Below are 54,378 nucleotides of genomic sequence, written 5' to 3'. Positions count from 1 at the left end.
TGACTCTTGCTTCCTGCTGGTTCCTGCCATCCATGTGAGGGCCCCAGATGGCGTTCCCAGCTCCTGGGTTTACTTGTAGCCTTTTCTCAGCCATTGCCAACATTTAGGGGAGTGAACAAGTGGATGGGAGCTCTCTCTCTCCACTTCTCAAATTTTTTACAGTTTATCTTTGTTAAATGAGGAAAGGTAGTAAATAAAACTACAATCGTGAGCTATTGTTTCACTGTAAGGGGAGGAGAAGAACTGTAACTGAAAATACACCATCTCCTTGCAGTCCAGACAGGATAGTGTAGATTTCTCTCTCCCTGCTCCCACACGCCATGTGCAGTGATAAACCTGAAAACAATATGAAACAACCAAGGAGGTTGGGACCTGGTTGGAAGAGGCCGAACCGGGTTGAGAACCTGAGACAGGAAGACCAGCATGGCAGTAGGTTGTGGTATGTTCCCTCGCCCAACAGAAGGAGGTGGCTGGAACTGGAACCTGGGGGTTTACTGCCCCTGTGGTGGCAACAGGAAGCAGCCTGGGTGTGCTGCTGCCTCCCCTGCCTCTGAAGAGGTCCATCTGACAGCACAGGGTGAGCCTCCTACAAAAGCGAGGTGATTGATGGGGATGCGGCCAGCAGTCAACACCCAGGAAGTGATGCTCTGCTTCCCTGCTGGACTTGAGACCCCCTCTGCACCAGAGAGATGGGAAGAGGGGGCCCCGGGGAGCCCCTCTGCCTCCCTGGGCAGCAGTAGAATCAGGTGTCCGAGTGGATAAAAACAGCACCACAAAGTTTTTGAAAATTATATCATCATATGGGAACCCAAAGAAGACATGTCAGAATCTGCATGCTAATTAAACAGGGCAACGTCCCATTAACTGAAAAGATTTAAGATGACCTAAGTTATCCTATCTCACAGACAAAATGCTAGGGACACAGTTGAAAAAAATATTGCCTATCAAAGAGAGAACAAAGAGACTACAAACCTGAACCTCAAACAACTGGCACAATGATTTTTAAGCTGAAATGAACTGACAAAGATCTTAAAGTAATCTTCTAAAAGATCTTCAGTGATAAACGAAAAATTCTCTTGAAATAAATGAAAAAACAAGAAGCCTAAGCCAAGAAATAAAACATATTAAAAAGAACCAAATGGTCATGAGCGAACTGAAAAAATACAAGTTTTTGAAACTTTCCAGGTAGGCTCAGCAGGATAGAGGATGAAGGACAGACAGTGGGTTTGGGGACAGATCAACAGAGTTCTCCAATATGAACAACAGGCAGAAAAGAGACTCTGAGGGAAGAAATGGAAAGAGTCTTGCAGAATGTAATAAATAATGAAATAGCCAACATTTGTATCTTTGGAATTCCCTAAAGAGAAGACAGAGAGAGGTTGGAAGAACGTTTGAAGAAATATTCAGCAGGAAGTTGCACTTTTTCAAGTACAAAAAATAAAGAACTGTTAACTATGATAAGATTGTCCTGAAGGATTAAAGGGGAAATAATATCATTCTCAAACGAAGGAAAACTAATGGAATTTGTCTCTAGTGTCCCTACGACTGAGGACTGGCTGAAGAATGTTCCTCAAACAGAAGAGAGAGGCCAGCAGAGTTGGGAAGGAGCTGCAACAAGACAAAGGGCAGAAATCCAGGTGTGCAGCAGGCTGCCCGTGTCCTCACGGGTTCTTAGAAACCTGAGGTTTTTTGTTCAAAATCATATTCGTGATTGAAATAAAATCATAAAACCATCTGGAACTCAAGACAATTGTGTTTAAAAGGGAGGGAAAGAGATTTCTGTATTTTTCTTGCTGGGATAACATGCTGCTATTTGTAAACAGTGAAATGTGTATCACCATGTAAGAGTTAGACAGATAGAAATACTCAAAAACACTGTAAATAAATCAAGATGGAATTTCAAAAACACGGTCAATTAGTCCATAAGAAAACAAGAGAAGAGTAAGAAATAAGAAACAAAGAGAAAATCACAAAACGGCAGGCAGAGGCACAAACACTTGGATTACTTTAAATGTAAATGGTCTAAATAAGCCACGAAGCTATCTAAATAAATTTTAAAATGGGCCAACTATCTGCTATTTAAAAGACCCTCACTTTGAATTCAATAACGTTAGGTAGATGGAAAACAAGAAGATGGAGAAATTGAATCATGCAAATATTCATTTTGAAATAAAAAATATAATGTTTAAAATCATTAAAATGTTTTTAGTGCTATACCTTATTTTTTACCCAATGTCAAATTATTAAAATGAATTTTTAAGATTTAAACAGGGTTTAGAAATTAGACTATACCAGGGCCAGCGCTGTGGCACAGTGGGTTAATGCCCTGGCCTGAAGTGCCGGCATCCCATATGGGCACCGGTTCGAGACCTGGCTTCTCCTCTTCCAGTCCAGCTCTCTGCTATGGCCTGGGAAAGCAGTAGAAGTTGGCGCAAATCCTTGGACCCCTGCATCCATGTGGGAGACCCGGAAGGGGCTCCTGGCTCCTGGCTTTGGATTGGCGCAGCTCTGGCCGTTGCAGCAAATTGGAGAGTGAACCACAGGATGGAAGACCTCTCTCTCTCTGCCACTCCTCTCTCTGTGTAACTCTGACTTTCAAATAAATAAAAGAAAGAAATTAGACTATAGCAATATCTGACAAATTAGGTTTATAGCAAAGAAAACTACTAGATACAAAGAAACATATTACGTAATGATAAAAGGATCAATTTACCAGAAAACAATGGGACTTTTCAATACAAGCAATGGAAGCAAGAAGTCAATGGAATAACATTTTCAAAGTGTTCCAAGGGGGAAAAAAACAACCTGTCAACCAAGAACCCAATATCCAGCAAAGCTATCTCTCAAAAGTGCAGGCAAAATAAAGATATTCACAAATAAAAAAAGAAAGAGTGTGTGTTATTGGCAGAGCTGCCTTACAGAAAACAATAAAGGAATTTATTTGATTGAATAAAAGCATTCCCAGGCAGTAACTCAATACCACATGACAAACCAGAGATCACCAGGAAAAGTGATCATGTAATTATAAAATACAGCATTTATGCATATTTCTTCTCTGTTTAAAAGTTAATTTCATAGAACTGCAAGTATGTGATGTATTATTGGATCTAAAATGTAAGGAAACATAAGATATTTTTCAATAACAGCACAAAGGGTATGGGTGAGAATAAGAGTGAATGACTTGGATTAGCACCTTAAATCCAACAAAACAAATGGAGAACTAGAAATGAATAACAAGAAAGCCAATATAACAAAGTTATAAATACAGGCTTGCTCTTCTTTATCTCCATAGCATTTGTGTTCGCTTCCTAGGGCTGCCAAGACAGGTGACTTTGAAACAACACAAATTTATTTCGTCAAAGTTATGGAGGACAGAAGTCTGAAATCAAGGTGCTAGCAAGGTTGGTACCCTTCGGATGTCTGAGGGTACGTCTGTCCTGTGCTTTTCTCTCAGCTTCTAGGGGTTGGCAATCCCTGGAATTCCTTACCTTGTAGATAAATCACTCAAATCTATGCTTCTGTTACGGCTTTCTTCTCCCTGCACATACCAATGTCTTTCTCCACTTCTTGTAAGGATCCCACACTGAGTTTAGGGCTTTCTTTACTTCAAAACAATCTCATCTTAACTAATTACACCTGCAACAAGCCTGTTTCCAATCAGGTAATGTTCTGAGGCACCAAGGCGTAGAACATATCTTTCGCGGAAACACAATTCAACCCATAACAGCTTCTTTAGAAGACATAAAGTTATAAAACAATAATTACAGGGCCAGCGCCATGGCTCACTAGGCTAATCCTCCGCCTGTGGCGCTGGCACACCAGGTTCTAGTCTTGGTTGGGGCACCGGATTCTGTCCTGGTTGCCCCTCTTCCAGTCCAGCTCTCTGCTGTGGCCTGAGAGTGCAGTGGAGGATGGCCCAGGTCCTTGGGCCCTGTACCGCATGAGAGACCAGGAGGAAGCACCTGGCTCCTGGCTTTGGATCAGCGCAGCACTCCGGCCGTAGCGGCCACTTAGGGGGGTGAACCAATGGAAAAAGGAAGACCTTTCTCTCTATCTTCCTCACTGTCTAACTCTGCCTGTCAAAAAAAAAAAAAATTACAAAAATGTAGCATTGGGTTTTTAACATTAGTAGATATGGTTTGTATAAACCTACACAGGAATCAGGTGTTTAGTAGTTAGGGCATCCCCTTCCCACATATGAGTGCTGGGGTTTGAGTCCCATCTCAATTTCTGATTTCAGCTTCCCATCCATGTAGACAAGTAATGCAAGAACCTGATTTCAGCTTCGCAACAGGCGATGGCTGTGGGGAGTCAGCCAGTGGAGAGTTGTTCCCTCTTTATCTCTCTCCATCTTTCTCTGTCTCACAAGTAAATAATTAAAACACACACACACACACACAACAGGGGCTGGCGCTGTGGCATAGTGGGTGGGGCCGCTGCCTGCAATGCCGGCATCCCATATGGGCACTGGTTCAAGTCCTGGCTGCTCCACTTCCGATCCAGCTCTCTGCTGTGCCCTGAGAAAGCAGTAGAAGATTGGGCCCCTGCACTCACATGGGAGACCTGGAAGAGACTCCTGACTCCTGCTTTCAGATCGTCACAGCTCTGGCCATTGCGGCCAGTTGGGGAGTGAACCAGTGGATGGAAGACTTCTCTCTCTTTCTCTCTCTCTGCCTCTCCCTCTCTCTGTGTGTGTAACTCTGACTTTCAAATAAATAAATAAATCTTGAAAAAAACACACAACAAAAAGTGAGAGAACAAACAGAGCTAGACAGGAGTAAATCTGTATCTCACTGGAATTTAGTATGAACAAAATTCACAAAGCTTTAGCTAGAATGACTTAGATAACATAAGTGAAATAAATTCCCATAAACACACAAACCTCCCAATAGACAATGTGAATAGAGCTTCAACAACAAGAGATTGAATTAGTAATGAGAAACTATCCACAAAGATAGTACTCGCAAATTCAGCTAAGCAAAGGTTATTAATAAACTTTCAAAATTCAGAAATGGATAAAATACTTTCCCAGCTCATTCTATGGGGCAGTTGTTACCTAGATACCAAAGGCCTGATACAGACATCACAGGAGAACTATAGGTCACTATTTCTCATGAATATGCATATAAAAATCCTTGCTAAAATACCAGGAAACTGAATCCAGCAACATACAAAAAGAATTTTGTTCCACGACTAAGTGGAGTTTTCCCCAGGAATACAAAGTTAGTTTGTATTTGAAAGTCAACTAATATAATATGCCATATCAATAGGATAAGGGGCAAAATTTACATGATCAACTCAATTGATGCAAAGAAATTATTTCCTTAAATCTAACAACCCTCCTTATAATGACAAATATTCAACAAACTAGGAATAGAACTTCCTTAACTGGATAAAACGCATCTATGAAAAGCCCATAATTAATATCAGACTTGATCCTAAAATAGCAATCCTAAAATCGTGAACAGGAAAAGGATGCTGACTCTCATGACTTCTATTTCACCTTTTCTGATCCATGGACAAATCTTAAAAAAATGACGCTTAGTCACAAAAGCCACTCAGAAAATACCATGCACTATATGATTTCAATCTTCTATCCACTCCCCCAAATGGCTGCAACAGCTGGGGCTGGAGCTGGCTCAAGCCAAGAGCCAGGAGTTCCCTCTGGGTCTCCCACAGGTGTGGCAGGGGCTCCAGCACTTGGGCCATCCGCTGCTGCTTTCCCATGTGCCCTAGCAGGGAGCTGCATGGGAAGTGGGGCAGCTGGGACTTGAACCAGTGCTCATATGGAATGCTGGTGTCACAGGCCTTGGCTCAACCCTCTGTGCCACAACACTGGTCCCCAGAAAAGATTTCTTAAATTCCTTAGTTTTAGTATTTGCTAAAGCTTCTGGGGTCTCCTTCTCTTAAATACATTTTTAGCCTGTATCACCTCCTAAGCCCCAAAATTTGAAGAAATATCATTTGTTTCTGTAGTGTCGCATTCTAGCATGAGAGCTGACATTATTATTTCCAATGAAAAAACAACTAAGGAGTACGCAGGGCAAAGTAATTATTTGCCAGAATAGTGAAAGAACCACCATGAGGTATTTTGGATGTGGCAACTTCTGTACTGATGCCAGCTCCTAGGTGGGCACAGAGCGTGCTTGTTTACCATTTTCACAATGGCACTTTATGACAGCTGTGACAGAAATACATCAGAGCCCCAAATGAGGAGGACTCTCTAAGCACCACCGCTGAGTGGCAGCGGAGGCATCGCCAGGGGGTGACGGTGTGAAGGGGTCACCTAATTCACATCGCTGGTCGCTTCCTTTACATACTGGCTCTTGGAAGGCAGCTTTTTAATTTTAAAAGAAATTATGATCACTTATTTAATTATTTACTTGAGAGACATTTATTTATTTGAGAGATGAGAGAGAGGGAGAATATCTTCCATCTGCTGGTTCAGTCCCCAAATTCCTGCAACAGCCAGAGCTGGGCCAGACCAAAGCCAGGAGTCCACAAGCCACTCCAGGTCTCCCACTTGGGTGGCAGTGGCCCACCTACTTGAAGCCATCACCATTGGCTACCAAGGTGTGCCCTGGCCGGAAGCTGGAGTCAGGAGCCAGAGCTGGGTGTCTGGTATGGGACACGAGCCTCCTAGCTGGGGTTGTCACGAGACACCTCTACACCAGGCACAGGCTTTGCGGGACTCTGAGGGTGTAATAAACCATGGGAAGCATTCCATGCACCTGCGGCACAGCTACACGATGCACAGGAGGAGGTGTGGATTTCTGTGTGAAGTCACCACCAGTCATTCCACCAGCTCAGAACTTGTTGCCTTGCCAGGAGCAGCAACATGCTGTCCTGAGACCTAACGGAGTCTCTGGCTGAGTGGCAATGAGGCTCTGTGGCCTTTTCCCGCCTTGGAAACTGTCTGAGCCTCAACACATAGTGTTACCATGGAAACGTCTCTCATATCAACAGAGCCTTTCCACAGTGTCCTGGCAAGTTTTCTTCACTTTTTTAACTCCAATGGCTGCCGCGGCCAGCACGCTGTGGCCCGGCGCACCGTGCTGATCCGAAGGCAGGAGCCAGGTACTTATCCTGGTCTCCCATGGGGTGCAGGGCCCAAGCACTTGGGCCATCCTCCACTGCACTCCCTGGCCACAGCAGAGAGCTGGCCTGGAAGAGGGGCAACCGGGACAGAATCCGGCGCCCCGACCGGGACTAGAACCGGGTGTGCCAGTGCCGCAAGGCGGAGGATTAGCCTGTTGAGCCACGACGCCAGCACAAAGAAGTTCTTAATATATAGCCCTTAAGTATAGCTCCCAGATACTGGATTCCATTCTCCGGAATCATCTAACCAAAAAAGCAGGAATCAAGCTACCAGGAAGCCACAGATATAAAGCAATCCTACCCATGTCTACTTGACATTCACAGCTGTCTGCATCTAGCACCCATTTCTCAGACTTGTCTTTCACTATGCACCTTTCTGCATGGTATCAAAGAGCTGCACCCCAGGCACTGCCCAGTGCTGTATTCACAGGGACACCCCCAGATGCATTTTAAAGGCCATCGACCATTGACAGCACAAAGGCAGGATCCGCAAGAGGCTGTAGCTCCTCGGCCCAGGAGCAAGTATCTCAGGTGACACCTGCTGAAGCTGGCAGGGAAGTGTCCGCGTGACCACACAGTCGATGCATAGAGCACAAAGTTGGTTTTTTTTTTTTTTTTTAAGATTTAGTTATTATTTGAGAGAGAGAGAGAGAGAGAGAGAGAGAGAGAAGCATTGATTTCATCCACTGGTTCACTCCCCAGATGGCTGAATTGGCCAGCACTGGGCCAGGTTGAAGCCAGGAGCCAGGAGCTTCATCTGGGTCTCCCATTTGGGTGGCAGGAGCCCAAGCACTTGGGCCATCCTCCATTGCTTTCCCCAGGCCATTAGCAGGGAGCTGGATTGGAAGAGGAGCAGCCAGGAAACAATTATATATATAATTTATAAATTATTAATTAATATAAATAACAAATAATATTATAATATAATGTATAATAATATTGTAACATATATTATATATAATATTATAAATAATAATTAATATAAATATATAATATATATTTTTTAGAAAGCCCATATATATAGCTATATATATATGGGCTTTCTAAAATCAACCTAAATTATATACATGAGGGCACTTCAAAAGGTTTATGGAAAGAATTTAAAGACAAAATTTATTTTGTGAAAAAATTGAAATCCATGCATACGAGGGGTCTTCAAAAAGTTCATGGAAATTGTGTGTACCCTCGGATGGGTAGACACACCTGAGGCTTTTGCTACCTGCCTTGATTTTCCTGTGTGGCCCAGATTCTTGTTAAGCAAGAAAAACTCCCTACAGAGTAAATTGATCTGCAACTTGGAGCAACTGCTGAATGGAAAAACAGCTCACAAACGCTACAGGACCAAGCCTGGTGCAGTGTGCGTGGGGTGGGCTTCCCCGTGCTGGCCATCGTGGGATTCTGGACAGACCTGCAGGGGTCGCTCTTTCTGGGAGCGCCACCACAGCCCTCAGAACCCCTAGAGGCCAGCTCCAACATGGGTTTACCCGTCACAGTGAAATCAGACAATGACCAAAGCAAGGGCTTCCAATCTAACACGTGCCACCGTCACCACCACCACCACCCTGCGGGCTGCAGCAGCCTTTGCCCGGTAATTACCTTCTGAGAAGGGAAATTTTGCACTGTTTGCTTTTAGAGCTCGTGATTAGATACATTTTAAAAATATACAAACTTCATGCATTTTGTAAGTACAACTTTAGGAGGATAGTGATTCTTCCCACTGTACCTTGCATTTCCACAGCTCAGAAGAGAGTTTTGGCAATCTCTCTGTAGCCTTGATCTGTCCTGTTCTTTACCTGCTCGTTCGCAGAGAAAAATCGATCCTGGAGGTCCTGGGCCCTGATCTCAGCACGCGGGTCCACAGCGCCTAGAAAAACCTTAGCAGGCTTCCCCCAAAGGGAGGTGACCAAACAGAACCTGGCAGTAGCAAGCGCTAGCGTGGGCAACAGCACCCCCTAGAGGAAGATGGCAGAACAGCTAGTGCAGAACAGGTGGCCCGCGGACTCCCTTAGTTTGTGCGGGCTGCAGGTTTACCCAGCTGTAAGATGGGTATGCGTTTCCCTATTCAGCAGTAATGGGATTGCTGAACGTGTGTGGCTTCTGGCAATTAACTGCAGTGGTCACAAGTTTTCGTGCACCTGTGCTACGGAGGAGGTTTGCCACTCTGCTGCTTTCCAGGTTGGATCTTCTGGTGTGCCCCGCCCTCCCGGCCTGAGTGAGGGTGACCGTGGGGTTCCACCGGGTGGCCCCTAGCCTACAAGCCATCATTATCTGCTAGTTGAAGACTAGAAAAGAAAAATGCTGCTGCTATTTTTATAATGGTCCTTCTAGGTTCTAGATACTTCCTCAGTGTAAATGGCCTAATTCTTTATTTCCGCTCAATATGTAACATGGACGCTGGGTCCAGTTCTGCCTTTTAGGAACCTCCTCAAAGGACGGGCATGTGGCACAGTGGCTAAGACTTGCTTGGGACACCTGCATCCCATACTGAAGTGCCTGGGTTCGAGTCCTGGCTCTGCTCCTGATTCTGGCTTCCAGCTACTGTGCACCGTGGGAAGTAGCAAGGGATGGGTCAAGTACTTGGGTCCCTACCACCCACATGGGAGACCTAGACTGAGTCCCCAGCTTCTACCTTTAACCTGGCCCATCCTGGCTACTGCAGGTGTCTGGCAAGTGAACTAGCAGATAGAAGATCTCTCTCTTGTCTCCGTGTCTCCCTGCCATTCAAATAACATGAAAATAAATAAATAAAAATAAGGAACTTGCCTCAAGGTGAGGAACACTGCCTTTTCTTTCCACTAAAGCATACAAAAAAAAATACCAACCCTGGAACCCCAGTGGAAAGAAGTGGTCATTAAAGAAGGAGGTACTTTTCTCTGAAGGGAGGAGAGAATTTTGACTTTGCTTATGGCCTTATCTGGATACTGACGGAGACTGTGGATTCCAAAGGCTTCCACAGCCTAGGCAGCTCATGTCAAGAGCCTTGGGGGATCACTGACGTCATACATAAATGTTAATTGTTAAATTAACAACAGGAGTCACTGTGCACTAACTTCCCATGCAGGACCTGTGTCCTCAAAGAGCTGCATTATAATTATGTCTAAGTGCTTGCAAAAGATGTATCATTCTTGGGTGCTTCTTTAAAGTCAATTAAGTTTCTAAAAAAAAAAAAAGGGAAATTAACTTCAAGATGCAATGACTTTGAACAGCCCTTCTCTCCACTGTTGAGGACAGGTTTTTTTTTTTTAATTGTTTTTTTTTATGCAAATTGTTGAACTCTTAGTATAGAGTTGTTCTTCTGTGTATAAAGTTAATTGAAAATGGATCTTAGTGGAGAACGGCACTGGGAATGGGAGAGGGAGGAGAAGGAGGGGTGAGAGTGGGAGTGGGAGGGCAGGTACAGTGGGAAGAATCACTATACTCCTGAAGTTGTACTTATGAAATACGCGAAGTTTGTATCCCTTTTTAAAAGATTTCTTTGGGGGAAAAATTAATGTGACTTGGAAAAAAAATACCCACCTATTATCCAGTAATTCTGTACCAAAACTACACGAGAGGAAAATATGTCCCCACAGACATGTATGTGAGTGTTTATAGGCGCATTGTGCATAAGCACCAAACAATGGAAAACCGACTATCCACCGGAGGGTGAACGCATAAATAAAGTGCAGTACTTCCACAGAATGGAATCCCAGTCGGCAGTAAAAAGGACGTAGGTATCGATGCAAGCAACAACTCAGGTGAACCTGAAGATCTACAGCTGGGCACTTCAAAATGTCTGGAAAATGGGATTAGAAGATAATTTTGGTGCAAAGAAATTTGAAATTAAAGCATCTGAGAAGTCTTCAAAAATGTTCAAGGAAAGTATGTACTGAGAAAACTGCATTAAAAAAAAACTATGTATGGACTTCAATTTTATGTATGGGCTTTAAATTTTTGCACCAAAATAAACTGATTTTTAAAATTTTATTTTCCATGAACTTTGTACAGTTCTTGAAGTACCCTCATTCTATGGAAAAGCAGCCACGCCCAAGAGCATAACTACTGTGTGACTCTGTTTATGTAATCTTTCAGCAAAGACAAAATTGTGGCGACAGAAAGATTAGTGTTGCCCGGTGCTGATGGTGAACCTCAGATAGGGAATTGAGACCTTTTTGGGGTGACAGATGCGCTCTCATAGTAGACTGTAGTAATTGTCACACAAGAATATCCAATCACTAAAAATCATCCAATGATACAAAGTATAACATGTACACTTTATAAGTTATATATGCAAATAAAACCCTAAAAGACAGAAACACATTTTTAAAAATACATCACTCCCCCTAGCTTCGTTAAGATTCTACCCCTAAAAAGTCACACAGCATTTTGAGAACCGAACTTCACAGCTGCTGAGCTGACTTACTGACTTCAGGAATTTATTTTTGGCACTCGAGTTTAAAGCAGTCCTGACAAACGGTAGCCTTGTTTGAAGTCTATCCAACAAGAGTCTGCCAGGAGAGGCAGGAGTAGCAGGGTGTGGCTGGTGCCACAAAGCCCCAGGGAGAGCAGCTAAGCCTAAGGTGGCAGGAAGCCAGGAGACGTGGCCAACACAGGCTGCCCATTATCATCAGTAACCTCTCCGCCTGGTGACCTAAGAAAGGCAGGGTCAGTCACAGAACCACAGGAGGGAAATCCTAGGCTCACGGTGATCGCATACCCAAATACCAACAAATCCTCACCTGTTACTGAGATGTGTGTATCCTTACGGAAGATTAGTGCTAACACTGAATTTAGAAAGTGTAGTTCCTGCACGAGACAGCATCAAAGGGTCTGGGAGTTGAGTGCTCCAAATCTGTCAACCTGCTTGTTTTATGTAGGATCCAGGATGAAGACTATTATGGCGCTGGCGCTGTGTGCAGTGGGTTAAGTCGCTGCTGCCATGCCAGCACCCTATATGAAAGCACTAGTTCCAGTCCTGCTGCTCCACTTCCAATCCAGCTTCCTGCTATGCACCTGGAAAAGCAGCAGAGGATGGCCTGAAGTGCTTGGGTCCCTGCCACCCATGTGGGAGACCTGGGTGGAGTTCCAGGCTCCTGGCTTCAGCGTGACCCAGCCCTGGCCATTGTGGTCATTTGTGGATGGAAGTTCTCTCTGTCTGTCTCTGTCACTCTGCCTTTCAAATAAAGAAATCTTTAAAAAACATGAATATTCTTCCTTAGCACCTGAACTTTCATGGAGTTTTCTGTGAAGGCCTTAAATGATTATTAAAAGGAATAGTCATTTATTTGAAAGGTGGAGTTACACAGATGGAGAGGAGAAGAGAGGGGAGGGGAGGGGAGGGGAGGGGAGGGGAGGGGAGGGGAGGAGAGGAGAGGAGAGGAGAGGAGAGGAGAGGAGAGGAGAGGAGAGGAGAGGAGAGGAGAGGAGAGGAGAGGAGAGGAGAGGAGAGGAGAAATCTTCCATCTGCTGGTTCACTCCCCAAATGGCCATACCAACCAGGGCCAGTCCAGGCCAAAACAAGGAGCCAGGAGCTTCATCTGGTCTCCCACACGGATGTAGGGGTCCAAGTACTTAGGCCATCTTCTGTTGCTTCCCAAGATGCATTAGCAGGGAGCTGGATCAAAAGTTGAACAGCTGGTACTCAAAACTTGCTCTCAGGGCCGGCGCTGTGGCATAGCAGGTGGGGCTGCTGCCTGCAGTGCCAGCATCCCTTATGGGCGCTGGTTCGACTCCCGGCTACTCCACTTCCAATCCAGCTCTCTGCTATGGCCTGGGAAAGCAGTGGAAGATGGCCCAAGTCCTTGGGCCCCTGCACCTGCATGGGAGACCCAGAAGAAGCTCCTGGCTCCTGGCTTCGGATTGGCACAGCTCCAGCCATTGTGGCCGGTTGGGGAGTGGAAAGGCGGATGGAAGACTTCTCTCTCTGCCTCTCCTTCTCTTTCTGTGTAACTCTTTCAAATAAATAAATAAATAAATAATCTTAAAAAAAAAAAAAAAAAAAAACAACAACGGTGCTCTCATATGGGACGCTGGCATCGCAGGCAGTGGCTTAGCCCACTGTGCTACAATGCTGGCCCTTAAGGGATATTAAGTCACAGACTTCTACCTGCAGCCAAATCTCACTACCAGGGACAGTGATAGGACAGGTCAGCTCACTCTGCATCAGCGTAGAGGTGTATCTGCCCTCCTTCTCAGGGAGGGTAGGTATTTGGGACGCCCACACCTCATGTCAGAGCGCCAACATCTGAGTTCCAGCTGGGCTCCTAACTCCAGTTTCCTGCTTATGTACACCCTGGGAGGCAGCAGGTAACGGCTCAAGTAGTTGCGTCCCTGCCATCCATGGGGGAGACCTGGATTGAGTTGCGGGCTCCTGGCTTTGGCCTGGCCAGCCCCAGCTGTTGCAGGCATTTGGAGAATGAATCCGCAGATGGGTGCAAAAGCCCGGCTCTGTAGGAGCTACTCTGGGCCCGCAGGTGGAGCAGAGCCCACTGGCGGGTCAAGATTCCCGGGTCCTTATGCGGGGTTAGTTGGGGTGCTCAGTGTTCATTGGTCGGTCTTTGTCATCACATCCCAAAGGTATCTTACACTCAAGATGTGAAAGGGAGGGCCCAACGCTCTTCTTTCACAGCCAGTACTTCTCTAAGAAAAAGGCCACAGATAGGCAAAAAGAGACTTTGCATTTGCAAACTGGCCACCTTTAACACTTTTATTTAGCACTTCCACCCTCCAGCAGGGACGGGCGGGCGGGTGGGGAACAGGCCAGCTGCTGGGGAGCGTTCGTGATGGGGTGCCACAGAGGAGCTTCAATGCTTCACCTACCCCCCTCCCCACTCCCAGGCTGAAGCTGGAAGCCAGCAGCATCCTCTGGGTCTCCTACGTGGGTGCAGGGGCCCAGGGACTTGGGCCATCCTCTGCTGTTCTCTCAGACCTTTCGCAGGGAGCTGGATGGGGACTCGGGCAGCCAGGACATGAACCGGCACCCATATGGGGTGCCAGTGGTGCAGGCGGCAGCTTTACCTGCTGTGCCACAGCGCCGGCCCCCAGATGGGGAGATTTCTAAGCAGAGTTTTGGTTCCTCCTAACCACATGTGCACCCATCTCGGCCTATCTGCATTTAAAAAAAAAAAAGTGAGCATGTTCAGAACACCAATGTGGCTGAGCAGCCACTGGACAGCGAAACTTGTGTGGGTGTGAACCACAGGCCTGATCGATCGATCAATCAATCAGAAGCCTGGAACAGCAGACACGCTGCCAGCTAAGATCAAGACAGAGAAAATGAGACGGGATGCAGGAAGGCGGCGGACATCTGTTACCCTTTGAGAGGACGTAAGAAGACCCCCCAAAGGCAATGTGATGACCAGAGCTGCTGGTCTCACCGCAGGCCCAGAGGGCACCACTCAGGGTGCATCGGGGGACAGCCTCCAAGGGCAGCACCAACGCCCAGCAGGGCCACGTGGCCAGCACTGGAGCTGAAGGGGCTGTTACCAAGGCAGCATCGGCCCTCTGAGCTGCCGCTCCAGTGGTGTGGAAGGTGGGCCCACCACTCACGTGGGCTTGGAGGGCAGAATGCTGAGCGAGGGGTACTCTGAAGCCCTGAGGTCTGGTGTCGGTTCAGCGGGAAGGAGCTGGTAGGAAGGCCAGGCTGGCACCTGGGCAGCTGTGCGGGGCGAGGAGCTGAGCTGAAGCAGGCCCGAGAGGCCCAGGAGGGCGGAGGGCTGCCTATGCTCGGCCAAGAAGCGAGGCAACAGATTTGGCCAACTCAGAAGGGAATCTGAGCCCTCAGTGGAGGAGAGGAGGGCTGGTACCACCAGGGGGTGCTGCTGTCCAGGGCCAGGAGCCACGGTGGGTGGCCGTGGCCTTGCTCTGGACGTACTGTGAGATGTGCAGGAGGTTATTTTGCTGGAAGTCCCTAGTTTTTTGGCAAAACGTTAGGAAAATGACCTGAAACAACCGCCACCCGATAGGCCAACCTTGAAGGTTTCTGAGAGAGAAAACACGATTTTAATGAGGACTGACTTTAAGGCCGGAAAGTCACACTTGTCATTCACACTGCTACTTTTCCAACAGGAAGGAGGTCACCAGCCAGCCCGTCAGGTCTGACTTGATCTCCCCGAGATGCTGCTACAACTCTACAGAGGAACGGCCGTGACGCCCTTGGCGGTCAGCCCAGGGCGGGGGCTTGGCAGCCTGCCTGTTCCTGTCCATCACCTGGAATGGGGGCGGGCACCTGGGCCACCGGGCACCTTCTCCTGGGACCACAGCACGGGTAGGGTTTGGCACATAGTCTTAATTCTCTTTGACTTTCACATTGACAGAGTCAGCCAGCCGGCAGGAGCAAGGAAATGAGGTCGAGGCTGCTGCCTTTCAGAAAAGCCGGGCTCACTCCTGCCAGCCCTGGGCCCACGGGCAGAGTGCGGGTGCGAGCGCCACGGCTCAGCTCAGGGCAGCCGCCCCGTCACCCTTTCTACAGCGCTCGCCGGTGGCTGGGGCCCGCTCCTCGCTGGGGCCCGCTCCTCGCTGGGGCCTGGGATTGTATTGCTGGTGAACTTGGTTACCCGACTTCTGGCCATTTAGTCCAGGACGGTGGCATTTTCTGGAATGGGCCTGGCGGGGCGCGTCCTGCTGAGATGTGTCAAGATGGCACGGATCACCCCTGCTCGTCTCTGGCCCCACGGGAGGCCCCTGGAGGTGGGTGGAGAACCCCCTGCTGCCCACCAGAATGGGCAGAGACAAGCAGGACAGTCAGGATGGGCAAAACGCTGCCCAAAACCACAGCAGCTCAGCTCTGGAGCCCAGCAGCTCCACTCTCAGCCACGTCGCTTTTCAAGGCTCAGAGATGCCTCCCTTCTCAGGTGGGAAAAAACCTTCACTCGCCCTATGCCTTGTGCTGAGCGAGGGGAGTGCTTGGCAGGCAGAGGGCTCCGAGATGGGCGACCGGAGAAGGGCATCCTCTGCCCACCACTGGACATCACAGGGACAGACAGCCGCAGAGGGAGCGTCTGCCCAGGGCGCATACTGGAGCCTGCATTAGTCTCTGTCGTTTGTGCAGTCCCTTAGCTCCTCTGTCCCTCCTGAAAAGGCTGGGGGCCTTCCCCACAATCCACTGCTGGCAGACGAGGGACCTCCCCACCCCACCCCAGCCAGGAGAGCCGGGGTGCACCTGACACCAAGCCGTGTTTTCTCCTGGTGGGTCTCTGACCGCCAAGGCTTGGTCTTCTGTCCCCTCTGGGGGACAGAGAAGTCTAGTGGCATCCTGACGACACTCGTGGGGAGGGGGCGTGGGGCTGTGTCCTCAGCGACCTCACGTCCAGACTCCGTGGCAGCAGCCAGGGTGAGCGTCCTCCACCAAAGTGCTCAGGGCCCAGGGGGACCGAGGGAGTCCTCGAGGGGGCCGCAAGGAGGAAGTGTCGATTCTGTGCTCGGACGTCCTGCAGGTCGGCCCCTGGTCCAACAGGGGTATCTGGATCCCCACGTCCTACACATTAGTTGAGCAAAAACTCTGGCTTCTGATACCCAAAGAGTCTGAAGTCCCCCTCGAAGCGCGCGTACAGGCGCCGGATGTCTCGCTTGCTGATGCCCAGGAAGTAGTGTTCCACCTTGGTCCTGTTGTAGGCGGTGATGCCCGGCGGGATGGTCGGGTAGGACACCAGGTGGTCGATGCCAGCTTCTCTCAGGATGTACGGCGCGTCGTCCTCCAGGGTCTCGTGGTGGCCAACCACGCTGTACTTTATCTCGCAGGGCGCGCACAGCTCCACGTAGGTCACCCAGTGGATGATGCGGTCCCCGAACTGCAGGTCCAGCCACCTGTGGTTCGGGTCGCCCAGGTAGCGCACGAAGTCCTCGAATTGGATGCCCCGGGTCTCCGTCCGGTTCCGCCTGTATTTCCTGATGATGCCGGGGGCGATCTCATGCCTGTACCAAGGTTCGAACCGGGGATTGTGAACAAACTTATCCTTAAACGCAGAAATAAGTCTTTCGAAGGGATCCCTTACGATAAAAAACTTGAAGTATGTTTTCAACCTAAGGGGAAGAAAAAGGAAAACAAACAAGAGGTTGGTTTGAGAGGGTGTGGAGAACGAACGGAACCCATCACAGCCGCAGCTGCTGCTGTTTGCTGAGCCCTCCCCCAGGCCCAGCATCCCATGCGTGTCTTGCTGATCCTCTCCAGGATTTGTGAGGTCAGCTTCTACCGACCCATTTTACAGGTAAGGACACAGAGGCCTGGACACTTTAACTGTCCAAGACACGGTACTTGCCCTAGGGTGTCACTGTGAAGACATCTGTTTCATCTCTATTTTACCTGAGTAATTCAAAACTTCAAAGAATGATGGAAAGGTCTGGCTCGAGGCAGAAAAATCCCAGGAGCAGGAACTCTGAGTTGGGAATAAACGGAGCTCAGGAAAGGACGTGCCTTTGGGGCCGGCGCTGTGGTGCAGCAGGTTAAGCCACAGCCTGTGACACCGGCACCCAGATCTGAGTGTCAGCTCAAGTCCCAGCCACTCCGCTTCCGACCCAGCTCCTTGCTAATATTCCTGGGGAGGCAGCAGAAGATGGCCCAAGTGCATGGGGCCCCAGCCCAGCTCCTGGCTTTGGGCCTGGCCTAGTCCTGCTGTTGTGGGATCTAGGGAGTGAATCAGCGGGTGGAAGTTCTCTTTCTGTTTCTCCCTGTCACTCTGCATTTCAAAGAAATAAATCTTTTTTTTTTTTTTAAAGATGTATCTGTAAGGATACACTTCACGATTGCTAGGGGAAAGAAAAACAGCAGTGAAGACAGAATTGAGAGGCAACAGAGGGTGCGGCTTCGGGCTCCGGCTGGGCAGGGGCGGCACGAAGGGCTGCAGCGGTGACACTGATGACAGGTGAAAAGAATGACGAGGACACGCTGTTCTCACGGCGCGCTTACTAAGTGTCAGAGACTGTTTTCCATGTTTTGCATATCTGAACTGAGACTCCCCAAGGCCCCCTGGGGTAAGTGCTTGGAGAGGAAATGGGGCTGTCAGGAGGGTTTCTGCCAGGGGTGTGCACTAGCTGGGAGGCCTGAACTCACCGCAGCTGAACGCCAGGGAAGGCAAGCGGTTGCGGGGCAGACGGCCAAGTTCAGCTGCGGCCCCTGCATTCCTTTACCTGGTGCTCCGTGGGGCCACTTCACAGCTCATCTATTGGTCAAGGGCTCCATCCATGCTGCAGTCAGAGAGGTCGGTGGCCCTGCCTTGCCTGTGCTGGCTGCAGTGTGCATCCACCACTCCTGGGGCAGCTCCCCACGCAGCAGGCACAAGGCCTGGGTAAAAAGTGAAATACTCAGAAGGGTCTCCCTGCGGCCCAGATGCCTTCTTTATCAAGAAAACAGCACAGGTGCTGAGGAATGCATGCCCCTGGACGAAACCCACCGCTCGTTTCTGCTCACAGGACTACCTAACCCTCGCGTGGGCTGTGTGAAGGAAAACCAGGAACGGGATCTGAACTTCCCAGGAGGACTTGAGACTGCACACGTGCTGCAGGCTGGGGCCGGTGCTGTGGTGCCGCGGGTTAAGGCACTGCTTGAGGCCTGTGCCCCATATCTCAGTGCCAGTGCAAATCCCAGCTGCTGTGCTTTCAAGAAGTAGCAGATGATGGCCCAGGGACTTGGTCCTTGCCATCCACATGGGATGTGCAGATGGAGTTCCAGGCTCCTGGCTTTGGACTGGTCAAGCACAGGCTATTGCCTGTAGGGGAGTGAACCAGTAGATGAAGCACGCGCGCTCTCTCTCTCTCTGCTTTAGGTGGACTAAGAGGAAACAGAGCCGGGAGCCGGGGCCCACGGCCAGTGTCTTCTAGGGTTTCCAACAGCCCCCTTGTATGCGGCTCTTACCTCCTCTGAATCCCCGCGTCGCTGAAGGACGAGAGACGCGGGAGGCCGTTCTTCTCATGGTCGTGAACCACGTTCTCGGGGATCTCATCAATGGAAGGAAAGGCTCCTGGCAGGGGAGGGGCGAACAAGAGAGAAAGGCGGTTGTCCTGCCGGTGTGCCCATCTGTCTCCCACCTGAGCCCCCTGCTCCCCAGGGGGCACACAGCAGGCCCACGCCCGCTACCCAGGCTCAGCCTTCTGAATCCCAGCTGCGTCTGCGGGCAGGATGAGCGAGTGAGGAGGAGTTCTTGCTAAGCCCAGGGCCAGCTGGAGGAAAGATGGGCGGCCACAGGGAGGAGGGGGCAGGAGCAGGGCGGCACCACTGGCCATGCTACCTTTGGCAAGGCACCTAGACTGGGCTCCATGTGGGACTGCTGCATGCAAACAGAATCCCTGAACACTGCACATCCCGCTCTGCTCCGCGAATGGGGAAATGCCAGAGGGGCGGGACTGGGGACTGCAGCGCTGACTTTTACCACCACCATGGTCAAGGTCCTCAGGGCAACCCCAGGCTGAGATCCCCAGCACCACCTCCCAGGACTGTGGCTCTTCAGGTAACCTCACAGTACCCAGCGTGGCGGCTGGCGAAGGTGTTCCATGCTGTGAAAATCTGACTTGGGTTATGGGAACCGTGATGCCTTTGAAATGGGAGTGGGATGGGGTGTGTGCAGGCGTGTGGGGTGGGCGTGGTCAGCACCATGTTCCTTAGGACCTGGCCAGGGCCCAAACAGCTGCATGGAACCTGGGGCTGGGCGCCCAACCTAGGGTTGGCGCTTGGGCATGATTTCTATCGTGTTCTCAAATGGAAATAAATCCACATTTTGCTGAGGAGGTTTTAGCTAAGCTTCTGCAAACCTTAGCATCGCCTTTGTGCTAATCCTGTCATTATGCAAAGCAGGAAGGATTCTCTCTTGGGTCATGCAAGCAGTGGCCACAGACTCGTCTGTATTGTTCCCTCTTCCCCCAGATATCTAAGCCCTGGTCCAGAATTCTGTGCTATGGGCCGCGGGTGGCTGCACAGTGAGATGAGCACTGGATGACAGAACTGGCTGTAGACCAGCACCCATCCCCACCCAGCTGTATCTAAGGACAACTGAGGGCAGCCACAGGACCTGGCGAGCCTGTTCCTGTTTGCATCATGCCCTATGTGTGTCTCCTACTTCTTTAAAGCATAATGCAGCCGGCGCCACGGCTCACTAGGCTAATCCTCCGCCTGCGGCGCCAGCATACCGGGTTCTAGTCCTGGTCGGAGCGCCGGATTCTGTCCGGGTTGCCCCTCTTCCAGGCCAGCTCTCTGCTGTGGCCAGGGAGTGCAGTGGAGGATGGCCCAAGTCCTTGGGCCCTGCACTCGCATAGGAGACCAGGATAAGTACCTGGCTCCTGCCATCGGATCAGAGCGATGCGCCGGCCACAGCGCGCTGGCCGCAGCGGCCATTGGAGGGTGAACCAATGGCAAAGGAAGACCTTTCTCTCTGTCTCTCTCTCTCTCTCTGTCCACTCTGCCTGTCAAAAAATAAAAAAATAATAAAAAAAAAAAATAAATAAAGCCTAATGCTTCCTACCTTGGGTCCTCTGTGTATACTCCTGGTTTTCAATTTGGTCTGTGACACTGTTGTGATTCCAAACGAATCCAACCAGAGTACTCCAGACGCACATGACAGGTGCACACGTGAGGGGGACAGGGAGAGGGGGCCCCTTTCTTTCCCACACAACCCGTGAAGAGGCAATGGCGACCAGAGACTCTGAGAACAGCCCTAGGGGCGCCCACGGCATCTCAAAGCCTGATTTGTTGACCCAGGAATCCTGCCACTACTGATGGAAATTGAATTTAACAGACGGAGTTCATTGTTCCCTTGGCTCTAGCCAGACTGACTGGAATTTAAACAGAGAAACACAGGTGTGTTTGACAGAACGGTGAGTAACTGAAACTGCAGCGTATGCCATCACTCTGCTCTGCTCTGGGTTTCTCCTGTGCAAACATCAGACTGCCCGAAGCAGGCCAAAACCTCTGAAGACGGAGGCCCAGCTTCAAACAGGGCGCATCCGCTTTCCAGCCCACTGGCAAAGGATACGCGGGGGAAGGCAGAGCCCCACGCGGCAGGGCTCCCCCACTACCAGGCGAGGGCCTTGCTCACTGCACAGAAGGGACCTGGGCTCTGGGCAGAACCCACGACCTTAGGGATCAACACTGTGGACCTGCAGACAGGGAGAAGAGGCTTGGCGGCCAGGGCAGGTGCCCGCTGCCTGAGGCAGGGATTCTGCCAGGAAATCCAAGGTATCCTTGACCTTGACCTTGGCCACGATCAGCGTGTGGATTAAATGGCACTGACCGGGCACAGAGAACTGTCTGGAAGGCATCACAGTCCCTTGTGGGAGAACCCCTTCCTTTGACCCCACCCCTGTCATCCCCTGCCCCTCCCCCAAGCAGACACTGAGACCCTCCCCCAGGCACTGATGGGCCCCCACCCACCGTTGAGAACAATTAACACTTTCTTCCACTGCGTGTTGCCCACTTTGGGGGTCTGGCAGAAGAGAATCTTGTGCTTGTCACAGACGAATATGCGGTCCAGGACGAACTTGGAGACGGCGGTGTGCGAGAGGTTCCGCAGGGCCTCGTCCCTGCAGGTGTTTCTGATGAGCTCCAGGCGCTGCAGGTAGACCAGGGGCTGAACGTGCATCTCCCCAGTTGGCTGCAAATGACAAGGGACCATCAGCAGGAGCCAGGACTGAGCCGGAGCGGGAGCTGCTCACCACCCACAGGTCCCTTGTCTCTCCTTTCTGCAGAGCGATGGCCACTCCGGTAGCATTTCTCAGAGCCTTCCCACTGCCCTGTCAAGTTTCAGAGATGTATTGGCACACTTGGCCAGAAAAACAGACATAACCTGGCTCATCCAACTTGCAAAAACCAAAAAATGGTGGGGGCCCGCGTTGTGGCACAGTGGGTTAAGCAGCCTGCTTGCAATATCTGCATACCATAGCGGAGCACCAGTGTGAATCCCAGCTGCTCTACTTCAGATCCAGCTCCCTGCTAACGTGCATGGGAAAGCTGCACAAATACTTGGGCCTCTGCCACCCATGTGGGAGATCTGGAAGAAGCTCCTGGCTTCTGGCTTCAGACTGGTACAGCCCTGGCCATTACAGCCATTTGGAGAGCAAACTAGCAGATAGGCAATCTCTCTATCTCTTCCTATCATGCTATCTTTCAAATAAATAAATAAAATCTTCAAGAAAAAAATAACATAATAAGGAAGATGAAAAAGCTCAAGTCCCAAATGCCCTGGGTGCGCCTGAGACCCACAGAGAATACCCAAACATGAGAAGCCTCTGCTTAATGCCCAAACTGCAACTGCTTTGCTGGGGGCTACAACTGCTTGTGGAGTCCTGACTGCACACAGAGGCAGCGTCAGCGCTTGTGAAGACAGCTGGTGCTATGGTTTGAACAGGATCTGCCTCGAACACTCACACAAACGTTTAGACTACAATGTCTCACGTCAATGACTGATGGAGGAAGGGCGGATACTTGATCTAATTCTGGCACCTGGTAGGTGGGTATGTGGGGTCTTGAGGTCACTGGGCACATGCCCTTGGACGGTAGCTCAGCAGAGGGTGAGGGTTGGTTATATAAGCCCATGCACTTCCTGTCTCCCTCTGCACACTGCCACCATCAGGTGCCAGCCTAATGGGGCCACCAACCTCAGACTGTGAACCTCCAAAACTGTAAGCCAAAATACATCTTCCTAAGTAGCTCCTGTCAGGTATCCTAGATAATGAAGAGCTGACAAACACACCTGAGTAGCATGTGTGGCATTGTGCATGTGTGTGTGTGTGTGTGTGCACACTCAGCTGGGGTTTCCCTGGGTGTCTGTGCACACTCACTGATGCATGCGCATGGCGGGGGTGGGGGGAGAGCAGCATGAGACCCAGAGTCATCAGGGCTTCTGTCCTCCATGGTGGTCACGGTGGTGCTGTCTGCCCAGACCGGGCCCAGCTCTCGGAAGCAATCTGAAGGGGCCTCTGGAAGGCAGGGCTGCTTCCTCCTCCATGCCGCTCCTTAGCCACCTCTGGCTGGGGCCTTGGAGTTTTCTGCCACCTTCCATTCAAACACTCAACTCCAGGATGCACACAAGAAACACCTAAAGGAAAGCCATGGACCTCACCACCCTTCTTGTGAAAAAAACACAGGCTGAGTTGTTGTTGTTGTTACTGTTACTGAGACACAGAGCCTGAATTTGTTGGCTCACTCCCCAGATGCCTGTAACAGCCAGGGCTGGGCCAGGGCCTGAGCCATGTGGGTGGCAGAGACCAAGCACCTGAGCCATTACTGTTGTCTCCCAGAGTACGCACTGGGGAAAACTGGAGTCAGACGCCAGACCCAGGACTTGAACTCAGGCACTCTGAGGTTAAGACATGGCTGTCTTAAAGACTAGGCTAAATGCCCACTCTTGTACAGAATACTGTTAATAATTCTGTGCATGGAACAAATGTGCATGGCATGGGCCAGCGTCACGGCTCACTAGGCTAATCCTCCACCTGCGGCACCAGCACCTGGGGTTCTAGTCCCGGTCGGGGCGCCGGATTCTGTCCTGGTTGCCCCTCTTCCAGTCCAGCTCTCTGCTGTGGCCCGGGAGTGCAGTGGAGGATGGCCCAAGTGCTTGGGCCCTGCACCCGCATGGGAGACCAGGAGAAGCACCTGGCTCCTGGCTTCGGATCAGCGCAGTGCGCTGGCCGTTGCAGCCATTTGGGGGGTGAACCAACGGAAAAAGGAAGACCTTTCTCTCTCTCTCTAACTCTGCTTGTCAAAAAAAAAAAAAAAAAAAATGTGCATGGCATGGAGTTCTACGCTTATGGTACCATGTTGGCATTCCACAAACAGTTCTGGACTGTGCAGCATTTCAGGTTTCCGGATAAGGGATGCTCACTCAACTTGTGCCATAAAGCGGGATGCGATGTCACGTGGAAACCTGCTGCTCCCACATGCCAGGGCCGCTGCAGAGGGCCCCTGGGGTCGGCTGCCCGGCCGGTGCCCACCTTCACTTCCCCAGCCACGTGCTTGTCTTCCGGCAGCTTCCCCACTTCCGGCACGGCGGTCAGGAACAGGAGCTCGTGCTTGGTGCTGTAGCCTGCAGGAGCGAGAGGGTGAAGTGTCTTGTTGAGAACAGGCTGGGGGAGGGGGACAGAGGCCCCACAGCAGATCCGCACAGACGCCCGGCTGGCTTCTGACCAAGGTGCAGCAGCAGCCACTCGGCGGGGGATCTGGGGCAGCCGGACACTTAGAGAGCAAAGACATGGACCCTTACTTGAACCTCACACCCTAAGAAAGCACGAACTCAACGCGGGCCAGAGACACAAATGTAAAACCTGAAGCCTAAAACAGGACAGGTGGGACACTCTCTCGAGACACTGATACACTGAACTTCGGTAACAACAAGCACTGTGGCTGTGCAGAGCCTGTCTGAGAGGAAGAAAACACACACTACAGACTGGGAGAAAAATATTTACAAACCACGCGTCTGACCGAGGCCTGGACGACACAAAGAACTCTCAGAATTCAAGTGAGAATGCCAAACTAGCCGGTCAGAAAACGGGCAAGACAGGCACACACCCTTCTCTGCAGAGGATCTAAAAGGAGGTTCCCCATCACTAGCCACGAGACAGATGCAAAGTAAAACCACATGAGAGGAGCCAGAGCTGTGGTGCAGTGGGTTACACCGCCGCCTGCAGACCCGGCGGGCTGCTTCCAGCCCAGCCCCCTGCTAACGTGCCTGGGAAAGCAGTGGGGAGACCCGATGGAGTTGCAGGCTGCTGGCTTTGGCCTAAGTCCAGCCCTGGCTGTTGTGGCCATTTGGGGAGCGAACCAGTGCATGGAAGAGCTCTCTCTGTCTCTCCTACTCTGTCACTCTGCCTTTCAAATAAATAAATATAATAATACTTTAAAAAAACTCACAATGAGATATCACTCAATAACTGCCATAGGCAGACACGGATGTCAGAAACATGAAAACTTACATTTATGCAAAAACTTGTACACATGTTTTTTTAGGAGCTTCATATATAATAGCTCCCATACGTCAGTCTGCCTTCGCCAGGTGAACGGGTGACAAACGATGGTATTCCTGCGGAATATGGCACAGCAAGCCATCTGTGTAAGCACCACGTTGGGTCAATCTCCTGGGAGTGACGCTAAGTGAAAGGGAGCCAGTCCTAAAAGGCCACATACTAAATACGTGACAATTCTGCAATGACAAGATTAGGGAGAAGGGAGCAGTTTAGTGGTCACTGAGGGCTGGTGTGTGGCGGGGCGTGGGTGTGGCTACAGAGGGCACAGCCGGGGCCTCCTGATGACCAAGCTGTCCTGTGCCGACTGCCTCGGGGTCGGCATCCTGCTGTGCACCTGCGCTGCAGTTCTCTGAGGCACTACCCACGGGGGAGACTGAGTCAAGGGGGCCACGGGAGTACCTGTGTTATTTCTCGCAACTGCACGTGACGCCACGATGCTCTCGGAACGGAACAGAGACCATCAGCGGCCAGGCCGGTGTTTTCACACCAGCCAGAAAAGTCGTGGGAGTTGCGCTCACAATGGGGTGGGGGGTGGGGTGTCTCACAAGGTGCCTGTCCTGGGTAATCGGTGCAAGCAGGAGAGGGGGGGTTTCCAGCGTCCCCCATGGGGGTCTTGCGTGCAAGGGTCTGCCACAATCGGGGCATGCGACCATGCTGAAGACCCATCGCCTCTGATTCCAGCGACACTGCATCACTTGACCTTGTCCTTCCAACCGAGCCTCTGGTCCCAGTGTGAACCAGGAGGCTCCAGGCCCTGCCTGGACACGGGTGTGACACAGCCTCCCTGAGGCTGAACCTCACAGCCCTTCTCCCAGTGTTCTCACTGGTGAGCACAGCCAGTAACTGTCACCACCTAGGGCTCACCACAGGGTGTCCTTCTCTTCCCTGCAACCCCGCCCTCCCACCCTGCTCCCCTGCTCGTCCACACACAGCAGGAGGCGTATGGCATGACAGCCTCAGCTCACCAAGGGCATGCTGGAGCTCTCTGGGGTGTGGCTGGAATTCTCTGGGGTGTGGCAGTTGCCTGGGATAAATCCAGAAAACTCCTGGTGCAATATTTCTAGCCATGCCTCCCATGGGCCGCCATCGGCAGGAGGGCCAGGGGGAGCCCTGCCCTGCAGAACCAAGAAACGGTGATCACCTGCCTCGGGCGGAGGGTCCAGGTCCATTAAGGACCTTCTGATGTCTCCCCAGCGCTGCCTGGCCCCTGCAGGGAACGTGTCGCTGCACTGACCCTGCACGTCCCAGCCCCCTGCCCCTGGCCCGGACGCTGTCAACACAGGAAATGTGTCTGCTCTATGCAGGAGACACTGAGGCTGGGGAGGCAGACGACAGGAGCACGAAGTGCAGCCGGCAGCTCTGAGACTGAAGTGATCGCCCTGCGTGCATCCTCACCTGGAGGACTACGTTCAGGAAGGAGGAGTTACCAAAGTCCCTGGGTAGGTAAGAAGCCCTGTGCATGAAGGGTCCTCCTTCCGCGGCACCGCCGGGCCCTTCAAACACGTGCTCCCGGCCTGCAGCACCTGCAGGCACCCAGGCATGCTGGGCAGCTATGCCTGGGCCTCTCACGATGACACGAGGTGCACAGGACCCCAATCCGGAGCCTGCAGGACACCCTGAAGCAACTTCCGGCCTGTGAGGGAGGCGCCCGGAAAGAACCGGCTGCCCGGTTCTACCTCCCCTCTCGCACTTCTGTGGCGTGGAGGTTCTGGACGCCACACACAGCCTGTGGTCCTGGGAGAGTGATCACCTGGGCACGCACCTGGGAACAAGGAGCTACCTACCATCTGGGTCTTTAAAGGTCAAGGTGATGAACTTGCTGGCCACCATGAACATGAAGATCACCCAAAAGCAAGCGGCCAACAGAAGCCACTGCTGGTGCATGTTGTCGAGCGTCAGCCCCTCAACGATTCCTCCTGGAAGACACAAGCGGGATGCCCTTGATGTGTGCAGGGAAGTCAGCGAGGCAAAAGGTTAACAAGACAGACAGGCGATCGCAGTGACAGTGTGGATGGGAGTATGGGCAATCTCAAAGCGTTCTTGACCAAAACAGGCTTACTGTTTAAAAACAATTCAGAGAGAGAGAGAGAGAGAGAGAGATCTCCTTTCCACTGGCATACTCCCCCAAATGCCTGCAGCAGGTGGGGCTAAGCGAGGACAGAGCTGGGAGCAGGTACTCAATCCGGGTCTCCCAGGTAGATGACAGGAATCCCACTGCTCAAGCCATTTCTGCCTCCGGGCGTCTGAATGGGCAGGAAGCCAGTGGACTCACACCCAGGCGTTCTGACGTGGACACAAGCATCCCAACTGGTGGTCGGACTCTTCAGCCAAATGCCCATCCCTAACTTATTTTTTTGATTCCATTTTTCTATGAACATTTTTGAAATGCCCTTGTACAAATATTAAAAAAAAAAACTTTCCATTGCTATAATTAGTTGACTTGGTATATAAAAGTTCACCTTTTAAAAAAAAAAAAGATTCATTTATTTATTTGAAAGGCAGAGAAATGGAGAGAAGGAGACTCAACTGGAGGGGTGGGAAAGGGAGGAGGGGGCGGTATCTTCCATCTGCTGCTTCACTCCTCAAAAAACCTAACAGCCAGGGCTGGGCCAGGCTGGAACCGGGAGCCCAGGACTCCACCTGGGTTTCCCATGTGGGTGGCAGGGGCCCAAGGTCTTGGGCCATCTTCCGCTGCTTTCCCAGGCACATTAGCAGGGAGCCAGATTGGAAGCAGAGCAGCTGGGACTCGAATGGGTGCTCACACAGGATTCTGGTGTCACAAGTGGCAGCTTAACCTGCTGTGCCCCAGTGCCAACCCCTAAAAGCTCCTATTCAATTAATAACCTAAAAGACTCTTTACATAATTAGGTTGTACGTGTAGCACCCTAACGGATGGAGGCAGCAGTAAGGAGAGGAGAGGATGCCATCTCTGTTTCTAGAGCCTGGGCTAAGAGTTTGCTTCATGGTTTTGCCTCCAGACCCCTGCCTGGCCAGGACTGATGTCATCGGGGACTTGGAAGCAGGTCAGCAGGCCTACCAAACACATGCCCAGCGTGTTTGCTGGAGTCCCCAAGTACACTTGCCAAACAAACAAAAGGTAAATTTCAGTTAAATAAGAAAAAAATTATTTTCCTATTAATACATCCCAAATGTTGCATGGGATATCCTTATGCTATAAACACTATTTGTCATTTTCTGAAATTCGAATTTAGCCCCTTGTCCTATAGGTTATCTCATGACAGCACCCATATGAGGCTTGCCAAATTCCCCTCCGCCTGCCTGAAGTCGCTGTCCCACTCCCTCTTCCCGCCACTCCTTGTCGAAGGCCGCGCATCACCAAGTGGAGAGGCTGTGTTGCTCACAAGCCCTGTGACCCAGCAGGTCACCGGACAGCTCTAAGCCTCGGGGTCCTATCTCTGAGGGCAGGCCCGCCTCCTCCCAGGTGGTCTCAAGGGCTGAATCAGTGAACGTGGGTGTGAGGACCAGCACCCACCTGGTCTGCAGCAGACCCTCAGGGAACCAAGGCTGACCAGCCCCTCGGTACCCATGGTGACCTTCTGGTTTAATCTACGTCTCTCTAAGTAGGATCATCAGAAATGACCCAAAACTGCAAAATCTGCCCTAAGAAGGGAGGAAAGAAACAATAGATGAGACGTCTCACTTCTTCCTTCTAGGAACAAGTGAGGCTTAGACTGTGCCCGGAGGACCCAGGACCCCACAATCCCAAGTCCACGGAACTGCTCTGGGATGGCGACACTCGGAGGTGCCATCCCAGTGGTCAAGGAAACCCCAGCTGCAGGCCTTTCCTTATTATTATTATTTTTTTAAGATTGATCGATTGATTTGAAAGGCAGAGTATCAGAGAGGGAGCAGGGAGGACAGACCTTAGAGAGATCTTCCATCCATTGATTCACTCCCCAAACGCTTACAACAGCAACAGTTGGTCCTGGCTAAAGCCAAGAACTCCATCCTGGTCTCCCACATGGGTGGCAGGGGCCCAAGCACTTCAGCCATCATCCGCTGCCCCCCGGGGGCACTAGAGGAAAGCTGGATCTGAAGCAGAGTGGCAGGGACTTGAACTGGTGCTCTGATATGGGTGCCAGTGGCACAAGCAGCAGCCTAACCTACAGTGCTACAATGTGGGCCTCTCGGCAGCATTTTCTGAAGAGGAGCCAAGGGTCAGTGTGGGCTGAGGAGCGAGCACAGAGCAGAGACAAGTACAGAGCAGGCGGCGTGCGGTTCTGAACAGAGTGGCCAGGGCTTGCAACCCACACTCTCCAGAGATGCACACAGAGGACAAGCGACACGGACAAGGGAACCGCCGGGGCCAGCCTCGCTTATACGGGCAGATGTGCGCGCTCTGCAGAGCAGATGGCACGGGGGCGGGGCTTCGGGGCCCTGCCAGATCTGTGCCTGCTCTGCTCACGCCCTGTGTACCTCCAGGTGTCCTGGCCCAGGCCAGCGCTCAGGAGGTTTTTATAAGTCTGGAATCTAATCCCTCCAGGATGGTCTCAATTGGAGGCCATCCACTGAGCTCACCTCTAGTGATGAAGGAGGATGCTGAACACACAGCTTGCCTGAAAACGAAGGGCACCTCACCTGCTCTCCAGGAAGCCAGGTGGCTCAGCTGGGCCGGATGACAAGTGAGAACCACAGGACCCCAGAGAGCCTGCTCTGCATTCTCATCGGAGGTCAGGAGCTTGCAGCAGCTTCTGCCCCAGCTGGCCGCCTGTGCTCCTCTCCCTCTCCCCAGCTGAGGGCCCTGGTATTGTCATCTGTTAGGACAAAGCAGCCACCTGCACACCCACCAGCACAGTCCTCACCAACCACACACAACTCGCAATCCATCACCAACACAGCCTTCCAGACGGGAACTTCATTTTCTAAAAAGCTCAACGTGCAACGTGACTGCTGTAAACTGAACTGAGCCGCCCAGAATGCCCTTCCCCCTCCCAGGCAGGCCACTGCAGGGGGTTGGAGAAGGGCAGTCTACAAAGCCACCACTCCCTTCACAGATTGCCTGTGGCCTCCGGCCCCTGGGCAGGCACCCAGGACATGTGGGAACTTCCAGGGGGGCTGTGGAACTGGAAAGCTTCACACATACGACCCCCAGCGCCTGCCAAGACTGTTCTCTGGGGAAGAGCATTCGCTGCGGGTCCCTTGCAGTGCCCGGAGGGCAGGCGTCCTGGCCAAGCCGTCGTCTGCCAGTGACCCCACATCACTGGACCTTGGCCCGTGTCCTACCCTGACCCAGCAGAGCCTGAATGCATTTGCAGTCCACTGTCTGCTTCCCCTGGAGAAGGGGACCTTGAGCTAATCAGTACCCCAAGCACCGGGACCAGGGCGTGCACCAAGGCCCAGATGGTGCCTGGCCAACAGTCATTAGTTGCTCGATGACATCAGCCCAGCAACTTGCTAGGAAAACTCAGGAGAGCTGGGGGGACTTCAGAAGGCAATTTGTCCAACCCTCTCCCTGAGTGTTTCCAAACTTCCTAAAGTCCCTGTATAGCCTCAAAATATTTCTCCAATCTCCACCTGAGCCTGGGAGTGGCTACTTATCTAATAAGCACTACCTGAGACTGGCAAACCACCAAAGGCCGCTGGGACTTCAGCATGCATGCATTTGAAGATGCTGACCACTGGGTTAAGAAACCATGTTGGAGGCCAAAAAGATTTCCTTTTAAATTTCAAATAAAACTCTAAGCTGAAAGGTAAGACAATGATACAAAGCTTACAATGTCAAGATGTATCAGGAAACAGAAAAGGCAAGCTGCAGGACTGAGCACATCCACCTATTTGTTAAAAAGTACTGCTATGTGCCTGTATCCCAAAGTGCATACATGCAAACACACACAAACATGTAATGCACAGAATAAAATTTTGAGATTACACTTTTTTATATTATGTAATTTTGTATCTTCAAAAAATGTTTGCAGTATGCATGTATATTTTCTATAATAAAACCCAATAAAACACAGAAAAAATGCCACCTACATACACGGACCCTGGTGTTTCTATTTCTGCAGTTAAACTTTTTCTACCCTACTACTAAGCAAAGTTTGGCACTTCACATGGTGTGGGAAAGGATGGCAAATACTTTTCTAGCCAGGAGAGAAAACGTAGTGAGCTGGCAGTCGGTATTTGAATAGTCAGTAAATACAGCTTCATATTTATTAGCTTTTATTTAATTTTCAAAAGCAATTAAAGCATAATGTACAGAAAATAATGCAGTCAGCCTTCCTTGCCTGCGGGTTCTGCACCCACGGATTCAATTGACCTTAGGCAGAAAACAATGAGGCTGTACCGAACAGGCACAGACATTTTCCTCATATTCCCTACACGGTACGGTGTGACAACTGTTGACCCAGCTGCACGGCAGGTATTGTAAGTAGTGGAGAGATGATTTAAAGTATGTGGGGGGTAGGCACAGGTTACAAGTGAATACTGTGCCATTTTCAAAAAGATCTCAGTGAGTGAGATCCCAGTGGAAAGAACAGGTCTTCAAAGAGGGAGGTGCCTTTCTCTGAAGGGAGGAGAGAACCTCCACTTTGACTATGACCGTGTCTAAACAAGATAAGAGTCGGAGAACTCAAGGGGCTTCCATAGCCTTGGAAACTCATGACTGGTGCATAGGGAGATTACTGATGCCATAAACAGGAGTGTCAATTTGTAAAGTCAACAACAGGAGTCACTGTGCACTTACTCCTCATGTAGGATCTCTGTCCTTAATGTGCTGTACACTGAGGCTTAATGCTATAACGAGTACTCAAACAGTATATTTCACTTTGTGTTTCTATGGGGGTGCAAACGATTGAAATCTTTACTTAATGTACACTAAACTGATCTTCTGTAAAAAAAAAAAAAAAAAAAAGAAAGAAATTATCAATTCCCAACTTGACTCTCACTGGGATTAAACATGACAATAGGTCTGATCTGATTTCATCATCATTTAAAAAAAATCATTTATTATTTTTCACTTTATGTTTCTGTGTGGGAGCAAACTGTTGAAATCCTTACTTAAGGTATACTAAGCTGATCTTCTGTATATTAAGATAATCGAAAATGAATCTTGATGTGAATGGAAGGGGAGAGGGAGTGGGAAAGGGGAGGGTTGTGGGTGGGAGGGACGGTATGGGGGGGGAAGCCATTGTAACCCATGAGTCGTACTTTGGAAATTTATATTCATTAAATAAAAGATAAAAAAAAATACTGTGCCATTTTTTGAGATGTGAGCGTCCTCGGAGTCTGGTATCCATCCGGGGTCCTAGAACCACTTCCCCAAGGACACCAAAGGATGACTGTGTTACGAACACCTGTTTACAGACACCCCACTGCCCTGGTTTTGCTGGACTTGATTTTTTCAAGGGAAATAAAGTGTGACAAACATGGCTGGCAGTCATCCCCCGAGCCCTCCCATGCGGAGACTGTACTTTCTCTGCATCGGCCAGCTCCTCCTACAGAAGCAGCAGCAGGCGGTCCAGGAGGGTGATCTTCCCAGCCCAGGGAAAGGCAGCGCAGCCCACGGAGTGGGGGGAGGCGAGTCCGCCCAAGGCCTGCAGGGAGACACTGCAGCATAGCCGGCTGCTGCCACAGACCAGCTGGGAGGGCCCATGGCGAGACGCCCAAGAGCTAAGCACTTGCTCCCCGTCGCTGTGTAAAATTCACAAATACAGTGAAAAGCTGCCAAGTAGCCTGGTTAAAAACTCGGATATATGGAACTTGTTCTCAAGTCATGCATTACGTGAACCGACCAGAAGCCTGTCCTCCTGCAGAACACCCTTCTCTGGGGGTGTGATAACCTCTGAGGTTTACAACACACGGCCTAGAAACAAAAGTAGGTGTCTACTTGCATGTAGGTGTAAGGACAAAACAACCTGAAAATTACTCATCAAGTGCACCATGAAAAGGTTCATTCATTCATCCAATAAATTAGGTGCCAGGGATAAGGGATGTCAAGAGCAAGTCCAGGCTGGCGCCGCGGCTCACTAAGCTAATCCTCCGCCTTGCGGTGCCGGCACACCAGGTTCTAGTCCCGGTTGGGGCACCGGATTCTGTCCCGGTTGCCCCTCTTCCAGGCCAGCTCTCTGCTGTGGCCCGGGAGTGCAGTGGAGGATGGCCCAAGTGCTTGGGCCCTGCACCCCATGGAAGACCAGGAAAAGTACCTGGCTCCTGGCTCCTGCCATCGGATCAGCGCGGTGTGCCAGCCGCAGCACACGGGCCGCGGCGGCCATTGGAGGGTGAACCAACGGCAAAGGAAGACCTTTCTCTCTGTCTCTCTCTCTCACTGTCCACTCTGCCTGTCAAAAAATAAAAAAAATAAATAAAAAAAGAGCAAGTCCAAATCAAATACACGCACACACACGCACACACACATGTACACACACATGCATGCACACACACATGCATACACACATACATGCACACACAGAGTTTTTGTCCTTTCCAGGCATGTAACCTTACAGAGACCCACATGACTCAGAGAATCTGTCAGAATGGTATGAGAGGGATTCGATGCTGTGAGAAGCACATACAAGGAGACAGGACCAGGAGTACAGCTGCCTAAGGAGAAGAAGGGGCAGGGTCCCAGGCAGAGGGAGCAGGCCCCTGCGTAGCACGAGGAGGGCCCCTGTGGCTGCCAATTCCAGGGCACGGTCAGAGCACATCAGGCCAGACGCCACGGGGTCTCTTAACAGAACTTAGCCTTTTCCTCGCTAACAATGGAAACTCACAGAGTAGAGTTTAATAGGAGAAGTTGTGATCTGATTTAAATTCTCAGACAGTCTGTCCGGCAGCAGGGTCAAAGATGCAAAGTGTCCCTTTGATAAGTGCCCAGTCTCAGGTCATTCTCAATCATTCTTAAATGTCTTATTTATTTCAAAGGCAGAGAGACAGAGAAAGATCTCCCACCCGCTGGCTCACTGCCCAAGTGCTCAAAACAGCCAGCCTGGGACCAGGCCGAAGCCAGGAACCCAGAACTCCATCCAGGTCTCCCACAGGGTTTGTGGAGGTCCAAGTTCTTGAGCCACCACCTGCTGCTGCTCCCCGGGGTGCACATTAGCAGGAAGCCGGATGGAAGGCGGAGCCAGGACTTGAACCCATGCACTCTGATGTGGGACGAGGGGATCCCAAGTGTGGGTTAGGCACTGTTCCAAATGCCCACCCTGAAGAGGGAGTGTCCCAAGAGGCACAGCAAACCCGCACCTGGGTACTAAGAGCCCTAATCTCTCTGACACGCGGGGTTTGAGGAGGCCTGTAGCGTGGTGCATTCCACTCACCAACGCGTGGCCGCTCTGAGACTGCCGGTGCTCTGAATCTTGGCATCTACCTGGTGCTGTCTCACTTTGTGTCCAGTGCTTGGTTCCGAGCCCTGGCTATCCAGTACAATCACCCGGGGAGCTCTAGAGTGACACCGCAACGCCCTGGGCTCCGAGTACAACCCAGCCAGGACCACAGAAAACTCTGGAGGTGGCACCGGGGCAGGTCTTCAAAGCTCTGCCCAGGACGCTAAGGAGCAGCCCACACTGAGAGCCAGCACTGGGGCTGGTCCAGGCCCCAGGCAGTCGCAAAGTTTCGTGTCCATGGGAAAATGCAGAGTCAGGGCATCCAACACAACTGCTTCCTTCCATTTTAAGAAGGAAAACTGGGGGCCGGCGCTGTGGTGTAGCTGGTAAAGCCACCGCCTGCAGTGCTGGCATCCCATATGGGCGCCAGTTCGAGTCCCAGCTGCTCCACTTCCGATCCAGCTCCCTGCTGATGTGCCTGGGAAAGCAGTGGAGGATGGCCCAAGTCCTTGGGCCCCTGCACCCACGTGGGGGACCTGGAAGAAACTCCTGGCTCCTGGCTTCGGATCAGTGCAGTTCTGGCCATTATGGCCAACTGGGGAGTGAACCAGCAGATGGAAGACCTCTCTCTCTTTTCTCTCTCTGTCTCTTCCTCTCCTCTCTCTGTGTAACTCTTTCAAATAAATAAATAAATCTTAAAAAAAAAAAAAAAAAAAAAGGAAAACTGGCAGCAAAGAGCATGCGGTTAAGCAGACTCTACGGATGCTCTAACTGCATGAATTCTGAATACACGGCTTCCAGAGGCGCAGTTAGACCTGGCCCTTCCCCCACTGCCCTCATTTCACCCGGAGAACTGAACTCTGTAGGATGAGGGTGTATCTGACCTTGGAAGAAACCACGCTCCTCGGCCCCATTTTTCAAACAAAAAGGCATTCCAAGTCCACCTAGCTCCAGCTCCTCCATGCCTGCCCCACTGTGTGCACCTTTTCCTTGAACACGGAGATTCTCCATGGGCCTGCCTCCTGTCCCAGGAGGATACCACCAAGGCCAAGGCTCACGATTTCTGTCTGCCAGGGGCTCTGGCCTGACGTGCCTGGTCCTCCCTCCAGGGTGTAGCTGAGGGCCACAGGTCTCCCTACAGCCAGGGGCCAGTGGCCTTTACAAAGCCTGACCCTTCCTGTAATCACCTCCCCTTTGTTCGAGGAGCCCAGATGACATGCAGGGTGCCCCTCGCAGCCAATGGCATTGCGAACCTGATGTGCCGGCCGCCCCTCTGATCACAGGGCAGGCCCTGAGCAGAGCCCCGCAGCTCCCAGCAGCGCCATGTCCATCTTCAGAGCTTCCCCAAGGCAAGCGTTACACAGGACTTTTTTTTTTTTTTTTTTTTTTTTTGACAGGCAGAGTGGACAGTGAGAGAGAGAGAGAGACAGAGAGAAAGTCTTTCTTTTGCCGTTGGTTCACCCTCCAATGGCCGCCGTGGCCGGCGCACTGTGGCCGGCACACCGTGCTGATCCAATGGCAGGAGCCAGGAGCCAGGAGCCAGGTGCTTTTCCTGGTCTCCCATGGGGTGCAGGGCCCAAGCACCTGGGCCATCCTCCACTGCACTCCCTGGCCACAGCAGAGAGCTGGCCTGGAAGAGGGGCAACCGGGACAGAATCCGGCGCCCCGACCGGGACTAGAACCCAGTGTGCCGGCGCTGCTAGGCGGAGGATTAGCCTAGTGAGCCGCAGCGCCGGCCTACACAGGATTTTCACATGTGGAGATGCTGGGCTCTGAGGGCTGGGCTCTGTGCAAACCAACGAGGCAGAACTGTTAGTTAATTACGGGGAATGCAGGGTCCGGGGAAACAAGGACACATCTGAGTCCAAAGAAGCCCTAATTGCATCTCCTCCCATCCCCGCCCTCAAATCACGGCAAAGCAGCACACGCGTGATGTGCTTGTGACGAACAACGGGAATGGTACTGGTACCATCTTCTGATGCACATCCTGCCTCCTCTGCATTCTGAACAAGACGCGGCAGATCCATCCTGCTCAGCTGCCGGAATCGTGCATCAGAGGCACAACGCCTTTAGAATTGTGAAGTGGGACCCCCACTTTTCACGGGCAAATCGCATCTCAGAGGCGCTGACAAGTCCTGCAGTAAACGGCCTTTTCCCAGCAAGCATTCACTCACTCACCAGCCTGCACCAGTCCCTGGGGACACAGCAGCACACACACACACACACACACACACACACACCCCCGCCAGCTTTAGGGGTGTCTTGTTCCAACAGGGGCAGTCAGGCCATCAACAGAGCCATTACTAATTATCTGATCAGGTCCTGTGACAAGTGCTACTGGTACTCATAAATGGAAGAGGGACCAAGGGCAGGGTCTCTGGGAGGGGATCACATTGAGAGGTAAAACAGACCAAGGCGGGGAGCAGAGCCCTGGGCAAGGACCCTGGGCTGGTCCCTAAATTCCAGCAGTGGCAGGAGGCCAGCGTCCCTGCTCACCGCACAGTGAGCAGGCGGGGCAGTGGCTCAGAGGAGCCCTGACAATGGCCCTTTGCTGGGATGAAACCGCAGGGTCCCTGTCCCCATCTCTCTCTCACATGCACACACACACCCTAGGGACCACATGTCCAGTGTTCAACTTTTAAAACACATCCACACACTGAAGGAAACATCACAAAAACACATGGGGGTGCACAAGGAACTGGACACCTGGGAAGACCACAGGGAAGGAGGAAGTGGATGGCCGGGGGCTGCAGCCACAGGGACATCTTCCCCACTGACCCTGGGATGCTTCTTGCAGGACGCAGTCTCTGAAGTTATAAAATTACAAACTTCCTAAAGCTAAATATGGCATGCAAATGGACGGCATGTCACGGAGGTTTTAAAATTCAGAGTAAGGGCTTCTCTCAAATTAAGCTCAGAAAGTTGTTCTGTGTCTCTGCTACTGTCCTTATGGTATACAGCCTCGGAACAACCAGCTAGCGAAACGCAAACCCGCCTGTCTGTCCAGTGAGAACATCACTGGCTGGGGCAGAATCTCACGAGGAGCAGTAACAACACACAGCACAGACAGACAGAGAGGCACAGGTCCACTGCAGGCCAGGCAGGGCCTCCGCAGGCACTGGCTACCTCATCGCAGCCTGACAGTGTGCTCCTACTGTGTCGAAGGCAACATCTGTAAGTACTGCATCCACACTTCTACTCAAAGAGATTTGGTTCCCTAAAGTCTCTGTAGGGTACGAGCAAGAAAGGGGGCAGTAAGATCGCTGAATGGCACGGATCGCAGATACCTGGCGAGTTCATCTCCTCTACCCACCTTCAAGGTCGGGGGTCACATTTCCTTGCTGTATCGCCCTGCAGTTTCCCGGGTCCTCTTGACGCTGTATGGGATAATTGAAAAAAGCAGCAAGCATCATTAAAGTTATCAGATCAGCCCACTTAACACAGCCTGGTTATACTTGGGCATTAGTTAGTCACTCTGGTTATCCAAGTATATTCTGCATAACGGGTCTCACGGAAGTGGGTTATCTTTGGATTTCTTAGTCAACCAATGAATTCTCTAAATGTACCAAGAGCTAGTTGCCTGAAAGACTTCCAAGTAACTAAGCACACACACACACACACAAGGACATGTTTTTGCAGCAAAATTCTAAATCTTTCTTTCAAATGTTCAGAGTCTAGACAAATGTCATCGAATGAATGAACTGGCAACCAGCCAAACTTATGAAATCAGAGATTCCCGACTTAACAGTTAGCCTGTAGAAGAAACATACAGCTCATCTAACACACAACACTGCCCAAGCTGCCTGGGACACAGGTAGTGCAGTCTAGCTGGGTCTCTTCCAAAAACCCCAACGCTAACATGAAAAGCCACCTCTCGCTATGGAAGTTGCAAGCTTACATTTTACATACCCGCATCCAGATCGTTCCAGACCTAGAAAAGAACACGGACTCCCGGTGTTTGCAAGCTGTGAGGTGTGCATCTCTGCCATTCCTGTGTCTGGCTCTCTCCCTCCTCCAACATTAGAAGATGATCTGAATACTACTGCGAGTTGCCCAGAACACTTTGCTAATTCTTTCCTTTGTTCAGGCTTTTGCAAGCGCTCCAAGCATCTTTCTCTCAGGTATTTCTTTGAAACTATTCTTCAGAGTCAACAGAAGAAATGGAAAAGATTCCAATTCTGAGCCAAGATGGGCTGTGCCCTAATTATAATTTCTCTCTTTTGTGTCTTTTTTTGTTTGCTTGCTTGCTTTGAAAAACCAGTCGCTGAAAAGAGTGAAGCAGGAGGTGTTTGGTGACCAGCGAGCCCAGGGCTGCACTGAGCTGTCCAATTGCTTAGTCTGGCATTTAAAAGTAACCAATGTAATAACCCAGCTCCTGATGGCTGGCTCAAAGCCCCAGCCGCGGGCTGCTCCAGACAGCCAGCCTTTTCTACGAGGCTTGCCAGAACCTGGCTGCCCGGCTCTCTACGCTGCCCAGCCCTTTCCTGCGTGGAGCGGTCTTGGACAACAAAGACGACCGCTTCTGGAAAACCTGGCTCATCTTCCCAGCCAGGCAGCGAGCAACGTCTGCCTCAACCACCGACTTCGGGACGGGTCCCTGGACCGTGCCCGCCGGGGGGCGGCGAGCGCGCTCTGCAGCCCCCACCCTGCTCTGGCTGGGCGCGGGCCGCGCTCCATCGCGCACCCGGGGAAGGTGGCACAGGCTCCTCTGGCCCAGCCCCCTCTCCCTGCGCGTTCCCTGGATCCAAAGGGAACATTTGCCTTCCCCTTTCCGCTGCCAATGACAGATGGAAATTCCCGGCCCCGGAGGCCAGAAGTAAATGACAGAGTGCCCAAGAATCAGGAATCACGCCGCCTTATTGCATAATTAAGGGCAGAGGCTCCAGCTGCGAATCCCACCGGGATGCTGCTCGCCGGGAAAAACCGGTTCGCTCGTTTTTTCCATCCACCCCGCGGAGAGGCTAGCGGTCCCCGGAGCAAAGAAACCACCCCCACCCACCCCAACCCTCCGTCCCCTGAGGGTCCCGGAGCTCACCCTTTGCACAGCCGGCGCTCGGCCCGGTTCTCCGACTCCGCACACGGCCCTGCGGGCGCAGCTCGCCTGGGCCTCGCTCGGCCTGCGGGGGAAGCGCGCGGGTCCCCGCGTCGCCGCAGCGCGGGAGGGCCGCCCGGCCCCGCCGAGGCCTCCGCGCCGCCACCGGCGGCCTCCGCGCCGCGGCCCGCCCGGCCCGGGATGTGGCGGCGCCGCCGGAAGGCGGAAGCGGGGCGCGCGAAGCCGGCTCTGGGGGGCGAGGCCGCCGCGCTCCTGCCCGGCCGCGCGCGCCGCTGGCCCGCGCGCGTCCTCGCGCCCTGCGCGCCTGTGCGCGCGCCTCGCGGGGCCGCGGGGAAGCGGCGGGGGGCCGTGGTCGGGGATGTGGGGGGCGGGGGTTCCCCCGGGCCCCCGGGGCCGCCCTGCCTTGGAAACTGGCTGGGTCCCGGGAGATGGCGGAGACGCGCGGCCAGACTGCAGCCCGCGCGGGCTTCATTCAGAACAGATCCCAGACTTGGAAAAGGGCCAAAGGGCTGGAGTTTGGGTACCAGCCGGCGTCTCCAAGATCTGTTCGCGAGCACCGCTCAGCGGCTCGTCTTGGGGTGTAGTTCTGTCGCTGGGGTGTCCTAGGGTAACAAAAGACAGCTAGCTGTGCAGTCCCAAGTCCTCACCCTGCAGAAATGGGTGTGGCCGTAGGATTTTTGGAACCTGTGAGGGAAGTGAGTCCTGAAAATGTTGCGGTTTTCTGGCCCTGAAGAAGGTAAACTTGTTCTGTTTTGGTCTAACATAACCGACGTGTTTACCTCAAGGTATCTAGCAGCCCGATAAAAGAGATGTATATATATACACACAGACAATTTTCTTCAAGCTTTCAAGGAACCAGTTTTTTCCCTTCTCTGTTGGTTTCCTCATTAAAGAGTTTAAATAGACTATTTATGAGGTCCACTGAGAAATCTCACTTTTTAAAAAAAAGATTTATTTATTTGAAAGAGTTACAGAAAGAGGTAGAGCCGGGGGAGAGGGGGGTGTCTTCCATCCTCTGGTTCCCTCCCCAAATGACTGCAAGGGCCAGAGCTGAGCTGATCTGAAACCAGGAGCCAGGAGCTTCTTCCAGGTCTCCCACGTGGGTGCAGGGGCCCAAGGCCTTGGGCCATCTTCCACTGCTTTCCCAGGCCACAGCAGAGAGCTGGATGGGAAGTGGAGCAGCCGGGGATTGAACCCTTGCCCATATGGGATGCTGGCACCGCAGGCTGGGGCTTTAACCCGCTGTGGCTTTTGTCACTGTTACTGCCCATGGTGGTCCCTCCTTGAGAAGATACTCATTGAGCCCTTTGCTCGCCGCCCACGGTTGAGGTAAGATGTTTGCTTCCTGTTGAAGGACTAGGATGGACGCACATATGTGGGGGAAAGGATGGAGCTTAGATGTGGCGTGGGCTATCATGCAGGGTTTAAGGATCCAAGCTCTGGGAGTCACATGGATTCAGGGCCTCCTTTGCCCTGTATGGCTGTGGCCTTGTCAAGTTCTCTCTTCGCTCTACAGCCCCGTGTCCTTGTCTTTTAAAGTGGAAGGCACTCCTGAGGAAGTTATGCATTTAAAGTACGTAGCACCGCTCTCCCCCAGCCGTAAACGCTGCAGTAGCCGGGCACTGTCGCCATCATTACTACTGCTTTCTGCGTTCCCAAGATGCTGTGCAAAATATTAACTACCGTAGTTCTCCCAGAGGCTTAGGTATTGGCGACCCCAGTAACTGAGTGTTTTTCTTGGAGTTTTTCCAGATGATTCTAGCGCCTCCTTTTCTTCCTATAGTTAACTTCCAGGAAAGTATTAGTGTCTGATCTTTGTAGCAGGAAGGTGGCTTCTCAAGTTGTGGTTCTCAGATGTGACCTGGAGACCCCCTGGTGTGGTCTCTCAGACCCTTTTCACGGATCTGCAATTATAAAACCTTTCTTTTCCTCATAAGGCCAAGGTGGTGTTTGTCTTCTTTGCTGGGTAGGCAGACATCTGCTGTGCTGGCACAGAAGCAAGGGCCATGACATGAGCCCTGAGGCGGGGTCTGGCCACAGCCCTTGCAAGTAGGGCCCTGGGCTCCTCCCAGGGGACTCTTCCCACACCTGATCAGGGCGCCTCTCCCTCACCCAGTGTCTGAGTCTGTTTTCTGTTCCTATAACAGAATGCCTGAGGCTAGGTAATGCAGACAACCTCGCCGTCTGGGAGGAGGCAAGTCTAGGGCAGCAGGTTCCCATTTTCAGAGACGAGTGTCAGCCCTCCTTCCTCACTCCGGGTACCCAGAACCGCACAGCGTTCTCCAAAGGACAGGTGGTAAGCTGGCACCTTTCCCTGCAGAGGGCTCTTCCACGTGGGCATTTCAGTGGAAGTCGATTTCTCAAAAAACAAACCTCAGCACTCGTTTCCGTCTCAGTTGGTAAGTGCCAAGTCACCAAACTGCTTACATAAAGAAGGTTCTGGGGAGCCAGCGCTGTGTCACAGGGGGCTGAGTGCTGCCCGCAGCACTGGTATCCCATATCCAAGCGCTGGCTCGAGTCCTGGCTTCACTGCTTCTTATCCAGCTCTCCGCTAATGCACCTGTGAAAGCGCTGAAAGACGGCCCAGATACTGGGAGCCCTGCCACCCACGTGGGATAACATTCCTGCTTCTGGCTTTGGCTTGGCCCAACTGTGGCTATTGCAGCCATTTGGGGAGCGAACCAGTGGATGTGGGCTCTCTCTCCCTCTGTCTCTGCCTCTCTATTTCTCCCTCTCTATCACTCTGCCTCTCAGATAAAAAAAAAAAAGAAGAAGGTTCTGAACAGCTTCTAATGCCGTGAGAAAAAAGGGCTGGCTGACAAACCTGGTGCACTGAACTTCTGGCCACTTCGAACGCAAACCCAGCGGTGGAGCGAACAAATCAGTATTCCTTGCATCTTTTGCCACCATGCGCTTACAGGGAACAGAAGCAAATAGAAGTGCCCTAAAGAACGACCTCCTTGAAGCGGCTGTGGCCCCTTGTGATGGGGTGGGAGAGGTGCCTAAGAACACCTGTTGCTTACAATGCTCTTTTTTTTTTTTTTTTTTTTTTTTTGACAGGCAGAGTGGACAGTGAGAGAGAGACAGAGAGACAGAGAGAAAGGTCTTCCTTTGCCGTTGGTTCACCCTCCAATGGCCGCCGTCGCCGGCACACCGCGCTGATCCGATGGCAGGAGCCAGGTACTTTTCCTGGTCTCCCATGGGGTGCAGGGCCCAAGCACTTGGGCCATTCTCCACTGCACTCCCGGGCCACAGCAGAGAGCTGGCCTGGAAGAGGGGCAACTGGGACAGAATCCGGCGCCCCGACCGGGACTAGAACCCGGTGTGCCGGCGCCACAAGGCGGGGGATTAGCCTACTGAGCCGCGGTGCCGGCCTTACAATGCTCTTTTCAGCTGGTGGCCATGTGGAAACAATACAAAACAGCCAGCTGCTCTTGTTCATGGAACACCATTTTTACCCAAAAGAGGAACTGGCCCAAAAGATTTGGGTCTTTTGTAAGTCCCATTTTAATAAGTCTACTCAGATGTGGGTGCTTGGCAGGCATTTTCTCCAAAGCACATGAAGGAAGCCTGTTGACTTCAAAGCAAACCACTGATGGCACTTGTTGCAGGTGACAGAATCAGGCTTTCCGGTACAAAACACATATCCATCACTGAGTTTGCCAGCATCTCAATATTTGAAATCTTTCCACTGAGATCAGTGGTAATACTGAAAACCATTCTTTATTGCATTGTGTAATAATAGACCAATCGTGGCACAATAAAAATATATACATTTGGCCTTTTGCCCCAGATGTTGACACAGAGCTCTTAAACCCTTTGGAATGTCCTGGGTCATAGGAGCCCCTTTTGTTTTAATGAGGTTACGGCTTGGGCTCCAAGATAGCTTCAGGTGCAGACAGGTTGCCAGAAAGACCAAGCATTGGTTGGAAGCCTCCCCAAGCATCAAGAGACGGGAGAGAGGCTAGAGACTGGATTCATAGCAGATCATGCCTACAAGATGAACCTTGCATAAAAACCCTAAACAGGCCAGTGCCGCGTCTCAATAGGCTAATCCTCCGCCTGCGGCGCCGCACCCCCCCCCCCCCCGCCCTGGGTTCTAGTCCCGGTTGGGGCGCTGGATTCTGTCCTGGTTGCTCCTCTTCCAGGCCAGCTCTCTGCTGTGGCCCGGGAGTGCAGTGGAGGATGCACCCCATGGGAGACCAGGAGAAACACCTGGCTCCTGGCTTCGGATCAGTGCGGTGTGCCATCCGCAGCGCGCCGGCTGCGGCAGCCATTGGAAGGTGGACCAACGGCAAAAGGAAGACCTTTCTCTCTCTCTCTCTCTCTCTCACTGTCCACTCTGCCTGTCAAAAAAAAATAATAATAATTTAAAAAAACCTAAACAATGGGGTTCAGAGTGCGTCTAGGTGCAACACATCCAGGTGCTGGGACAGTGACGTTCCTGCAGGGGGCGTGCCAGCTTTCTGCACCTCCCCTAAGTGCGTCTCTTCCATCTGTCTGTTCCTGAGTTGTTCACTCTATCACAAGCCAGATATCATAAGTAAACCATTTTCCCAAGTTTTGTGAGCTGTCCTTGCAAATTATCTAAATGTGAGCTTGGGATTCATGGGGGCCTCCAGTTTGGAGCCAAGTTGGACAGTGGTGGGGGTTACCTGGGGACCCAACACCTGCACCTGGAGTCTGATGTGGGGTAGTGTTGTGAGACTGAGTCCGTAGCCTGTGAGGTTGACTCTAACCTCAGATAGTTAGTGCCAGGATGCAATTAAGTGTAGCACATGCAGGTGCTATGTGGAGACTCAGAGAATTGGTGGTTGGTGTGGGAAAACACCCCAGAGTGATGAATTATAGTGTCAGAGTGTACAATGTTCATTGATAGGGTCTTGGAGTCTACACTGTACTAACCTTTAAGAGATGTTGAGTTTAGGTGTAATCTGAAAATATTACAATACTCCTTCCTTTACTACTCATCTATGAGAAGAGTTTTCTTCATGTTACTTTTTTTAAAAGTATTTATTTATATATTTGAAAGGTAGAGTGACAGAGTTAGGAGGAAGAGGAGAGAGCGAGCAAGCTCATTCCTCCAGGAACCTGGATCCAATCTGGGTCTCCTGTGTAGGTGGCAGGAACCTAAGGACATAGGCCATCATTTGCTGCCTCTCAGGCCCACAGGCAGGAAGCTGCATTGGAAGTGTGGCAGCTGGGACTGGAATTCTGCTATAGGATACAGGTGTCCCAAGTAGTGCCTTAACCTGCTGCACCCCAACGCCTGCCCCTGTTTATATTCTTGGACTAAAATTGCAAATTGATTGCAGAGAGGTCCATATACGAATCCAGTTGATTTCTTTTAAGTCAGATTGCTAAAGAGATTTGTAGGGGCCAGCTGTGGTGTAGTGGGTAAAGCCAGTGCCTGCAGTGCCGGCATCCCATATGGGCACTGGTTCAAGTCCCGGCTGCTCCACTTCCAATCCAGCTCCCTGCTATGGCCTGGGAAAGCAGTAGAAGATGGCCCAAGTCCTTGGGCCCCTGCACCACGTGGGAGACCTGGAGGAAGCTCCTGGCTTTGGATCAGCCCAGTCCCAGTCTTTGCAGCCATCTGGGGAGTGAACCAGTGGATGGAAGACCTCTCTCTCTCTCTCTCTCTCTCTCTCTCCCTCCCCCCTGTAACTCTGCCTTTCAAATAAATAAGAATCTTTAAAAAAAAAACACAGATTTACAAAGATACAAAGAATACCCCCTGTTCCTCCGGCTGCTGTGGACTACTGTGGAGTGAAGGGCAGGGGGAGAGGTGTCAGGAGCCTAGGTCCCTGGGAGCGCCCTGGGATGTCCATGGAAGGATCACAGCACCACCCATCAGTGCTAAGCACTTGCCAGCTGCTGTAACTTTGGAAAGTCATTTAACCTCTCAGCCTTGATTTCCCAATCTGGGGACCAGAGAAATGGCTGAGAACAGCAGCAATAATAGCAGACATGCACAGGATTTGCTAAGTGCCAGGTCCAGATGTGCCCACTCCATGTGAGGCTGCTTGGAAAGAGTTCCTTGAAACATGAAATTAAAAGAAACATTTGCTTTGTTGCAAAGAAAAAAAAAGAATGCTATATTTTTGTTTTCTACAGTACATTTTTAATTGAAATATTTTATTTGTGAACACAGTGGGAGCACTTATATTTTAGATGAATTAATTAATGCCTGCTTAAAATTCCTCCATGTTGATTTCCAGTATTGTAGGGAGAGAGGGACATGGTCCAGATGAACAAAAGCTCTTCTGGGGGCCGGCGCCGTGGCTCACTTGGTTAATCCTCCGCCTGCGGCGCTGGCATCCCATATGGGCGCCGGGTTCTAGTCCTGGTTGCTCCTCTTCCAGTCCAGCTCTCTGCTGTGGCCCAGGAAGGCAATAAAGGATGGCCCAAGTGCTTGGGCGCCTGCACCCCATGGGAGACCAGGAAGAAGCTCCTGGCCCCTGGCTTCAGATCGGCATAGCTCCGGCTGCAGCGGCCATTTGGGGAGTGACCCAACGGAAGGAAGACCTGTCTCTCTCTCTCTCTCACTGCCTGTAACTCTGTCAAATAAATCAATAAAAATCTTTATTAAAAAAAAAAAAAAAAAAAAAAAAAGCTCTCCTGGTCCCCTGATCATGTTCAGGAGTGTAAATGGATCCTCAGAGCAAAATGTTTGAGAACTGCTGTTTTCAAAAAAAACCTCACTGTCTTACTATTAAGAAAAATCTGTCAGATCCTTCTCTCCCCCGCACTATGCAGTGAGTATTTGCGAAGTCAAAGCTGGAGTGTCTGGGCTGGAGGGGATGCTGGGGATAGCACAATTAACACCAACCTAAACCTAAACCCGCTGGCATGTGTTTGGAGCACACCAAGGTGCTCTCTGAAAGTGGATAGAGCAGGTGGATCTCGGGGAACCAAGATGCCTCTTACAGGGGTGGGGGTGGGGGCCCATGTTGGAGGACCCTTATCCTGTGCAAGTTGGAATCTGCCAGTTCTGAGCACACTGCGGTGGTAAGATGTTCTAGATTTCTCCCCTGCTCATCTGGGTTCAGCATGCGTGCGCTGAGGTCATTCCGTGCTGGATCCAGGAACCGACGCTGTTTTCCTTTCTGCCTCTTCCCCAGCTCCTAGCCATGCTACTGAGAAGCTCCCATGGTCTTCCCATCGAGAGGGAAGGAGACTGTTCCTAGAACGCTATTCCTGAACGGTCGTCTCAGTGTACATGGTGCGCACCAGACACTCGGGCTTCCTCGGGGCTCCTTTAAGAAGTGGGTTTGGAGGCTGGCGCTGTGGTGCAGCAGGTTAAAGCCTCAGCCTGCAGTGCTGGCATCCCATATGGGTGCTGGTTCTAGTCCCGGCTGCTCCACTTCCAATCCAGCTCCCTGCTATGGCCTGGGAAAGCAGTAGAAGATGGCCCAAGTGCTTGGGCCCCTGCATCCACATGGGAGACCTGGAAGAAGCTCCTGACTCCTGGCTTCAGATCTGCCCAGCCCCCAGTCTTTGCAGCCATTTGGGGAGTGAACCAGTGGATGCAAGACCTCTCCTCTCTGTGTCTTTCTCTCTCTGCCTCTTTATCTCTCTGTAACTCTGCCTTTCAAATAAATAAAAATAATCTAAAAAAAAAGTGGGTTTGGAAATGGCATAGCCTCTGTGGACCGTAAAGGTCATAGAGAATTAATTGCACACAGAGAGTGCCTATGTCAGTTCCTTGCTCTGCACCCAGTGAAGATTTGCACTTGGCTCCCTCGGTGGGAATAGGAGGAGAAGCTTAGCAGGGTTGCAATGAGATTTTCTAGGGGTAGAGATGACGGCAGAGCCACGGTGGCCACAGCCAGACATCTCCATGTGGAGCCAGAACTGTGGGTATTCAGTTCACTAGAGGGCACAGAGTGCAGGCAGGGGTTTCACAAACCCACACAAGTTAATTCCCTTTCCTGCTCAGACAAGTCATGCAATTCACAAAATTAAAAAACAAAACAAGAGATAGTTGAGGGGAACAAGCAGGACCCCACACTCTGGTCCCCCAGAAAACCCTTGATTGTTTATTATGGTTTTTATGGGGCTGGGGCTGTTAGGCCTTGTTCAGAACTTCTCCTAGGGGCCAGCATTATGGAATAGCAGGTAAAGCCACCACCTGTAGCACCAGAATCTCTTACGCGTGCTGGTTTGTGTCCCAGCTGTTGTGTTTCTGATCCAGCTCCCTGCTAATGGCCTGGGAGAAGCTGTGGAAGATGGTCCAAGTGTTTGGGCCCCTGCAGCCACGTAGGACATCCAGGTGAGACTCTTGGCTTCTGCCTGGCCAAACACCAGCTGTTTCTGCCATCTGGGGAGTGAACCAGTGGATGGGAGATCTCTGTCTCTCTCAGGCTTTAAAAACAAATACTTTTTTTTTTTCCAAAAAAAAGAACTTCTCCTAAATTAGATAAAACATGATGAGGCTACACATTTAGAAAATTTTGCCAAGAGGATTTATTTTATGTGTTAAGACCAAGAGGCATTTTTAAGACCTACATTTTGAGTTGTTGAAAAACATATTTTAAAAATTACTGAAATAGCGCTGGCGCCGCAGCTCACTTGGCTAATCCTCCGCCTGCGGTGCCAACACCCGGGTTCTAGTCCTGGTCGGGGCGCCGGATTCTGTCCCGGTTGCTCCTCTTCCAGTCTAGCTCTCTGCTGTGGCCCGAGAAGACAGTGGAGGATGGCCCAGGTCCTTGGGCCCTGCACCCGCAAGGGAGATCAGGAGGAAGCACCTGGCTCCTGGCTTCGGATCAGCGCAGCACCGGCTGCAGCGGCCATTGGAGGGTGAACCAACGGTAAAGGAAGACCTTTCTCTCCGTCTCTTTCACTGTCTGTGACTCTACCTGTAAGATTTAAAAAAAAAAAATCTTAAAAAAAAAAAGAGCAGGTCATGTGATCCTGAAGGCTGCTTCCTCTGATGTGTGCCATGTGTTCCAGACAGCAGATGCAGCTGTGACCCCTGAGTCACCATGTGCAAGGCAGTTGCACTGTTTTCCTGGAATAAGATGTGCAAATAATCAGCATCTTCTGTGGTAACCAAGGCTGGTCGGGCAGTTATGCCTTACAGCGCAGCCTGGGCTCATACGCTGATAAGAACACTGGGCTGAAAGTCAGGAGACGTAGATTCTCCAACAGTGAACTGTTAGAAATTACTAGTAGTCAGCAGTTTTTGATGTTCAAGAATGGCAGTGATTCACTCTAATAGTCCACGTGACCTCTGAGACCAGCCAGCTGTGGAATACTGGGTTACCCACTAATGCCATCTGGATCCCATTCCTCATGTCTATAAAAATCCGATCTAATAAATATCTATAGAACACGCCACCTGATAACAGCGGAATGTACATCCTTCCCAAAGACATACAGCACAGTCTCCATGTGCTGTGTGTTCAGCTGCAAACAGGCCCCATACATTTAAAAATATTGAAGTCGAGGCTGGCATTATGGCATAGTAGGTTAAGCTGCCACCTGTGGTGCCAGCATCCCATATGGGTGCTGATTTGAGTTCCAGCTGCTCCACTTCTGATCCAGCTCTCTGCTGTGGCCTAGGAAAGCAGCAGAAGATGGCCCAAGTGCTTGGGCCCCTGCACCCACGTAGGAGACCCAGAAGAAGCTCCTGGCTCCTGGCTTTGGGCCAGCCTAGCTCTGACCATCGTGGTCATTCGGGGAGTGAACCAGGATAGAAGACCTCTGTCTGTCTGTCTCTCCTCTGTAACTCTGCCTTTCAAATAAGTAAAATAAATCTTTAATAAAAAAAGGATTGAAGTTATACAAATCATGTTTTCTTGACACATGGTCTTAAACTTATTGTTAATAATTCAACAACTGCAGGAAATTTGGGAAATTCACAAACATGGAAATTAAAAAACATATTCCCAATTAACTAATGGCTCAAAGAATAAATCAGAAATGAAATTAGAAAAAATGCTCAAAATGAATGAAAATGAAAACATAGCATACCCGAACTTATGGGATACACCGAAGTACTTCAATGTGTATAGTTGTAAATGTGAACTTTAAAAAGCAAATCCCCAGGGGCCAGTGCTGTGGCATAGTGGGTTAAGCTGCTGCCTGTGCTACCAGCATCTCATATGGGTGCTGGTTCAATTCCCAGCTGCTCCACTTCCAATCCAGCCCTCTGCTTATGGCTTGGGAAAGCAGCAGAAGATGGCCCAAGTGCTTGGGCCTCTGCCAACCATGTATGGTTGCAGTTTCAGGCTCCTGGACTAGCCCCAGACATCTGAGAAGTGGACCAGTGGATGAAAAAAATCTCTCCTTTCTCTCTCTCTCTCTCTCTCCTTCTCTCTGTAACTCTGCCTTTCAAACAAATAAATAAAACTAAAAAAAAAAAATTTCATGGGGCGTAGTGGTTTAGATGCCACTTGGGACACCCGCATCCCATATCGAGAGCCTGGGTTCGAGTCACAGCTCTGTTTCCGATCCCAGCCTCCTGCCAGTGTGCACCCTTTGAGGCAGGTGTGGCTCACGTGGTTGAGTCCTTACCACCCGTGTGGGAGACCACTTTGAGGTCTGGGCTCCTGGCTTTGGCCTCACCCAGTCCTGGCTGCTGAGGCCATGTGGGAAGTGAACAAGCTGATGAAAGATATCCCCTCCCCTCTGCCTTTGTTTCTTTTTTTGTTTTTTAAAGACTTATTTATTTGAGAGGCAAAGTTACAGCCACGGATAGAGAGAGACAGAGAGAGAGGTCTTGCATCTGCTGGTTCACTCCCCAAATGGCCGCAACAGCTGGAGCTGAGCTGATTGGAAGCTAAGGAACCAGGAGCTTCTTCCAGGTCTCCCATACACAAGGAATACAGACAATCACAAAGTGGAATATAGCTCGAGAATGCAAGCTTGCTTTAACATCTGAAAACCAATTAATGTATCTGTAGGATAAAGGATAAAAAATCGCAGTACTAAATAGAAGCAGGAAAGGCATTTAACAAAATTCAGCTCCCCTTTGTGATAAATACAAATCAGGAATGCAACAAAATATACCAGTACCAAAAGTTGCACATGAACTTCACAACATTATCATTAATGAGAGTGGAAACAACCCAGAATTCCATCAAATGATGAATAAACATTCCACCATGTGGAATACTCTATGACGATGGAGAGGTGTGAGCTCCTGATACATGCTACAACATGGAAGAACCTTGAGAACATGCTAACTGGGATCAGTCACAAAGGAGCACATATCAAGATTCCATTAATACAGGCTGGCGCCGCGGCTCACTAGGCTAATCCTCCGCCTTGCAGCGCCGGCACACCAGGTTCTAGTCCCGGTCGGGGCGCCGGATTCTGTCCCGGTTGCCCCTCTTCCAGGCCAGCCCTCTGCTGTGGCCAGGGAGTACAGTGGAGGATGGCCCAGGTGCTTGGGCCCTGCACCCCATGGGAGACCAGGAAAAGCACCTGGCTCCTGGCTCCTGCCATCGGATCAGCGCGGTGCTCTGGCCACAGCGCGCCAGCCGTGGCAGCCATTGGAGGGTGAACCAACGGCAAAGGAAGACCTTTCTCTCTGTCTCTCTCTCACTGTCCACTCTGCCTGTCAAAAAAAAAAAAAAAAAAAAAGATTCCATTAATACAGAATGCCCAATACAGGAAAATCCATAGATACAAGAAGTAAACTTGTGGCTTCCGAGGCCTGGAGGAGGGGTCAGAAGTTGAGAATCACTACCAATACTTGTAGGACAGGGTTTCTTCTTTGGGTAATGAAAATCTCCTGAAATTACCCTGTGGTGATTGTTTGATTCTGTAAACATGCTGAAAACCATTTTAGATAGGGTGAGTTTTGTGATATGTTAAACTATATTTAAATTGTTTAAAAAATTTGCATATATAGTGATCTAAAAATACCATCTGGAGTGGGTTTCGCCTAGCGATTTAGACACCTGTGTTCCACATCAGCTGTTGACTCCAGCTCTTGATTGCTAACTCCAGCTTGCTGCCAGCGCAGACCCCGGGAGGCAGCAGTGTGGCTCAAGCAATTGGGTTCCTGCCACCCGTGTGGGAGACCTGAATTGTGTTCCCAGTTCTTGGCTCCAGTCCTGGCCCAGACAGAACCTATCCCTAACTGTTGTGTGAGCATATGGAGAATGATCCAGCAGCTGGAAATGCACTCACTCGCTCTATCTACCTCTCTCTCTCTACCTCTCAATTAAAAAAAAAATCCCCCTCACTCTGATGGTTAATTTTACATGCACATGTGTCTGGGCTAAGTTATGGCCAGGTAGCTGGTAAAATACTATACCAAGGTGTGTCTAGGAGGGTGTTTCTGGAAGGGATGGGCATTTAAATCAGCAGACAGAATAAAGATCTGCCTTCCCCAGTGTGGGCGAGTGTCATCCAGTGTGTTGAGGGCCCAAATAATACAGAAAGACAGAGGAAGGTGAATTCTCTTTCTTCCTGAGCTGAACCATCCATTTCTCCCACCCCCGGACACCGGCGCCCTTGGTGGTTGAGCCTTTGGACTCAGAATAAATTACATCACCCGCTTTTCAGGTGCTGCAGCCTGGAGACAGCAGGCAGTGGAACTCAGCATCCATAACTGCCTTGGTCAATTCTTTTTTTTTTTAATTTTTTTTTTATCTTGGACAGGCAGAGTGGACAGTGAGAGAGAGACAGAGAGAAAGGTCTTCCTTTTGCCGTTGGCTCACCCTCCAATGGCCGCCGCAGCCGGCACATCGCGGCCAGTGCATCGCACTGATCCAAAGCCAGGAGCCAGGTACTCATCCTGGTCTCCCATGGGGTGCAGGGCCCAAGCACCTGGGCCATCCTCCACTGCACTCCCTGGCCACAGCAGAGAGCTGGCCTGGAAGAGGGGCAACCGGGACAGAATCCAGCGCCCGACCAGGACTAGAACCCGGTGTGCCGGCGCCGCAAGGCGGAGGATTAGCCTAGTGAGCCACGGCGCCGGCCAACCTTGGTCAATTCTGATAATAAATCTCCTCTCTCTCTCTCTCTGTCCACACACACATGCACATGGGGTCTTCAAAAATTTCATGAAAAATGCATATTATGAAAAAACGAGACAGGGTTTCAGAATGATTTTTGCACTAGTAGTAGACATACCTTTTAATTCCATTTTCCAGGAGTGTTCTGAAGTACCCTCGTGTGTCTGTCTGCCTTCTGGTTGTATTTCTCTGGAAAACCCCGACTCATGTCCTCACACATCATCGCTCACTGGTTAGGAACACAGTGGTCCGGGGGAAGAATGCTCACTCAGCTCACACCAGGAGATGTGAATTCCATTCCGGTTTAGCTGTGCATGCTGGTAAACCGTTTAGCTCCTCAGCCTGTTTTCTAAGATGAAATGAGTCTGTTCTTTGGAAGGTCTGCTGTGTTCCCTTCCAACCCTAACAGCACATTTTCCTAGGGAAGCCAGGGCAGAGTCCCGGAAGGGAGTCCACGTGGTGAGCTGGGCTTCAGTGCTATGACACAGGCAGCAGAGTGAGAAGCAACAGCCCAGGAAACATTTGTCTGAGAAGAGAAAGCGAGGGGGAAGGAGGGAATGGGTAAGTTGCTTTGTGAGAATGTTGCATAAAGTTAGATAATTAGCTACCCCTCCAGTTGGCGGAAAGTCTAATTACCATTTTGTCTGCTCGAGCAGGATATGTTGCTTGGATTGCAATTGTGGGGCCATTTCTTCTAATAAAGTCACATAGGGCTGGGTTGGCACTTTGAAAAATGGGCCCATCTCCATTCTAATGTTGAGCTCACACAGGATGGAAACACGTATCCCTCTCAGCTAGGACTCATTCATAATAGAGCACGAATAGGCTGCAAGTATCAAGGGGTGAAAACTCCTGCTGCCTTCTTGCTAAAGGCTGTTTTAGAGCTTTTATCAGAAAAGTCCTACAGCAAGTAGGAAGGCGGAAACTCACCACGCATGCGCTCTGTTTTCTTCGCCATCCAAGTCCCTCCTTAGTGACAATGGAGCTGCGAAGGTGGTGCACTGAGTCTTCAGACCCGCCCCCAGGGAACCAGGTGGCCTGTGTAGAGAAAATGCAGACCTGTGGGCTTTGTCCTGGAGCCTTCAGCAGGTCCAGATGAAGCCCAGAGGCCCTGAGTTTGCAAAGCCTCCCAGGTGATTCTGGTGAGCAGCCAGGCTTGGCAACACGGATCCGATCAGGTGCCACTGACCGTAGAGTCTGTGTTAAGGTAACAACAGCTTTTGTAGGGGCAGGGTGGAAGCACACTGCAGTAATTGTACTAAACTTTTTTTTTTTTTTTTTTTTTTTTTGCTAAGTGAAAATAGTAAGCCTACCCTTTCTTTTCCAGGACCACATTCAAAGTCGTAGCCTAAGTGTTCTTTGTTTCCAGAGTCTAAAGATGGCCTTGCCTCCTTGGCAGTGAGGCACAGCGTTATGGAAACCAGCTGCCATTAGTAACCCGAGCACAGGATCTAGATCTTGAGAGCTCCTAGGACTGAGTGGTTCTGAAGCACACAAAAGAACACTAGTTTGTGTGTGGTTTTTTTCATCTGAGTTTTCCATTTGGTCTGAAGAGTTTTGTTCGACTCCTCCCCGCTTTAATTGGATCGCCCAGTACTGGGATGTCCAAGGCTCCTCCTTTTCAAAGTTGATTGGAGGCTTTAGTCAGAGTAGCCGAAACACTGGGATAGACTATTGCCCAGCACACACTGGATAGAAGAGCCTCTTCTAGTTTTGGAAGTTCTGTGACAAGGGGAACCTGCTAATCCCTCTGTGTTTAAACTGCTTTGCCTTGTACACCCTGTCGCTCCCCCATTCGTGGAGAACGACACTGGACCCTGCGCTGTTCTCTTTGCCCGGCCCTTCCCGGGTTAGCTGCCATTCCCTCACTTGCGGAGGAACGACGCCCCCCCCCCCCCCCCCGCCTGCCCGCCCACCTGCCACTTTCCCCGCTTCCACAGAGGAGCGGCACACCACCAGCCGGCTCGCTCAGGGGCTGCTCAGGGGCTGCTCAGATGTTCCTGGTGCATGGTGTCTCTCTCCTCCTTTATAGTCCTCTTCCACCAATCCA

General features: G+C 51.1%; 1 protein-coding gene and 1 long non-coding RNA gene across 5 annotated transcripts; both read right to left on the bottom strand.

Annotated features, from left to right (window-relative positions):
• Positions 1-15,055: 15,055 nt before the first annotated feature.
• CHST10 (carbohydrate sulfotransferase 10) lies at positions 15,056-39,578 on the bottom strand. 4 transcript variants are annotated; one of them, XM_002709929.5, is made up of 7 exons: positions 39,337-39,578; positions 37,615-37,678; positions 26,805-26,936; positions 23,992-24,083; positions 21,434-21,653; positions 18,926-19,031; positions 15,056-17,097 (listed from the first exon to the last, which is right to left on the bottom strand). In XM_002709929.5, exons 3-7 carry the CDS (start codon positions 26,902-26,904, stop codon positions 16,560-16,562), a joined length of 1,056 nt encoding a protein of 351 aa, XP_002709975.1. In that variant the 5' UTR covers positions 26,905-26,936; positions 37,615-37,678; positions 39,337-39,578; the 3' UTR covers positions 15,056-16,559. The 4 variants fall into 4 exon arrangements, with proteins under 4 accessions (XP_002709975.1, XP_069924826.1, XP_051691560.2 ...); XM_070068725.1 differs by lacking the exons at positions 37,615-37,678; positions 39,337-39,578 and adding an exon at positions 28,514-28,532; XM_051835600.2 differs by lacking the exons at positions 37,615-37,678; positions 39,337-39,578 and adding an exon at positions 24,970-25,196 and having other exon boundaries at positions 23,888-24,083.
• A 12,844-nt stretch (positions 39,579-52,422) lies between these two features.
• On the bottom strand, positions 52,423-53,498 carry LOC138848551 (uncharacterized). Its single transcript, XR_011386459.1, has 2 exons — positions 53,259-53,498; positions 52,423-52,854 (listed from the first exon to the last, which is right to left on the bottom strand). It is a non-coding gene; the product is annotated as an uncharacterized lncRNA (long non-coding RNA).
• Positions 53,499-54,378: the final 880 nt, after the last annotated feature.

The sequence above is a fragment of the Oryctolagus cuniculus genome, chromosome 2, assembly GCF_964237555.1.
Source record: "Oryctolagus cuniculus chromosome 2, mOryCun1.1, whole genome shotgun sequence".
NCBI lineage: Eukaryota > Metazoa > Chordata > Mammalia > Lagomorpha > Leporidae > Oryctolagus > Oryctolagus cuniculus.
The sequence above is the reverse complement of the archived record's forward strand: the minus strand, read 5'-3'. Positions and strand labels throughout refer to the sequence as shown.

What these genes read in the sequence shown, in the direction of transcription:
- CHST10 (XM_017339569.3), bottom strand. Translation starts at nt 25,102, where the DNA reads ATGGCTTGCTGTGCCATATTCCGCAGGAATACCATCGTTTGTCACCCG. An exon ending in GTACAAGTTTTTGCATAAAT is followed by an intron (nt 24,084 to 24,969) that starts GTAAGTTTTCAT and finishes TCGCTCCTGCAG; the next exon opens with GCTACAGCACCAAGCACGAG. An exon ending in ACGTGGCTGGGGAAGTGAAG is followed by an intron (nt 21,654 to 23,991) that starts GTGGGCACCGGC and finishes TGTCATTTGCAG; the next exon opens with CCAACTGGGGAGATGCACGT.